This window comes from Capsicum annuum, unplaced genomic scaffold (assembly GCF_002878395.1).
Source record: "Capsicum annuum cultivar UCD-10X-F1 unplaced genomic scaffold, UCD10Xv1.1 ctg3647, whole genome shotgun sequence".
Taxonomy (NCBI): domain Eukaryota; kingdom Viridiplantae; phylum Streptophyta; class Magnoliopsida; order Solanales; family Solanaceae; genus Capsicum; species Capsicum annuum.
In genome coordinates this window covers 94,534-166,622 of record NW_025843459.1, presented here as the reverse complement: position 1 = coordinate 166,622, position 72,089 = coordinate 94,534, and positions in this window count along the sequence as shown.

The following is a 72,089-nucleotide window of genomic DNA, read 5'->3' as shown; positions in this document are numbered from 1 at the left end:
GAAAACTGATCTAAGGTTTATACAAAGTCTGAAACTGAAACTATAACTGTGGTAGTTTTCATCTAATTGAAATACCCCGATTATAAACTGAGTTGGGCTTTAACCCAAGTTGGAAGGGTGTTAGCACCTTGCTAAGGGATACTAACAATAGCTGTGAGTTAACTCTATCTGGAAGGAAGACATTTCGTCAACCCTCACTGGAAGGAAAACTCATATGATATGTATCAACTCTTATCTGGCAGGAAGATATCTCAACCTGCACTGGCTATGTAGTTCTGTAAGACAGGGATTTCTACTAAGGGTCAAACCCTTCACTGACAGGAATGCCCCCATCCTTGGGTTTGCTCGGTGCTTATTCCTACTCCCACTAAATAGATACTGAACTAATTTCTAGACTGTACTAGGCTTGACTAAACTGTTACTGATCATGCTAACTGATTGAACTAGACTGAGTTACTGAGTTCTATTAACTAACTGAATACATTATTTATGATACTGAGCTAAACTGGACTGAATTGAGTTTTACTGAGTTTTGTAACTGACTGAGTACTACTGTTCATGACAATACTGAGACTATTCTGTAACTACTGTAGCTCTCGGTAAATAACTAGATTTTTGGGTATTGAATACCCCAGGACTCAAAAGCATGAAGAGTAAAGCATGACATAATCTTGAAAAACATAATAATAAATACTTGTTAACAATACATTCACCTAGGCATTTTTGTCAAACACTTGAGATACATGAACTTGTACATGAATGGGACCACATGATGACATATCATGATTTCACTATTCAATTCAAATATGCATTCTATCAAACACTTAGGGAGCATGGTTATTTCACATGAGGATAGTCAACACATGAAAATTATGGATATAATAATCAATTGTAATTTCAAGGGTTTAACATGCAGATCATATAATTCACCACACATGCTAATTTAATTTCATGAAACTTGTAGTAAATCATGGATTCAAACTCAAATAATATCATGAACACGAATACAATAAAATTCAACATGAAATTCATGAAAGTAATCAACTTGTAGTTTTAAAAGGGGTTCTTGATCATCAAAGGTGAAGGGAAATCCTTAGATGAACACCTAACATACCTTGATTGTTAATTCTCTGAAAGTTACAGTGAATTTCTTGGGACTTAAATCTTGAATTTGATGGGTTAAGGTTTGTTCTTGAGAGGATTTGTGAATAATAAGTGAATTTTGCCTTTTAAAAGGCTTAATCTCGTGTTTTGGAGCTGATATAAGGTGGAAAAATGACTTATTTACCTCTCTGGATGAAGAAATAAAAGAGCAAAAATCGTGCCTAGTGATGCATTGGGCGTCACGTTGCATCGATCATCGATGCGATAGCCGACATGATGCATCAATATTGCGTTGGCTCACAGGAAATTGCACTGAAGGCTGGTGATAAAATCCTAGTCGAGACATCGAGATCGCGTCGATCCACTATTTTAGACTCCCAAACGTGCCTCAAATGACGTTCAAAAAATTTGAAACTCATCCGAGAATACCTATTGACATCCCTGATCATGAATCAATCTAAGAATTGATGTTTTAAGGTTGTAAGGGTCAAAAATAAGTTCATGGAAATATTGATGCCAAAATAAGACTAAGTGCCAATACTTAGCTTAAAATTTTCTAAGTCTCGGACCTCTTTTCATGCTATAAAGGATTGAGTTAGGCTAGGATTTTGCAGGGTATTATAATATCTCCCCTTTGGAAACATTCATCCTCAAATGAGACTGACTAAGCTGAGAATACTGATAGACTGAGTCTACATACTGAACATGCACAGCTGAAGCAATGATTCCATGACTGAAACTATTGATATGCTGAGTTTTCATATTGAACATGCACAACTGAAGCATGACTGAATTTGGAAGGCATGACACATTACTGAGCTATTTCATGAAGGTGTTCATGATATGAGAATGTTATGCAACTAAAATCGATACCGAGTTCGTAAAGGAAATCTGAGCATGGAATAGAGTAAATTCAAGGAAAACTGTTACCTTGAGCTGAGTCTAGGTTTGTGAAGAAGAGGTGAGGATACTTGGTCCGTATATCTACTTCTGCTTCCTAAGTAGCTCCCTCCATGAACTGATTCCGCCAAAGAACTTTGACTAGAGGAACTTCTTTGTTCCTCAGTCTGCGAACCTGATGATTAGGAATTTTAACTGGGATTTCTTCACACCTGCTGGGTGGCCAATGCATTTCTTAAGCAAGGAGACGTGAAACACTGGGTGCACTGAAGCTAAGTCTGAAGGAAACTCAAGCTCATAAGCTACCTTTCCAAAACGGCTGAGCATTCGGTAAGGACCGATATATCGGGGACTGAGCTTCCCCTTCTTGCCAAACCTCTTCACTCCCTTCATAGAGATATTTTTAAATACAAAAAATCACCAATCTCAAACTCGAGATCTTTTCTTTGCACATCTGAATATGATTTTTGTTGGCTCTGAGCTGTCTTAAGCCTTTCCCTGATCAACTTAACTTTTTCTAAGGAATCAAATACCAAGTCAGACCCTACCACTGTGGCCTCACCCACTTCAAACCAACCAATTGGAGATCTACATCTCCTCCCATAGAGCTTCTCAAATTGAGCCATCTGAATGCTAGAATGATAGCTGTTATTATACGCGAACTCAATCAAAGGGAAGTGGTTTTCCTAACTACCCTTAAAGTCAATGGCACACGCTCTTAACATATCTTTTAAAGTCTGAATGGTCCTTTCTACTTGACCATCTGTCTGAGGGTGGAAGGCTATACTAAGGTGAACTTGGGTAACAAGACCCTTTTGGAAGACTTTCCAGAAATGAGAGGTGAACTGCGTACCTCTATCTAAAATGATGGACAACGGAACTCCGTGCAATCTGACCAATTTTCTAACATTGAGCTTGGTATAATCCTCGACTAAATAAGAGGTGTGAACTGGTAAGAAATAAGCTAATTTGGTCATCCTATCTACAATGACCCAAGTTGAATCACAAAATCTATGTTCACCTCTTCCCACTTCCAAGTAGGAATAATGAACTCCTGCATAGATCCACTAGGCTTCTGATGTTCGATCTTAACCTGCTGACATGTCGAGCATTTACCTACAAACTCTGCAATGTATCTCTTTATCCCACTTCACCAATAAACTTTCCATAAGTAACGGTACTTCTTAGTGGCCCATGGGTGAATCGAGTAGCGCGCACCATGCACTTCTATAATAATTCACTGTCTCACACCATCCACACATGGCACACATACTCTACCCTGGTAGTGTAACTCACTATCTCCCCTTGGGATAAAACCTCTACTTTCTGATCTCTGGCTGACTCTTTTAGTTTAACTAAACTGGGATCCCTATCCTATTTTTCTTTTACTTAAAAAATGAGAGATGATTCTGAACTATTCTGCACACATAAGCTACCCTCTACTGAATCGACTAAGCGGATACCTAGTCGGGCAAACTGATGAACTTCCTGAACTAACTTCATCTTACCATCCTCCACGTGAGTAACACTACCCATAGACATCCTACTGAGGGCATCATCCACTATATTATCCTTGCTCGGATAATATAAAACACTCATGTCATAGACTTTTAACAACTCTAACCACCTTTTCTAACGCAGGTTCAGGCCTTTATGAGAAAAAACATACTACAGGCTTTTATGGTCTATGAACACATCGACATGCACTCTATAAAATAATGGCTACAAATATTTATGGCAAGCACTACCGCTGCTAACTAAAGATCATGAGTGGGATAGTTCTTTTCATGAGGCTTAAGCTGTCTAGAGGCATAGTCTATGAACTTAACTCTTTACATCAAAACATACCCCAAACCAACTCTGGAAGCATCGTAATATACCACAAAATCATCTAAACCATCTGGTAAATTGAAAACTGGGGCTGTAGTGAGTCGAGTCTTTAACTCTTAAAAGCTCTTCTCACAAGAATCTGACCACTAGAACTTGACTTTCTTCGGAGTCAATCTAGATATGGGGGATGAAATAGATGAAAATCCCTCAACAAATCATTGGTAATAGCCATCCAAAACTTAGAAACTCTTGATATCTGATGAAGAAATGGGTCTGGGTAAGTTTCTCACTGCTTCAGTCGTTTGAAAGTCAACTTTGATGCCATCACTGGAAATGATATGACCAAGGAAAGCTATCAAGCTTAGCAAAAATTCACATTTAATGAATTTGGTGAATAACTGATGGGCTCTAAGGGTCTATAACACTATTTTGAGATGGTCTGCATGATCATGTTCACTGCAGGAGTAGACAAAAATGTCATCGATGAAGACTATGATGAACATATCCAAGTACTGATTGAACACACGATTCATCAAGTCCATGAAAGTTGCTGAGGCATTGGTAAGACCAAATAACATGACCATAAATTTGAAGTGACCATACCGAGTTCTGAAAGCTATTTCGGAATGTCACATTCTCTAACTCTGAGCTGATGAAAGCCTGATCTGAGGTCTATCTTAGAAAAGTAACTAGCACCCTGAAGTTGGTCAAACAAGTCATCGATTCTGGGAAGTGGATACGTGTTCTTGAACGTGACTTTGTTCAAATGACAGTAATCAATACATATTCTTAGAGAACCATCTTTCTTATGCACGAATAAGACTAGTGCACCCCATAGGGAAACACTGGGTTTGATGAATCCTTTATCTAGTATTTTCTTCAACTGTTTTTTTAGTTCTCTGAGTTTAGCTAATGCTATTCTGTATGGTGGAACAGAGATAGGCTGAGTATCGGGAAGAAGGTCTATTTCAAAGTCAATTTTCCACTTGGGAGGAACTCTAGGAAGATATTCGGGAAACACAACTAGAAATTCATATGCTACTGGAACTGGCTCAAGACTACGAGTCTCGGAACTAGAATCCTTAACTCGAATAAGATAGTAGACACACCCATTAGATATCATTTTTCTCGCCCTTAGATAAGAAACAAATTGACCCCTAAGTGCTAAAGTACTACCCCTCCATTCTAGGACAGGTTCATTCAGAAACTGAAAATAGACAATTCTGATTTTGTAGTCAATTGAAGCATAGCATGAGTGGAGCCAATCCATGCCGAGAATGGCATCAAAATTCATCATCTCTAGCTCTATTAAGTCTACTAATGTAATTTTATGAGATACCATAACCGAACAGTTCTTGTATACCCATCGAGCTATGATAGATTTAACCACTGGGTTAGAGACTGAGAAGGGCTCTACTAGGATTTTGGGACTAACTCCAAATTTAACAACTATAGAAGGGGTTACCAAGGACAGATAAGATCCTAGATATATCAAAGCATAATATGTAAATAATAAACTAGTAACATACCAGTGACCATATCACGGGAAATTTCCTGATCTAGTCAGGACTGAAGTACAAAGAGTCTGTTTGGCCGTTGTCCACTAGTGGCACTGGAAGTTACTGTAATGCCTCAAATCCTATTGAGGTGGATAGTCACCTATAACAGTGAAGGCCCGAGAGAACCAATCCATAACCTTGTACTTCTCATGCACGTAAATATGGCAACCAAAGGTTCTAACAATATGATATAATGCATTGATGAGAATAATTACGTATGCAAGCGCAAAATTATATATACAAGATATGGCCATTAGGTCCACACATTTAAAAGACAAGACACTACCATATTTAACTTTACATTAGTCTAAAAAGCCTCTAAAGGATACATAGACTTAGCAAAGACCAGGACAAACCTCCACCCTACTCTTGACTACTGCACAATACCAAAACATATGGAACAAACTCAGAAAGCCCAAAATTAACCTGGAGCTCACCAATAGTCACTGAATAGCCTGTACTTCTACTAGCGAGGTGTATTAGCTGAAGCACCTACGCCTGCAGCATGAAATACAGGTCCCCCATGAGGGACTAGCAGCTTCCAGTTTTGCCTTTTTGAGGGAGTCTTATAACTCTGCTATTCTCCTTTGTGTTGCCTTTGTAGTATTAGGTTTAGGACCATAACCAAGACCTTATATTTACCCCAACTTTGCACCAAATACAGCATCCACAATTTCAATAATAGTCATGGAAGACTCTTCAGAAGTATATAGAGCTTGCAAATCTTTCATGTTGTTCTGCACATAATAATAACACATTTAAAGGAGAAAACATGAAGAATATTAATCAAATAAATGCAATGGTATGTTACTAAAGTATTAATTTTTTACATAGTTAGTCTCAGGTTCTTCAGATGACCGTCCTTTTTCATTCTTGTAATGAGTATTCTTGTAGAACTCAATTCTGTCAGGCTCTATACCTTCAGATTCCTTTTCACCCTATATAACAATAAAATAATATGAAATAGTATTTAGAGGTATCTGACTGAAGTGGGCTACAACTTACATGACTATTCTCTTAATTATAAACAACACAATATTAAACAGTACTAAAGTGTCACTAGTAAAAAGAACTAAAATGGTATAACTTACAATTTCAGCATGAGCTGCTACAAACGCTTTTGATCCCATGAAATGATTATATTTAAGCTTAGTTCGATTAGCCTTGTTTATTTCGCATCGTTTCTACAAAGAACATATAAACATCATAACTTAAATAACTAGAATAACATGAATATAAATTACCTTGTGCTCTGGATTGTTCCACATGTCACAAAGCTTATTCCAATTTTCTGAGGTCAAGTATTCAACTTCCATTTTACGAGCCTCTTCCACAGAGCGTGCACTTTAAAATTTTTGTTTTAACTTATAGCGCCATTGTCGGCTTCTATTTTTTAGAATATCCTCATAGCTATCTTTCACAAAATGCTTGTCCAAATTAATGTCAAACCTCTCCTAAAAAATAAAGAAGTATTGAAGAAACATACAAAACAATTGAAATCCTTTTTAGATTAAAATTATAATCATAACATCTGCTAACATGCTTAGTACCTTAAAACTCTGATGCTCTTAAAAGCATAGATTACAGTTCAAGAAATTCGTACCCACAATTTGAAATCTATAGGTTCAGATATAAGTCCTTTTTAAGTTATTGGGTTTCAATAATTTATACTTAATAAATAGACCTTTGTCTTTGGATCTGGCCCCGATTACCTAAGGTGGTTCATTGATTTAAACAACCTTAGTATATATTTATTTGTCATACTTGAACTATGTAATTTTAGTTGATTGATATATTGTAATTTTAATGAATGACAACTGAAGTTGGATTACTTAAATGAATAGCTAATATGATAATCGATTAATTTATGAATAGCATAAATGCAGAATGCGGGTCTTCTATTTTCAAACTAATGTTATGTGTCTCATAAGATGGAACATATTTTGATAGACATAGTGGAAGTCATTTTGGACCCATGTCTAGTAGATAGTCAAAGAAAGGTATTTTATATTTCAAAGAAAGGTATTTTATATTGACGTCTTCGGAATGCATATGAACCTAGTAGTTTATGATTTTGGAAAATCTGAGTCTTAGTACAAAATATGTGGACTTGGAATTGGACAAGACAATACCATTTGAAGGATTACCAGTTGATTTAAAAGCCAAGTACTGCATGCTTCAATATGGTGGGCAATTTGGAAAGAAAGGAACTCTAAGTATTTTGAGATCTTAGAGAATAGTGTGCAGAAAGTTAAGCTAAAATGTATTTTGTTATGTTTTTAGTGTAATCAATTATACTTAAATCGCACTATCACTATAATTGATGTTATAGACTCATTGTAGATATAAAATAGTGAAGTTTGGAGTACTGTATATAATGTTTCAGTACAACCCATGTACTATTGTGATATACCAAACATAGCTATTATAAGTAATAAAACAATGTGCTTATGTTTGACTCAAAGCTGTAAATAGTCTTTATAAGTTGTATAATAGTGTTTTTAGCCCCTCAAATAGTCTTTAATTTATATCCATATTACATAGCACTTGGGTACCACCAGTATGAACTAACTGTTTGTCATGTAATATATTTTAAAAGAGTATAGAATACTTACATGCCATCTAATTAGTGTTGCATCTTTGTCCTCTCTTGAAAGTTCCTTCCACTTGCTTGGAAGTGGAATAAAATTCCGAGCAATTATCCCTAATTCATTGGATAGTTTGGCTGATTGAATTGGCTTTGTTGTCCTTTCTTTACCAATTGGGATCTCTATTTTTATCTTGCTTCCTATAGCCTTCTTTATTTTTTTGAGTCCTTTCCCCCTAGTCTTTCCACGACCTTTCTTGAGCCTAGCGGAAGCATCTGATAATGAAAAAACATCAATTCAAAATACCACCTAACTCTAAAAATGACAGAGCATATATATAGATATATTTATAAAACAACAACAAACCACATTGATTAGAAAAGAAGTAAAGAACATATTCAGTCTGTTTTTGACCAACTAAAACATATTTCAATGTTTTCCAGTGATAGCAGTATCGCATCAGGTACATCCTTCTCAAAACAAACAGTTTACCAAGATGCACCTCCAGTGACAGGTCGTGAAACTAGAGTGCCTCCGGCTGTAACTGACCCTAAAACTAATATTATGGACTATAACCCTCAAATTTAGATGCAGCAAGTTCAAAATTCTGTAGTTATGCAAGTGTTTTATACCCAACAAACAGCTGCAACACTTCCCTCTCAGTACCAAACTATGACCGCTACCACTGTGGTTTTATTATCACAGGCTACAGCATAGCTAGCTGCGGAGAATAACACGACTCAGAACAAAACTTCATAGCCTTTATAGATAAAACTAAGTAGTTCAAATATTTGTTATCAAGTGTAATTTTTTTTACTGTACGGAGTATATTATGGCAAAAAATAAGGGTATTATGGGATTCCTTATCCCACAATATGTTGTTGCTTTTAATGGTGCTAAGAACATACTTGTTTGTAGTGTCATAAGAAAAAATGAAGAACAATGTTGTAATTGTTTTCCATGTAGTTATTGACCTTCTTTTGGTCATATAGTCTTAATATTAACTGTTATTGGATAATAAAAAGCCTATTAGAATAATCCTTTGGTTAACAACGTTCACTTTATTACATGCCCAAAGATAGTTTTAAGACAGGGGACCAGATCTGGATCAGAAGCCATAAAGTTAGAAGGTTAACGTAATATGCGTCAATCTAGGGAGGTCCATGGTATTTTTTGAAATAAGGCTCTCAAAAAGATACCTCTTTTGTGCAACAAACTGTCATAGCAGGTATCCTTTTATTCCTTTAGTGGTATTGTTCCGACATGCTTGGCTCTCTCCTTGGTATAGGACTAAAGTTTTGCTTTGTGGACAGTTAGAGTGAGGTGTGAAAAAATTATCTAGCACATAGGCGTTGTCTGCCACAGTAGGTCATCAAACTATTTGTTGGCACCATTCATAGAGATAGCAGCAAGGATCTTGTTTCAGTAGTGCTAATGTAATTTTGCACTTTTTGGCTTTAGACAAGTTAAACTAGTATCTTGCGTTAACTTCAGTTCTAATAAACCCTTAGCACCAAAATAAAGCTTCATGATGTTTCTTCAGGAAGGCAACCCTTGTTCTAATAAAAATTATTGGTCATTCAAAACTAAATATGTCTTATGGTTGTTTGCCAGCACTATAAGCCCCATGTCAACATTCAGTTACTAAGCAAAAATCAAAATCAATTTTACAAAAAAATTATCTTAAAACACCAGCACAGACATATCACTTCTAAATTCTAAAGACATGAATAGTTCCTCCTACAATAAAGACATTATACCTACTAAAATCACTTGAAGCACTACTCTTGGTCCAAGTAGTTATTCAACACTAACAAGAGTTTTTGGTTGATACTTTGTCATCCATTTACAATAAGGTTAAGACACTAATTTGTATATTTATTCTATGGTTAGTATGGGGTATCTTGGCAGATCAGGTTTAACATTAGATGGTACATAGCAGGACAAAGTCACCATATTCTGCAATCCATTGACAAGAAAATTAATTTTTGTTGACGGATAAAAAAAGAGGTTGAAAAGCAAGTTTTATTAGAAATCATCACTCCGACGATAGAAGGGACACAACAACGCAAAGCAGGGGCTCTCATGGCTGAAATTGTGCCCCTAATGAGAACAACACACTTTAAAAAATAAAGCGCAGACTACTTCAGCAAAAGCTGATCATCCAGTGATTGAGTTGACAAATAACTAAAAAATATAATTCTAATAGACATAGTTGAATTTATTACCTTTATTAATAGAAGGGGTAGGGCTAATTGATTCATCCAGTGATTGAGTTTCTTCAATAGTTCCCCTGTAAGTGTAGTTTGCCTAAAGACACCTCCTCCCGGTGCCATTGATTTGCAAAGTTCTACCCAAACACATTATGTAATTATAGTACATTCAAATTTTAAAAATTCTATTGTTTAACTAATGAATAGTAAATTATCTGACTGAACTAGAAATGCTCATGATGTATTCTAAAGTTATTCTGAAGATAATGAGGCGAGACTAAGTAAATATCTATGATTTTCAGGTATTTAATACCCCCAGGACTCAAAATCAATAATAGTAAAACAACACTAAAGCTTGGAGGACATGGAATGAAGGCTTTTATTAAATATTCATTATTGTAAGCATTTTATCAAAGACTTGATATGCAATGCGTATATAGAGCATGGGAATTAGTTTAAATCTTGTAGTAAAGAACAACTTCCACACCATTATCACAGATCATGAATTAAATCTGTGGACACTAATATTCAAACATATGGAGTTTAGTAATAGACATCAATTTCACTAAAATGTGGTATAGAACAAGATTCATGGAAATTCATGGTTTAATCATAATTTAAAATCAAGATAGCTTTAGAAGATCATAACTTTGCAATTTAAATTAGATACTTGGACTCCATGGGTGGAAAAAACCCATGGATGAACATCTAAAATACCTGGGTTAATGAATTCAGGAGAATTAATAGTGAGTTCTTGAGATTTGGACTTGAATTTAAGAGCTAGGGTTTTTGTTCTTGAGAAAAGGATCTTCAATGTAAGAGGAATTAAATAAAGATGATTATTTAGGTCACTAATGGGTTAAATTTCATGTTTTAGGCTTATTAGGGCCGTGGGAAAAGACCTAAATACCCTTAAAGGAATTTAAAATCTCAAAACTGAAAGCTGGAAATCCCAATTTTTGCCTCTAGCGCGATGCGCCAACATTGTGGTGGCCTATTGTATACTACCAACTAGGACCTTGGAAATCACCGTGAGGTGGAGCTATCACTGTAAGCCTTTGAAATACCATTTTTGCCACCTCTGCGATGTGCCATTATCTCGGAGGCTCCCTGGAAATTGCCAAATATGAAATCAGACTCCTCCGCGACGCTCCATAATCGTAAAGCTTCACTGAAAATGAACAATTCTATTTCTACAATAAACTGAGGTATAGCATGAGTAGAGCCAATCTATGCCGAGAATGATGTTAAAATCCATCATCTCTAACTCCACGAGATCAACTAAAGTAACTTTTTAAGATATTATGATCGAACAGTTCCTATATACTTGCCTGGCTATAATGGAAATACCTACTGGTGTAGACACTAAAAAGGGCTCTGCTAGAGTTTCGGGACTGGCTCTGAAATTGATGGCTATATATGTAGTTACAAAATAAAGGGAAGCCTCAGGGTCTAGTAAAGCATAAATATGTAAGTGAAAGACCTGCAACATACCGGTAACTACATTAAGAGAATTTTCCTAATGTTAGCGAGACTGAAGAGCGTATAATCTATTCGGACACTGACCACTGGTAGCACTGGAAGTGGCACCCTGCTAAGTTGGGCGACCAGCTGGAACAGACAACTGATTGGACTGGCCCTATTGGTGCTACTCTCTACCATACTGAGAAACTACCCAACACTCCCAAATTTGATTGCCTGGCTTGCCATATCCGAAGCACACATCACTGCCAGCTCTACACTCACCCTGATGGTGTCTGCTATATTTCTGAGATAGAGAATTCGTACGGGTACTGTTAACACTACCTTGGGATTTAGAGCCTACTGCCCTATCCAGATTATCATTTTTGAATTTTGGTACTAGGGCATTGGCTGAAGAAGGTGCTGGGGCTAAAGACCTCTGATGGAAATAGGGACGGTTACCACCTTCTGACCTTAGCTATTTGAAATTAAAACTACCCATCCTAGCCCACTTTTTTTCTTTCTCTCCTTAATCTTCTGATCCTCAATCTGGTAAGCATGGACCATCAATTTAGACAATCCCATCTCCCTAATCAGCATTGTGGTCCTATACTTCTTGATCATACTATTAGATACTCCAAACATAAACGTACTCATCTTAGACCTGCTGTTAGCTACTACATGGGGAGCATATCTAGCTAACTGAGTAAACTTACGGGAATACTCCTTCACGCTCATGCTTCCCTTCCTCAAGTTAATAAACTCTAACACCTTAGCCTCCCTCAAATCCAATGGGAAGAATTTGTCTAGGAAAACTGTAGAAAACTCTTCCCATTCTACAGGCCCTGTATCAACTCCCCTATCTACCTTCCACTGCTTAAACCATGTATGGGCCACATCCTGTAACTGATATGCAGCCAACTCAACAGTCTCACTAGATGTTACTACCATAATATTTGTTAGCTTCTACACCATATCTAAGAATTCTTGTGGATCCTCTTCAAACTTGGATCCCATGAAGGAAGGAGAATTCATTCGGGTGAAATCTCAAATCCTGGCTGCAGTAGTACTAGCCACTGGGTTAGCCTTAATAGTAGCTGGCCATTCAATCTGTGTTGCTACGCTGTTTGCGAGAGTGGTGAACGTAGCCCTGAATTCTGTGTGAGAGACATGCTCGTCTAGAGAATCTTCTTGGACAGGTGGAGGTGCTGGCTGGTTTATTGCACCTCTTCGGTTATTCATTTTTGGAGTCATGTTCTATAAATAGAAGGAAGAAGTAGGTTAGACTGGGAGTTTAAGTTGAGCTCATGTTAACTCGTACAACTTGAGTACTAAAACAAGGGAAACTTTTCCTAAACATCTTGTAGCCTATTTCCCATAAGTGTGGTGCCCTACACACCCATGCACAAGACTCTACTTGACGCGACTTTCAGAATTCCTAGGACTCTTTAAAACCTTAGGCTCTGATACTAAATTTGTAATGCCCAGACAGTATACCCTAGGTGTCACACGGCGCTTACAGTCCTGAGGAACCACAAGCTAACCCATGAGCTGGTACCTGCTGTGAACACTGAATAACATAATCATAAATATAGAAGAATAACTGATAAACATAAGGTTTTAATAACTAAAATCAAGACTTTTTCATAAATTTGGAAAACAACTATTTGAATCTGATAAGATAAAGAAATTCTGAATAACTAACTAACATAACAACTGAAGAATGAGTACTGAATAACTAGCTGTAATGTCTGAAATCCTCTAGACTGACTAACTCTGAGTTGATGGGATAGGCCCCAACTAACTTCGCTAACTACTGAACTAGAGACATGAAGTAAAAATAATCTATCCTCAAAATATGAGGACTCACCACTGCTGAGAGTCTTAGAAGTCTAGGCGCAATTCGGGAACTAGGCGTCAGAAACTATGATATAATACATCATAGCCCAAGAAAAGGTATGCGATCAGTACTTTTAATGTATTGGTAAGCTAAATGAGGTAGGCTGATATGCATGGCTTCATAAACAAGAATAATAACTGTCTAGATATACATGTAAACATGGAGTACTGAATAGAGTGCATGAAATCCATAGATACTAGAGATGCATGAATATGTGAAATTTGTAAATACAGTGTATGCATGAAAATCTGTAAGTACTGAAGGTACATGAAATCTATAAAAATAGGGGATGAATGCCCAAGCATATAACATGAACTGAATAAAAATTAGTAAACTAAAATAATGAAATAACTGATATTTGTATGCTTTGGTCAAACAACACTAATACTGAACTACTGGTTTGATTATTGGACTAAGACTATGGTAGCTATCATCTAACTGATATGCCCCAATATGAGCTAATCAGGGTCCAACCTGTAACCCCAGTTGGAAGAGTGTTAATACTATGCCATAGGTACAGATACTGGCTATGTGGATCCACTAGTCTGGTATACTGTATTGTCCCGAAGGACGAAGGGTGTCAAGCCTAAACTGACGGTTGACTTCTCATATCCTATGCTGGCTATGTAGTTCTGGAGTATATAGATTGCTAATAAGGACTCTGCCTATCTGATAGGGAAGCCGCCATCCCTACACTTTCTCGGTGCTAAATCCTACTCCCAACTAAATTACAGTGAATTACTGACTATTTCCGAGTTATCTGACTGAACTAGAAATGCTTATGTTGTATTCTAAAGTTATTCTGAAGATACTGAGATGAGACTAAGTAAAAAGCTATGATTTTTAGGTACTTAATACCCCCAGGACTCAAAAGCAATAATAGTAAAATGACACTAAAGCTTAGTGGACATAGCATGAAGGCTTTTATTAAATATTCAGTTTTGTAAGCATTTTATCGAACAATTGATATGCGTGGTGTATATAGAGCATGAGAATTACTTTAAAAACTTGTAGTAAAGCTCAACTTCAATACCATTATCAAAAATCATGAATTAAATCAGTGGACAGTAATATTCAAACATATGGAGTGTAGTAATAGACATCAATTTTGCTAAAACATGGTATAGAACAAGATTCATAGAAATTCATGGTTTAATCGTAATTTAAAATCAAGATAACTTGAAAAGATCATAATTTAAATCGGATACTTAGACTCCATGGGTGAAAGGAACCCATGGATGAACATCTAACATATCTAGGTTAATGAATTTGGGAGGATTGAAGGTGAGTTCTTGAGATTTGGCCTTGAATTTGAGAGCTAGGGTTTTTGTTCTTGAGAAAAGGATATATAATTTAAGAGGAATTGAATAATGATGATTATTTAGGTCACTAATGGGTTAAATCTCGTATTTTAGGATGGTTAGGGCCATGGGAAAAGACTCAAATACCCTTAAAGGAATTTAAAAACTCAGAACTGAATGTTGGAAATCCCGATTTTTGCCTCCGGCGTGATGCGCCAACATCGCAGTGGCCTATAGAAAACTACCAATTGGGACCTGAAAAATCACTGCGATGCGGAGCTATCATAGTAAGCCTTTGGAATGCCATTTTGTCCACCTCCGCGACATTCCATTATCGTGGAGGCTCACTGAAAATTGCCAAATTTGAAATGGGACTCTTCCGCGACGCGCCATGATCGCGGAGCTTCATTGGAAAAGGACAATTGTGAGATGGGACATCACCGCAATATGGTGGAATTGCGGAGTCTCACTGGAATTCGACAATTGTGATTTTACACTTCTCCCTGTCGCGCTACGAGCCCAAATCATGGTGTTTTACGACTGAAACTTAAAATCGCCGTAAGTTCTTACTCGGTTATAGGATTAGGGTGAATTTTATATCATTGGAAAGCTAGTTCAATTTTCCACAGCTTGGTGGGCTCTTAACTGAGAAATAATGAGTATTTCAAAAATTTTAGGTACGGATACTCACGTACTGAGATTTAATTTATGCTAGGGAAATACGGGGTATTACACTCTAACTGCTTCTTTTTTTTATCCTCCACCTGTTGCATATAATCCACCAGCCTGGATATGTCCATTTTATTATTCAACATGGTAGCCTTACACTCTAACACCAAATCATGGGAGAATCTAGAAGAAAACTTTCTCATTCTGGACCTCATATTAGACACCAACTATAGATTATAATGAGACAGCTACTGGAACTTCAGGTCATACTTCTTAACGCTTATCTTACCCTACCTTAAGTTCACAAAATCTTCAGCCTTAGGTTTTCTCAACTCCTAAGGAAAGAAGTGATCAAGAAAAGCACCTGAAAACTCATCCTACACTGTTGGCTCAGCATCATCCCTTCTCGTAACTTCCCACTCCTCATACCACTGGTAAGCTATATCTTTTAACTGATAAGCAGCAACTCCACAGCCTCTAAATTAGTAATATGCATGACCCTTAAAATCTTCTCCATCTCATTAACAGTCCCCTGAGGTTCTTCGTCAACCTTAGATGTTATAAAGGCTTGGGTATTCAACCTCATAAATTAGCTAACTCGAGTGACCTCAGATGAACTAACAGTAGAACCAACATGATTAGACTGATATGATGCCAACTAATAAGTAAGCATATGAATAGACTAACAGAACTATGCATTAGAGATATCTCCCTGAGGGTACTGAGCATAAGTGTCACCAGTTTGGGAATATGAAGAGGACTAGTAGGGACCAGTGAAACCCCATGTGGAGCAATACAGTCAGGGGTAGGGACCTTAGATTGGGTCTGCACTCCATAAATAGGGTAAGTTCCCTCCACATTTTCCTCAGGTGGGACAGAGGTTCCAATAGAGTTTCTACGACCATCAGATCTTGGGGGAGGCATAATCTGAAATGCGAGAAATCCAGAAGTTAGAGAAGTTTCAAGAAAACTAGACTCTATAGCCCAAAATAAAACACAAGAAAGGAAAATATTTCTAAATGCCTTATAGTATCCCCCTTAGAACTGTGGTGCGCTACACAATCATAAAAAGGACTCTACTCGATACGGATTTGTGGATGCCTAGCGAACCTGAACCATGCTCTTATACTAAGCTTGTCATGACTCAAACCCAAGCCTGGCCATGACAGGCATCTCAAGCTCACCATAGGCAGAAGACCACCCCCTTAAACCTTTCCTCAAGAGCACAATAAAACATAAACAACGAAAGCCAACAAAAAAATAAATATGAATGAGTCTAATAAAAATCTAAAACTCAGAAAAGACATTGAATCATCCCAATACTATCCGTAAAAGCCTCTAATATTAGAAATACCAACTAAATTGGGACATACCCCTAACTATGACAAAAAGAATATGAAAGTGTTATGACAATAAAGAAAAAAATAAAATGACTTAGCCTTTCAAAAGATAAAAGTGCACCACTTCACAATAGCTCAATGGATGTATTAAACAACCTAATACTACAAATGGGTAACATAAAAGCCCTCAAACCTACATCTTGAAATGATGCAGTGTCCAGGGATGGTCAGTGAGATGAGCACTCACATATAACTCAAGAGGAAGGGAAAAAATAATGTCATTGCCAAAATGACTAGGCAAAACCACATACAAAACATTTATATATACATATATAGGACGTCAGGATAGGGAAAAGGGTCATGAATGTGAGAGTTTAAACATTAGCCTGAACTGTGTAGCTCGCTCCATCTTAAAGGCACCCAAAGGTTATATGGGTCCAGCTCCACCTGCTGAAAGGGTCCCGACACGTGTTAGCTGCATGGATCAAGGAAAGTCTAAAGACACGAAGGTGATATCCATCCAAAATATAATATGTATCTAGACACATGGTCATATAGACCCCTATGCCAACAAATTTGGTTTCTAGTATTACTCCTCCCGGGAATACACCTTCACGGTGAGCTACACAATCCCATTAAGCCCAACTTAAAATAGTTTGCACATAAACCCAACCATTAAATCTAGGAGCCTTTATTCAGGAATTTTCCAACATGATATTATCATTCCAATATGCTTGCAAGCTAATTCAATTATGCCAAACCAGTCTGTTTAATCATTTGACTCCTAAGTTTTAATTAAAAATCCAAAATCATCGTCACCAAGGTGTAACGACCCGAGACTACCCTCTAGTCGTTACACGATGCTTATGACCCCAAAAGACCATGAGCTAACCCTTTTTTCTGATATTCATACCTAAACACTGCATAATATCTGAAAATAAAAGCGGAAACAGGCAGAAACAAGCCATAAGGTTTAACACGTCTATAAATACTCCAAAACTGAAAGACTGAATATCAATACATCTATCCTAAAAGCCTCTATCTATCTAAACTATGGAGTTGATGGGACATGTCCCCAACTAACTCCGTCAACAGAAAATAAACAAAAGTCTGATACAACGATAGCAAAATAAGGATCATCCTCGAATGAAGAGGACTCACTTCTATGAGTACTGCTACTGACTGGGACTGAACTGCTAAGGGAACTTTGGATCACGTGCCTCTGGACCTATGGTGTCAAATAAAACACCATAGTGCAAATACATTAGTATGGGAATATACCAAGTATGCAGATGAGGTAAAGCTAAATGGAAGGGCTCATACATGAACAATTACATAACTGAATAATCATAAGAGTACCAAACGAGAACACATACAGCAACGGACAAACCATAATCACAATCATCACAACCTTAGATACTGAAACTCGAATACCACCTTACCATCATCCGAACTCACTACTAACACTGAGATACTGAATTACTAAATCGTCTAATACTGATAACTGATTAACTAAACATACTTACATCAATGACTGAATTCTGAGCTCACTGCTCTCAACTGACTGGGTCGGAGATCAACCTCTCTAAAGGATGATTCTAGAATCTATTATCAATGAGAAGAAAAGGATCATTTCCGAATCTAACAAAAAGAACTCAACAACATATGAGACTGAGATCAAGTCTATCTGATAGGAGATCTCTAGATATGGTAACAAGAATACTCAACTAAATCTGAGACTGAGATCAAGCCTATCTAACGGGAGATCTCTGGATATGATAAAAAGATTACTCAACTAAATCTGAGACTGAGATCAAGCCTATATGATGGGAGATCTTTGGATATGATAACAAGAATACTCAATTGAATCTGAGACTGAGATCAAGCCTATATGATGGGAGATCTCTAGATATGATAACAAATATCTATTTATAAGACCAAGCCTATCTGAAGGGATGGTTCATGAATCAATAGATCTATCTGAGTTCCTTACTGAGATAGAAGACTGTACCTCATAGTCCTAATTTCTGAAGATTAATACTAAAACTGAATCTGTGGGAAGTAGTTACTTAACCGACATGCCCTAACCTCCTATAGGTGAGGTCCAACCAGTAACCCCAGCTGGAAGGGTGTCAATACCATGCAACGGGTAAAGACCTCTCTAGTCAAGCCTCTCTAACAGATGACCATCATAGGAAGTTGACCTAAGGAAATACAATAGTCAAACCTCTCTAATGGTTACAGCCTCTACTGATGGGGACCCCTGCATCCTTCACTGGCTATGTAGTTATGGAGATCAGGGATTGCTCCTAATGACTCATCCTATCTTAAGAGGAGCTGACAGCCCTTCCCTCGCTTGGTGCTAGCTCCTACTCCCAACTGAAAGACTCTGAACTAAATTTTTCAACTGAATATAAACTAACGTAAATCTAACACTGATCACATTTCTCAAATGATCTGATTGAGTTAAGCTAAATTTACATGGTTCCATATTTGACAAAATACTACTAAATTACAGTATCTGACTGATGATACAGAGTTTAGATAGTTTATTCGGCCACTACTAAGACCGAAATTGAACACTTGAATACTACAAAATCTGAGCTAAGTACAACACTGAGGCTAGATTACTAGAAATAGAGGGATTGCAGTGATTACTGAGATTTCTTATGTTCTATATCTGTCTGAGGATACAGGGTTCTAAAATTTACTGAGTATTGCAAATCATGGCTTGACTGAGATTATCATAAAACACTGACACAAGCTCTAGACAGCAACTAAATTATCGGGTATAAATACCCCCAAGACTTGATAACATAAAAGTAAAACATAACTATTCTTGACTAGTCATAACCAAGGTCATTCATTCATCATCACATTCACAAAAGCATCTCTTCAAGCATTCAGGAAACATAAGCATATATTCACTATCACAGCCACTAAGGCATCTCTTCAAGCATATAGGAGTCATAGACATATATTCACCATCTCAGTCACAAAGGCATCACTTCAAGCATTTAGGAATCATTGACATATATTCACCATCACTATCACTAAGTTATTACTCCAAGCATCTAGGGATCATAACATATATTCACCATCACATTCACTAAGGTATCACTTCAAGCAATTAGGAATCATAAGCATCTATTTACCATCACAATCACTTAGGCATCACTTCAAGAATTTAGGAATCATAATCATCTATTCACCTACACAATCACTACGGCATCACTTTAAGCATTTAGAAATCATCAGCATCTATTCACCATCACAATCACTAAGGCATCACTTCAAGCACTTAGGAATCATAGACACGTAATAGTGTAGGGGAACATGCTATTGGATCATACTCTATTCAACAAGGTCTTGTGTTAAGTACTTAGCACGTATGTTAGTCTTGGTATACATTGGATAACACATGATAGGGGAAACTTCATACTATCATGTCATAATTTACTCGTCAAGAACTTGGCATGTATTAAAGGCATAGCATGTATCAAAGATCACGTAATTGGGGAATTTCCTACTATCATGTCTCAACTTGTTCACTAAGGCCTTTCAACAAACACTATGCATGCATGGGTCTACATCTAATTGGGGATTCCATGCTATCATAGCACAATTCATTCACTATGGCATTCATCAAATACTAAGCATGCATGGGTTGCACCTTATTGGGGATTTCATGCTATCATACCACAATTCATCCATTAAGACATTTCAACAAACACTTGGCATGCATGAACTTGCATGCAATTGGGGTTTCTTAATCAACATGCTATAATGGCCCTAATTCTTCACATAAGCATTTTATCAAACATATGGGGAGAATTATTTTCTTATTCAACCATTTATACACGTATTTTACATGAACACATCACATAGAAAGCAACATGAAGAGGGTTTATCATAACCATCACATGAATTCCACATACTAGGGTCAAAGCTTGAAAGCCTTGTAAACAAACATGAATCACAACTCAATGATAGAAGGAACATCAATTTCAACTCACATGAATCATGAAAACCCATAAACACAATATCTTTGAATTTTAGAAAAGGGTTCTTGAGCTTCTTGGATAAAAGGGACCCAAGAATCAACATCTACGTACCTGTGGGATACTCTTTTCTTGAAAGTTCTTGGAGAGATTCTTGATTTCTCTTGATCTCTACTGATTTTGCTTGAATAAAAAATAAGGGTTTTGATTTTGTAAAACCCTAGTTTTGATATTAAAGATGGGAATGAGGCTGAGAGCCTTTTATCGGGTATATTAGGGACTGAAGAAGAGTGGGAAAAGACCAAAAAGCCCTTGGAATTAAACTAAAAAATCTTGATTTTACATACTGGTGCGACGCGCCATAATCATGCCAGTTCACTGGAAATTGGACAATTGGGAAACTGCATGATGGCACGATGCGGTGGAAATCGCGTTGACACCTTGGTTGCAAACTGAAAAGGCACCGCGACGTGGTGGAATCACGTTGGTGTACTGAAAATTGACAATTTTGAAATTAAGCCTTGGCACGATACACCATAATTGCGGAGGCTCATTGGATTTTGTCGATTGCCATTTTGGTTGGCTCCGCGATGCGCTAAAGTGCTAGGTGGCACACTGTCTCACTAAAATACCTCTAACTCTTTGCTGAGTATTAGATTTGGGCGAATTCAGTATCAATGGAAAGCTCATTCAATGCTCTATATGACAAAAAGTCGATAATGGGGAAATTCTACATAGTTCAATGTAATTTACACTTGGGAATACACCTCTCAAACTTTTGGGACCAAATTTTCACTTCACATAACACACTTTAAGGCTTAGACTAGGAGAGAATTTTGTGGGGTGTTACATTATCTCCCCCTTGGAAACATTCATCCTCAAATGTCAATTGATAGACTAAGAATACTGATCAACTGAACTTACTTAGGAAATAAGAACATCTCAAGACATGACTACACAAATGGAACAACCGACATACTGAGTTCTCATACTGGACATGCAAATCTGATACATGGGATACTCGACTGAAGCTACTCATACCTGAATTCTCATAGCACACATGCATATCTTATGCATGGACTCATAACTGGGTTGATCTCATGAATGCATAACTGAACACACTGACAAGCTGAACTCTTCCCACTAAACGTGCATATCTAATGCATGAATGCCTGACTAAATTGACTCTCAAAAGCATGACTGGTAATGTAATGATAACTTATGTTAACCATGTAAGGAGAGTCTGAATATGCAACTGAATGAGTCTAAGGACATGCAAACATCGTAGTACCACGAGATATCTCCCCCTTGGGACTCTATGTCCCTCTAAACACAATTCGCTGAAACACTGGGGCGGTACACAGGGCACCTACGAACTGGTTCATAATTGACCGACTGAGATCTGAAACTCATGCATGAATCATGCTAACATATAATCCCAAAATGGAAGCAAAGGATCAAACAATGCATATCATAAAGATAAAAGAATCATAACATACTCGAGTCTATTTCAGTAAATCCTTCCCGATCAAGGAGAGACTAAAGCACACGGAGTCTACCCCTCTAAGCTAGCACTTTACATTCTCATATTATATGGCCTAGCTCACCACACCCAAAGCACACATCACTACCAACTCTACACACACCTTGGTGTCTCTTTCCACACTCTCCATAAAGCGGATAGGTATGAACATCACTAGTACTACTCTGGGCTTTGGAGCCTAGCGCTCCACTACAAATGACACCCCCAAACACAGGTGCAGGTATACTAGCTAAGGATGGAGCTCAAACAAGAAATCTATGACTATGCTGGGAACAGCTACCACCCTGTAACCCTGCTTGAGAGAAACCACGACTACCTATCCTACCCCTCTAGCTTACTCTATCTCTTTCCTTCATCTTATCTATCTCAATTTGCTGAGTGTGAATTATCAACCTAGCAAGATTCCTATCTCTATGAATCATAGCAGCCCTACACTCTTTCAACACTAACCTGGATACCCCAGTCATCAACTTACTCATACTCGCTCAAGGGTTAGCTATCAAGTCGGGAGCATACATATCTAATTGGTTGAACTTAAGAAAATACTTTTTCATGGTAATGGAACCTTACCTTAGATTCATTAACTCCTTTACCTTAGCCTCTCTCATCTCTAGCTGGAAAAACTTATCTAGAAATGCATCCGAAAATTCTGGCCAAGTCATGGGAGTTGCATCCTCCCCTCTACCCTCCTTCTAAATCACTACCCAATCATGAGAAATATCATTTAACCTATAAGATGCTAACTCAACACTCTTCTCCTCAGAAACATGCATAATATGGGTAATCTTCCTTACCTCCCCTAGATAAAGCTGTGGGTCCTCACCTACTACTGACCCAAAGAATTTTGGCGGGTTTAGTCTCATGAAATCTCTAATCCTAGCCACAGCTGAACCCCTATTTTCCTGAGGTGGGGCTACAGCCTGATAGTTGCCCTGAACATTAGCCACAGCTTGGGCTAGTATATAAAAAGCTAGCCGAAACTTGGCATGTGTTCTCAGGATCTACTGGCTGAGGGGGCTGGTCATCAACCCTAGGGGCATAATCTCTGCGATGAGTCATACTCTGTAAATGAAAGAAAGAAATGGATTAAACTAGGGATCAAATTGAGCTCATGCTTACTCGCATGACATAAATACTGAAAGAAGGAAAATTGCTCCTAGAAACATCTTGTAGCCTCTTGTACATAAATGTGGCGCGTAACACACCCATGCACAAGACACTACAAGATGTGGCTTTTCAACTTCCCTAGGACACTATTGAACCTTAGGCTCTAATACCAAGTTTGTAACAACCCTAGACTACCCCTAGTCATTACACGGTGCTCATGACCTCAAAGGACCATGATCTAACCCTTTTTATAATATATGTACCTGAACACTGCATAATATCTGAAAATAAAAGCAAAAACAGGCAGAAACAAGCCATAACATTCAACACATCTATAAATACTCCAAAACTGAAAGACTAAATCCCAATACATCTGTATGAAAAGCCTCTATCTGTTTGAACTGTGGAGTTGATGGGACATGTTCCAAACTAACTCTGTCAATTGAAAATAAATAAAAGTCTGATACAATGATAGCAAACTAAGGATCATCCTCGAATAAAGAGGACTCACTTCTACAACTACTGCTGCTGACTAGGTCTGAACTACTGAGGGAACTCTGGATCACGTGCCAATGGACCTATGGTGTCAAATAAAACACAATAGCTCAAATACATCAGTACGAAAATATACCGAGTAAGCAGATGAGGTAAGGCTAAATGCAAGTGCATATATATGAACAGTTACATAACTGAATAATCATGAGAGTACCGAATGAGAACACATACAGGAATGCACAAACCATAATAACAATCATCACAACCCTAGATACTGAAACTCGGATACCACCTTACCGTCATCTGAACTTAATACTAACACTGAGATACTTAATCACTAAATCATCTGATACTGATAACTGATTAACTAAACATACTTACATTAATGATAGAATTCTGAGCTCACTGCTCTCAGCTGACTGGGTCAGAGATCAACCTCTCTAATGGATGATTCTAGAATCTATTATCAATGATAAGAAAAAAATCATGTCCGAATCTGACAACAAGAATACTCAATAGAATATGAGATTGAGATCAAGCCTATCTGATAGGAGATCTTTAGATATGGTAACAATACTCAACTTAATCTAAGACTGAGATCAAGCCTATCTGATGGGAGATCTCAGGATATGATAACAAGAATACTCAACTGAATCTGAGACTGAGATCAAGCCTATCTGATGGGAGATCTCTAGATATGCTAACAAATATCTGTATATGATACCAAGCTGATATGATGGGATGGTCCATGAATCAATGGAACTATTTGAGTTCCTTACTAAGATAGAAGATTATACCTCACAGTCCTAATTTTTGAAGATTAATACTGAGACTGCAACTGTGGGAAGTAGTTACTTAACCGATATGCCCCAACCTCCTATAGGTGGGGTCCAACCTGTAACCCTATCTGGAAGGCTGTCAATATCGTGCCATGGGTAAAGACCTCTCTGGTCAAGCCTCTCTAACGAATGACCTATGTAGGAAGTCGGCCTAAGCCAATATAATAGCCACACTTCTCTAACGGTGATAGCCTCTACTGATGGGGACCCCTACATCCTGTGCTGGCTACACAGTTCTGGAGTTCAGGGATTGCTCCTAACAACTCGGCCTCTCTAACAGGGAGCCACCATCCCTTTCCTCGCTCTGTTCTATCTCCTACTCCCAACTGAAAGACTCTGAACTAAATTCTTCAACTGAACACAAATTGAGCTAAATCTGACACTAATCATATTTCTCAAATGATCTAACTGAGTTAAGCTAAATTCACATGGTTCCATATCTGATAGAATACTATTGATTCACATTATCTAACTAATGATAAAGAGTTTAAATAGTTTACTTAACCACTACTGAGACCAAAATAGAACACTTGAATACTACAAGATCTGAGCTGAGTACAACACTAAGGCTTGATTACTAGCGATACGGGGATTACGGAGATTACTGAGATTTCTTATGTTCTGTATCCATCTGAGGATACAGGGTTCTATAATTCACTGAGTTCTAAGAATCATGGCTTGACTGGGATTATCGTGAAAAACTAACACAGGCTATAGACAGCAAATAAATTATCGGGTATAAATACCCTTAGGACTCGATAACATAAAAGTAAAAAATAACCATTCTTGACTAGTCAAAACCATGGTCATTCATTCATCATCATATTCACCGAAGCATCTTTTCAAGCATTCAGGAAACATAAGAATATATTCACCATCACAACCACTAAGGCATCTCTTCAAGCATATCAGAGTCATACACACATATTCACCATCTCAGTCACTAAGGCATAACTTCAAGCATTTAGGAATTATAGACATATATTCAACATAACTATCACTAAGGCATCACGCCAAGCATCTAGGGATCATAACATATATTCACTATCACATTCACTAAGGCATCACTTCAAGAATTTAGGAATCATAAGAATCTATTCACCATCACAATCACTAAGGCATCACTTTAAGCATTTAGGAATCATAAGCATCTATTCACCATCACAATCACTAAGGCATCACTTCAAGCATTTAGGAATCATAGACACGTAATAGAGTAGGGGAACATGCTATTGGATCATACTCTATTCAACAAGGTCTTGCATCAAGTACTTAGCACGTATGTTAGTCTTGGCATACATTGGATAACACATGATTGGGGAAACTTCATACTATCATGTCATAATTTACTCGTCAAGCACTTGGCATGTATTAAAGGCTTAACATGTATCAAAGAGCACGTAATTGGGGAATTTCCTACTATCATGTCTCAACTTGTTTACTAAGGCCTTTCAACAAACACTAGGCATGCATGGGTTTACACCTAATTAGGGATTCCATGCTATCATTACACAATTCATTCACTAAGGCATTCATCAAATACTAGGCATGCATGGATTGCACCTAATTGGGGATTTCATGCTATCATACCACAATTCATTCATTAAGGCATTTCAACAAACACTTGGCATGCATGAACTTGCACACAATTGGAATTTCCTAATCGACATGCTATAATGGCCCTAATTCTTCACATAAGCATTTTATCAAACATATGGGGAGAATTATTTTCTTATTCAACCATTTATACACGTATTTTACATGAACACATCACATAGAAAGCAACATGAAGAGAGTTTATCATAACCATCACATGAATTCCACATACTAGGATCAAAGCTTGAAAGCCTTGTAAACAAACATGAATCACAACTCAATGATAGAAGGAACATCAATTTCAACTCACATGAATCATGAAAACCCATAAACACAATATCTTTGAATTTTAGAAAAGGGTTCTTGAGCTTCTTGGATAAAAGGGACCCAAGAATCAGCTTCTACATACCTTGGGGAAACTTTTTTCTTGAAAGTTCTTGGAGAGATTCTTGATTTCTCTTGACTTCTCTTAATCTCTATTGATTTTGCTTGAAGAAGAACTAAGGGTTTTGATTTTATAAAACCCTAGTTTTGATATTGAAGATGGGAAATGAGGCTGAGAGCCTTTTATCGGGTATGTATAGGGGCTAAAGAAGAGTGGGAAAAGACCAAAAAGTCCTTGGAATTAGACTGAAAAATCCTGATTTTACATACTGGCGCGACGCGCCATAATCACGCCAATTCACTGGAAATTGGCAATTGGAAAATTGCATGACGGTGCGATGCGGTGGAAATCGCGTTGCCACCTTGGTTGCGAACTGAAAAGGCACCGCGACGTGGTGGAATCACGTTGGTGCACTGGAAATTGACAATTCTGAAATTAAGCCTTGGCGCGATGCGTCATAATTGCGAAGGCTCACTGCATTTTAACGATTGCCATTTTGGCTGGCTCCGCGATGCGCTAAAGTATAAGTGGCACACTATTTCACTAAAATAGCTCTAACTCTTTGGCCGAGTATCCGATTTGGGGAAATTCGATATCGATGGAAATCTTATTCAATTTTCTACATGACAAAAAGTCAACAGTAGGGAAATTCTACATGGTTCAAAGTATTTCACACTTGGGAAGACACTTCTCAAAATTTTGAGACCGGATTTTTGCTTTACAGAACACACTCTAAGGCTTAGATTAGGAGAGAATTTTGTGAGGTGTTACACAAGGGCATTTTAAAACCATTTATATCCATTAATCCTTTAATTAAATGCAATGTTCTCAAAGATAGGTTAAATTATGCAAATATACCTGTTTCAAAACAAGTTTACAAGGTGGGTTGAGGTTAATGTCATTATCAAGCCAAATTTTCATCAATTTACGGAAACCCATGTTCCCCATTCCAATTCCCATAAACATGCACCTATTTATTCCCCAAACCATTAATTAAAGCATGAAATACACATTTAAAACATGAGAAAAAATAATTCAAGCAATAATCAATCAAAAGCCCTCAACCAAATTAAAAACCCATCAATTTAAATCACATGAATAATGATAAAATAAATGTCACAATGTAAAATTTAAGTTACAGAATGAGAAACATGCCTGAAATATACAAAAAAGTGAAGAGAATTTGAAGTTTGGAGCTTGAATGGTAAATTCCTTGTAAAACTCTGGAGTTTTCTTGGTTTGGGAGTTAAAGAAGAGAATAGTAGTGTTTGATTTTTTAAAACTGGAGGGAAAGGGTCAATTTGATGTTATAAAGTCATTTAAAGGGTTCAAAGACCAAAAGCCCTACACCCCAAATGGAAAAAAAAATTGAACGAAAATTAAATAGCGGTGTGACACGCCACTATCGTGGAGCTTAGCTTCCTTGTCATACCCTTATCGCTGAGTCTCAGTGGCGTAGCATGCCACTATCGTGGAGGTTTACTGCATCGGGGTCCGAAAATGGCCCCGAACTCCTTTCAAAAATACTAAAACTTTTCCAAAATACCCATTTAACAACCCTTAATATAATTCAAGTCAAAAATTGACATTACACATGCGGGATGGACAAAAATAAATTTGTTGAATTTTTTTTGAGATCTTACATAGTCTCTCTACTTCAACTAATGTAGTGGTATGGACTGCATACACTTCACCCTCCCCAGACTTCTCTTTGTGGTAATACACTGCATATATTATTTTAAATGTAAATTAACTTTTAGTGATAAATTATTTTAAAAAATCCATCTACCTAGTATTTGTTCTTTCTAAAGGTTCTAGAATATATAGATTATGTAAATTGTTATTTATTGTTTTCAATTATTTCATTACATAGACTTTTTTTAATCTGGTCTCGGGGGTGCGGATAACTTAAATAAATCTATTATAACTCTAATGGATCTATTTTTATGTGAGCTTGGATGTTTCTTAACTTTTCTAAAAAAAATTATTTTTAATTTATTTATTTTAGTTTTATTGATGTTCATATGTTGGGGGGTGATTAAATAGTATTTGATTAAATGCTTTACTATAATATTCTTTAGCTTTTTCTCTTAGTCTTTGTAATTCTTGTATATTATTTTGGAGGTATTCTAAATATTCTATATCTTTTGTTCTAAAATATTCAATTAAATTCTCTTTCATAAGTATTCTGTCAATCTTATTTCTTTCATATCCTGTCTCCAATATTTTAAATATTCATAGTTTATCATTTTATCCTAAAATAGTTGTAATACTGCAAATTTCTTTGTAATGATTTATTTTAATTATACTATATCTGATATTAAATTCTAGGTTATCTATTTCGTTAATTATCCTTTTTTTTCTTCTATGAATAATTCTATGTCTAAATCATATTCTAAACTATCTTTTAATTCTAGTTGTTTCATGGTTTTATCTATCCAAATTAATCTTTCTTTTAATTATTTTCTTCCTTTTCTAAGCTGGTTTCTATAATTAGTTTCTTTATATAGCCAACTTTATTTTTCTCTAACTCTTTTAATGTATTCTAATATTTTTAATCTATATAATATCCATCTGAATAATAACTATTATTATCTGAGTAATAACTATCTGAATAATATAAGCTAAGATCATGCATTTCTTCTAACCATTCTAGACTTAACTATTCTTCACAAAATATATTTTCCCATATTATTTTCTTTATGTCTTCTATTTCTAAGTTTTTTATGATATATAAAACAAGTATCTTAATTTCATCAGATATATAGCTTGTCATATTGTTCATATGATGCTTAGGTTTCTATGAATAACTTAGATAACTTGGAATTGGATTTTAGTAATGTATGGTTTATTAAATTCTTTATCATAATATTTACTGGTTGTTTGTTTTAATCTTAATAATTCTTGTATATTTTCATTAAGGAATTCCATATATTTTGTATCTTTAGTTCTCATATATTTTTCTAGATTTGTTTTCATTAGTCTTTCTATTAATTGTATATTTTTCATGTCCATTTTTCAATATTCTAAATATACGTAATTTATCATGGTTAATGTGTAGGTTTGGCATGTAGATATTTGTAAGAGTAAGTAGGTAGGTGTGGTATGTAATTTATTCTAGTCATAAAATATTTATCAAATATTTTTTCCGATATGATTTTTCTTATATCTACAATTTCTATATCCCTAAGTACATACAAAACAAGTATTTTAAATTTATCTACCATTTCGTCAGATAAATAAGTATTCATTTTTCATATGATATTTTTTTGAAAATATTCCCTTCAATCATACACATAACAAAATATGATCATTTTTTATTACTATATACTAGATTATTGATTACTATATACTAGATTATTCTTAAATAACATGTTCTTCGGTCACTATTAGCATGATAATTTGGATACTTTTCCCTTAAACAGCGCCTCTACTCTGGCTACTCCCCTATCACGGCTTTCTTGCCTCACCGATTTCACCTTTAGGATGGCATAGTTCTTAGAGATTTTTCTCCTTTTCCATTTTGCTAATAAACTTCTTAACATGCTATTCTTCGAATAATTCTACTATAAAGTAACTAACATGAACTTATTTTATCATATCATGATTGTCAGGAATTTATAAATTTAGCTATTCATAATCATAAATAAATATACATGTTCTAGTAGGTTTGATAATTTTGGGCTTTGTTCATCCATAGCTTTTCCTTTGAAATATACCTGATTTTATTAAATATTCAAAAGTTGTTTGTGTACAAGAGAGAAGGCTTTCTTTCAACACATGAAAGTCTTGCCTTTAAGTTGCCAAAGTCTTACATATTTATAGCCTAAAAGAAAACGCGTAAACTATCTTCTACTCTACATGTATCCTAAAGTAATAATTTACTTTTCCTATGACAAGAACTAACAATACTAAAAAGTCAAAAAAAACAATACCTATACAATAGGTCCTAAAAAGTTAAGACCAATAATGGCTTACTATACAATTTCTTACATAATGGCCTAACTTACATAAATAAGTCAAGAAAAAATATTTGATCTTCCATATGTCTCTTTATTCACTTTAATATTTTTGTTTTCTTATCTTTCCATTATTGCTCTGTCTTCTAATCTTTCTATTATTGCTCCGCGTCTTTTTATCTTTTGTCGTCAACTTAACTTCTTCTATTCCATTTGAACTTTCGGGATAATATTATCTTCTCCATTACATCTCGAACATTGATGGTCTAGATATTTGTGTCCAATTATCTTGCAATATCTTATTAATAATTCTTCTTAAATAAATCCTTTCCTAATTGCTCTTGCAGTTGGTTGTTTCTCTGGGTTGAGTAATGTCAGAATCCATTGTCTAGCATCTTCCATATCTGTTTGTCATAGCTCTCTTGAATTTGAATAAATCATTTGAATATCTCTTGAATAATAGCTCCATATTGGGTTTCCATTGATATAATTATTTGCTAATTCTTGAACAATCATAGCTATTCCAATAAATCGTTTATTTACATAAAAATCAAGTATCTCGATTTTAGGTATCTCTGGTTGCTGAACAATATCTTTCGATATAATCATATCTCTGGTTAATCCTATTTTTACAATTTGTATAACTGGTTTGACCTCGTCATATTATATCTCTGCTGGTGCAGTATAAACTTTATAAAAAATAAATTCCCTTTGGTTATTCTTTTATAAGTGGTGAATGCTCTATATAATTCTGGTATATCTGTTAGTTCAGTTCCTTCATGGGTATATACGGTATTTAATAATCCATAACTGAAATAAGTTTTAACTAAGCTTGGGTTGGTTTTCGATTGTGCGATTAACTTGTTGTAACCTTGTAATTTTTGGGTTATATAGTTTGTGTTTGGTTCTTATATATCTGTGGCTCTGGGTTTAAGGTTTAGATAAGTCTGTATTTTACGAATATTTTCTATGTATGCTCGGGTTATGTAGCTATAGGCTTTTTTTTATCTTGGTACAAACTTTCTCGATATATGGTAATTTGTGGGGGTATGTACAAGGGGTCTTTTTGTGTTTTTGGTATAAATGGTTTTTCAAATATCTTATTCATGTTCATGTTCTAATATCTTTGTCCACCAACTCCTTTGCTTGTATCTGCAATAGTAGATTGATAAACGTTATGGGTTTTATGGAGTGTCCCAACATCTCCTTTTAGCTCTGGAATTTTGATGCCTTCCGATCGACATAGCTCTGCACACTGCTGAGTTAGCTGATTCATAGCTTTAGACTTCAGTTTAACTTCATTAGTCTTTAGCTTTTCTATTTCATTACTCATACTGTCCACTTTCATTGAAAGCATAGTTAGGGTTTTGAGTATTTTTTCTAAAGCATCATCTTCTATTATATCAGTCTGTGTAGCTTTGTCTTGATATGTAGTCTGCAATATCATTTTTGTTAGTATTAATTACTTCAATTCTAAATGTAAAATTTAATATATTTAATACTAGTCTCCGAATCTCTTTCGTTGTAACTGAATTTTGTATTTTCTTTGTTAACCACCAGCGTACCTGTGTATTATCTGTTTGTACAATAAACTTGTTATATACAATATATGGCTCAAATGCTAACAAACATTTACATAATGAACATAATTCTTTTCTATTTATTTCTCTTTTTATTTCTGTTTCATTAAACGTACCTGAGTAGTATCTACAATGATTTCTAATTTTTCTTCTTCAGATCTATATTTAAGTACTCCTCCATAACTATATTCACTAGCATCTGCTTCTACTATATATATAAATTTTTTATTTTTGTCTGGGAATTGTAATTTTGGTAATTCTTTACAAAGTATTTTTATTTTCTGAAGTTGTTTTTTATCTTCTTTGTTGTAATTATATTCTATATCTTTTTTTAATTTTTTTCTGTAATGGGTTTAAGTTTTTTGCTAATTTTGGTATATATTCTCTTACTTGGTTTACTAAAGCTAAAAATGATTGTAATTTCTTTTTTGTATCTAATTCTTCTTTTGAATTTATTATTTTTTGTACTATATGTTGTTGCATTTTTACTCCACTTTTATCTATTTGTTTTCCTAAATCCTCTATCTGGTTTCCTATAATTTCAGCTTTCTTTTCACTTAAATTTATTCCCAATTTTTCTATTATATCTGTAAATTGTCTAATAATTTTAAATGTTCCTCTCTAGTTTTTGTATATAGTAGTATATCATCTATGTATACTATACAATTAGGTAATTGTTTAAAATAACTATCCATAAAGTGTTGGTATCTACCTGGTGCATTTTTATACCCAAATGGTAATACGTTCCATTCATAAAATCCTTGTGGTATCGTAAATGCGATTAATTTCTTAGAATTTTCATCTAACTTTAAGTGGTAAAATCCTGATTTACAATCAAATTTACTAAAATAGTTATATTCTTGTATTTGTCTTATTTTTAATATCTTATTCAGTATTAGATAATTGTATGTCATAGTTTTTGCATTTAAATTTCTATAGTCAATCACCATTCAACTTTTTCCTCTTTTTTGTTCACTATGTTTATTTACTATAAACACTGGGCTATTATGTTTACTATTGCTTCTTTGTATATACTGTTTTTCTAATAATTCATCTATATGCATTTTAAATTCTTTTAAATCGTCAAAATTATATGTTAATGGTTTTTGAGTTATTATACTATTTTTATCTATTAATTCAATTTTTATAGTAGTTTTATGATTTTCCCATCCTTTTAATGGATCTTCACTGTATAATTGTCTTAATTTTTTCCTTATTATTTCTACCTTATCTATTGAAAATATAGTTATTTCTTTTTCGTTTATCAGAAATACAACTAGTTCTACTGTGTCTTCTGTATTTTTTATATTTTCTAACTTTTGTGTAATTTTTTCACTTCCTTTTATCCAATCAGTTTTCTTTCTTATTTTATAAATAACTCTTTTTACTCTTACTTTTTGTTTACATGGTATTGTAAACCACCAATCTGTTTTAGTTATTATATATGGGTATAGTTTATCTAAAAATGGCATTCTGAAAAGCATATCTTTTGATGTTAGTTCATAATTATAATTTCTTCTATCGTTATTATTTTATCCTATATCTGTATTTTTACATTTTTAACTTTATATGTAATTAAACTTCCTTCATTATTAAATCATTTGACTACTACTGGTGTTTTTAGTTTATCTCATTTACTATCTGGTAAACAGTTGTATCTACATAAGTTTGTTTATACTCCTGTATCTATCATAGGTGTATAATACCTATTATAATATCCTTCTACTATTATTTTTACAAGTACATATATTTTCATATCATGTAAAAATCTTTTTACGAATAATCTTTCTTTGTTATATCTTGTAGATAATTGTGTATATTCTATATTGTATGGTTTTACTTATTCTAACCATTTTATTCCTAATATTATGTCTGCTTTTTGCATATCTTCCTTTATTTCAAATTCTATTTTTATTTTTCTAACTCCTATTATTATTTCCTTTTCAGCTGTATCCTTAATATTTATTAGACTCCTTGGTAGATCTGGGCATATATTACTATTAGATTTTATTTCTTCACTTTTTACTAGATATTTTGCTATATGATTTCTTCTTGTCCTGTGTTTAAGAGTATTAAATATTATTTTTCATTTATTGTTTCTGTTATATATATTGATTTAAGTTAATTGTTGAAGTTGTTTCATAACTTGTTCTTTTTTATGAGCTTGTTGCTTTTGATTTTTCATGAGCTATTCTTTTTGTTGTACTTATTCTATCATTTATTATTTCTAAATCTTCTTCTATATCTATGTCTTTGTAACTATAATCATTATTATCAATTGTTTTTACAAATTGTTCGAAAGGACTTTCTATTTGTATTTTATTAATTTTATTTTTTCCCGTTATTTTATGTTTTGTTGTTAATACGTATAGATTTTTACATCTTGCTGTAAATATTTTACTTCCTGGGGTTAGTTCTATTCCTGATATTTTTCAATATAATACTAATGATTTATCTATATTTTTATCTGTTATTGCTACTGAATAATTCGTACTTATTATAAATTTAAATTTTTGGTATATTAGATTTCCTTTTATGGCAGTTATTATACTTTTTTCTATAGTTTTTATAATTCTATCATCTGCTAAATATAATTCTATTGGTGTATCTATTCCTTCTCTAAAACATGTTTTTGTCAATATCTCTGCTCCTCCAAGGTGTACATATTTTATTGGGTCTTTACTTTTTATCTCGTTTATTTCTTTACTAATTATTTTTTTTGTTACTAGTGGTATACTAGCTCTACCTTTTGCATATCTACAGTCTATTACATGTTCCTTTTGGCTTACTACGTAGTATTCTTCCTTTTTTCTACTAAATCTATTTTTAATTGTTGGTATTTTGAATATTTTTTCTACACTTAGGTCTAACTCTTTTCCTTTTATTTCGTCAAATATATTATTATCAAATATTATTTTTTGATCAGTTCCTTCTTCATTTAAATATTCTTCTTTTGTTATTATTTTTATATATTCTTTAGTTATTTGGTTCATCTTTATATCTTCTTTAGTCATTTGATTTATCTAAGTCACTATCTATTTCATTATCTGTTTCATTCTCCGAAATTTCATATATATTATCTTCGCTTTCTAATTCATAATCTATATAATCTATCTACATATATTATGTATTTTCTATTTTTATTTCAGATATTTGTTTCTTTTTTGGGTTTTTAGGCATTTTACAATCTCTAGCTAAATGTCCTAGTTTTTCACAATTATAACAAGTATATTCTTTTATAGATTTCTTTTTCCTATATGGTCTTTTATGTTTATAATTATTTACATAATATGTTTTTCTTGATTTCTTATATTTATATTTTGATTTTTCGTATTTCATATATTTCTTATGTCTTTTTCTTTTCTTATAATATCTTTCTTCACATCCAAATTGAGGTGCTATTTTATCTTTGCAACATGCTAAATTTCTTATTAATGTTTTTTCCATTTTTATTTCTTCTCTATATTTCTCACATAGATTTCTATACCATTGTTGTAAAAATTTTATTCGTGCTCCTAAGATATCTACTATTTTTGCTTCATCCCAACTCTTTATTATTTTTTGAATTAAATGGTTCGAGTAATTTGCTAAAATATAATCTTCTTATTTCTTTACTTTCCTCTGTATTATATATTCCCTTATAGTAGTATTCTTTCAATGCGCATGTATATTCATCTATATAGCACATATTACATATTTCTAATTTTAACATTAAATTCTTATTCGTATCATTTTCTTTATTTTGTTCTTTTCTTCTATGGTTATACTTCATCTCTTATAGCTACTTTATATTTTTTCAATATTTCTGTTGGTGATGTTTTAGTAGTTGTTGATGTTCCTTCTGTTTTATTATCAAATCTTAATACTTTTTTACTTGTTTCGATTAGGTTTAAAAATGATAATTTTACTATTCCTATTAATCTCCTTTCTATATATTCTGGTGTATTTGTTGTATCTATATTATTGTCAAATAATTGTTTTGACTTGTATCCTGCCCATAATTGTATTGTTTTATTTGTGTCTATTACACAATTTAAATCTAAAAAGTTATAATTTTTATGAACTAGTTGTTTTAGTGTCCATTTGTTATATTCATTTTTTATGTTATATTTTTTAAACTTATCTTTATAATAATATGTAGGTTTTCTTATTTCTGATGTACTAGGTATTATTTTTTCATCATCTTCTTTATTAAGAGTATTTATTTCCATGTTTGTATTTTCTAAATTTTCTTTATTAATTACTTCTTATTTTTTATTAATTTTTAGTTTTTCTATGTTTCTAGAATTTCTGTATATGTTTCACTACCTTTTGAATCATAATTATCTGTTTCTTCAGCATCTATTGTATTTATTTCTAATTCACTGGTTTCTGATTCTTTATTTTTTATTTCTAATTTTTCTTTAAATTGATTTATCTCGTTTAATATTTTTTGTTCTTTTTCTTTTTCTTCGTTTTCTTTCTATCTTTTCTTTCATACAGATCTTTTAGTATTTGTGGTTCTTTTTCTAATTCAGCAATCCTACTATTTTTAGTTTCTTCTATTTTTCGTATTTCTTCTGTGGTTTGTTATTTTATTTTATCTATTTTTTTCCTATTTATTTCCTCGTTTTCTCTTTCTATTTTTACCATGGCTGCCAACTTATCTTCTAATTTTAATTCCTCTTTTCTAACATTAAATATAAATGTTCACCTATTTTCATTAAGGAATTCCATATATTTTGTATCTTTAGTTCTCATATATTTTTCTAGATTTGTTTTCATTAGTCTTTCTATTAATTGTATATTTTTCATGTCCATTTTTCAATATTCTAAATATACGTAATTTATCATGGTTGATGTACATGTTTGGCATGTAGATATTTGTAAGAGTAGGTAGGTAGGTGTGGTATGTAATTTATTCTAGTCATAAAATATTTATCAAATATTTTTTCCAATATGATTTTTCTTATATCTATAATTTCTATATCCCTAAGTACATACAAAACAAGTATTTTAAATTTATCTATCATTTCGTCAGATAAATAAGTATTCATTTTTCGTATGATATTTTTTTGAAAATATTCCCTTCAATCATACACATAAAAAAATATGATCATTTTAGATTACTATATACTAGATTATTCTTAAATAACATGTTCTTCGGTCACTACTAGCATGGTAATCTGGATATTTTTCCCTTAAACAGCGCCTCTACTCTGGCTACTCCCCTATCCCGGCTTTCTTGCCTCACTAGTTTCAGCTTTAGGATGGCATAGTTCTTAGAGATTTTTCTCCTTTTCCATTTTGCTAATAAACTTCTTAACATGCTATTCTTCGAATAATTCTACAATAAAGTAACTAACATGAACTTATTTTATCATATCATGATTGTCAGGAATTTATGAATTTAGCTATTCATAATCGTAAATAAATATACCTGTTCTGGTAGGTTTGATAATTTTGAGCTTTGTTCATCCATAGCTTTTCCTTTGAAATATACCTGTTTTTATTAAATATTCAAAAGTTGTTTGTGTACAAGAGAGAAGGTTTGCTTTCAACACATGAAAGTCTTGCCTTTAACTTTGCCAAAGGCTTACATATTTATAACCTAAAAGAAAACATGTATACTACTTTATACTATTCCTACTTTACATCTGTCAAGAAAATAAAAGATTAATAATGGTCCTAAAAAAGTAAAATGAAAATTGCCAAAACAAAATAAGAAAGGTCAAAAAGGCTATAGGCTAGTCTAGCCTAAGAATAGTAAATGTTTACATAATTTACGTATTTCACATTTCTCAAAGTCATATGTCATTTTCATATTTCAAAGCTTTGTCTTCTTATCTTTCTATTATTGCTCCGTGTCTTTCTATCTTTTGTCGTGTATCTTCCAGCTGTCGTCCTTATCTTCTTCTATTTCAGTTGACCTTTTGGGATAATATTATCTTCTCCATTACATTTCGAACATTGATAGTCTGGATATTTGTGTCCAATTATCTTGCAATCTCTTGTTAATAATTCTTCTGAAATAAATCCCTTCTTAATTTTTTTGTAATTGGTTGTTTCTCTGGGTTGAGTAATGTCAGAATCCATTATATAGCATCTTCCATATCTTTTTGTCGTAGCTTTCTTGAATTTGAATAAATCATTTGATGATCTCTTGAATAATATCTCCACATTGGGTTTTCTTTTATATAATTATTTGCTAATTCTTGAACAATCGTACTTATTCCAATAAGTTGTTTATTTACATAAAAATCAGGTATCTCAATTTTAGGTATCTCTGGTTGCTGAACAATATCTTCCGGTGTAATCATATCTCTGGTTAATCCTATTTTTAAAATTTGTATAACTGGTTTGATCTTGTCATATAATATCTCCGCTGGTGCAGTATAAAACTTTATAAAAAATAAATTCCCTTTGGTTATTTTTTTATAAGTGGTGAATGCTCAATAGAATTTTGGTATATCTGTTAGTTCATTTCCTTCATGGGTATATACGGTATTTAATAATCCATAACTGAAACAAGGTTTAACTAAGCTTGGGTTGGTTGTCGGTAGTGCGATTAACTTGTTGTAATCTTGTAATTTTTAGGTTATATAGTTTGTGTTTGATTCTTGGATATCTGTGGCTTTGGGTTTAAGGTTTAGATAAGTCTGTATTTTACGGATATTTTCTATGTATGCTCGGGTTATGTGGTTATAGGCTTTTTTATCTTGGTTCAAGCTTTCTCGATATGTGGTAATTTGTGGGGTTATGTACAAAGGGTCTTTTTGTGTTTTTGGTATAAATGGTTTTTCAAATATCTTATTCATGTTCATGTTCTGATATCTTTGTCCACTAACTCCTTTATTTGTACCTGGAATTGTAGATTGATAAACGTTATGGGTTTTATGGGTTTTTTCACTTCCTTTTATCCAATCAGTTTTCTTTCTTATTTTATTAATAACTCTTTTTGCTCATACTTTTTGTTTACATGGTGTTGTAAACCACCAATCTATTTTAGTTATTATATGTGAGTATAATTTATCTAAAAATGACATTCCTAAAAGCATATCTTTTGATGTTAGTTCATAATTATAGATTTCTACTATCATTATTATTTTATTTCATATCTGTATTTTTACATTTTTAGCTTTATATGTAATTAAACTTCCTTCATTATTAAATCCTTTGACTACTACTGGTGTTTTTAGTTTATCTCATTTACTTTCTGGTAAACAGTTGTATCTACATAAGTTTGTTTATACTCCTGTATCTATCATAGGTGTATAATACCTATTATAATATCCTTCTACTATTATTTTTACAAGTACATATATTTTCATATCATGTAAAAATCTTTTTACGAATAATCTTTCTTTGTTATATCTTGTAGATAATTGTGTATATTCTATATTGTATGGTTTTACTTATTCTAACCATTTTATTCCTAATATTATGTCTGCTTTTTGCATATCTTCCTTTATTTCAAATTTTATTTTTATTTTTCTAACTCCTATTATTATTTCCTTTTCAGCTGTATCCTTAATATTTATTAGACTCCTTGGTAGATCTGGGCATATATTACTATTAGATTTTATTTCTTCACTTTTTACTAGATATTTTGCTATATAATTTCTTCTTGTCCTGTGTTTAAGAGTATTAAATATTATTTTTCATTTATTGTTTCTGTTATATAATATTGATTTAAGTTAATTGTTGAAGTTGTTTCATAACTTGTTCTTTTTTATGAGCTTGTTGCTTTTGATTTTTCATGAGCTATTCTTTTTGTTGTACTTATTCTATCATTTATTATTTCTAAATCTTCTTCTATATCTATGTCTTTGTAACTATAATCATTATTATCAATTGTTTTTACAAATTGTTCGAAAGGACTTTCTATTTGTATTTTATTAATTTTATTTTTTCCCGTTATTTTATGTTTTGTTGTTAATACGTATAGATTTTTACATCTTGCTGTAAATATTTTACTTCCTGTGGTTAGTTCTATCCCTGATGTTTTTCAATATAATACTAATGATTTATCTATATTTTTATCTGTTATTGCTACTGAATAATTCGTACTTATTATAAATTAAAATTTTTTTATATTAAATTTACTTTTATGACAGTTATTATACTTTTTTTCTATAGGTTTTATAATTCTATCATCTGCTAAATAAAATTCTATTGGTGTATCTATTCCTTCTCTAAAACATGTTTTTATCTATATCTCTGTTCCTCCAAGGTGTACATATTTTATTAGGTCTTTACTTTTTATATCGTTTATTTCTTTATTAATTATTATTTTTGTTAGTAGTGGTATACTAGATCTACCTTTTGCATATCTACAGTCTATTATATGTTCCTTTTGGCTTACTACGTAGTATTCTTCCTTTTTTCTACTAAATATATTTTTTATTGTTGGTATTTTGAATATTTTTTCTACACTTAGGTCTAACTCTTTTCCTTTTATTTCGTCAAATATATTATTATCAAATATTATTTTTTGATTAGTTCCTTCTTCATTTAAATATTTTTCCTTTGTTATTATTTTTATATTTTCTTCAGTTATTTGGTTAATTTTTATATCTTTTTCAGTCATTTGATTCATCTAAATCACTATCTAGTTCATTATTTGTTTCATTCTCCGAAATTTCATATATACTATCATCGCTTTCTAATTCATAATCTATATAATCTATCTGCATATATTCGGTATTTTCTATTTTTATTTCTGATATTTGTTTCTTTTTGGGTTTTTAGGCATTTTACGATCTCTAGCTAAATGTCCTAGTTTTCCATAATAATAACAAGTACATTCTTTTATAGATTTCTTTTTCCCATATGGTCTTTTATGTTTATAATTTTTTATATAATATCTTTTTCTTGGTTTTTTATATTTATATTTTGATTTTTTGTATTTCTTATATTTCTTATGTCTTTTTCTTTTCTTATAATATCTTTCTTCACATCCTAATTGAGGTACTATTTTATTTTTGCAACATGCTAAATTTTTTATTAATGTTTTTTTCATTTTATTTCTTCTTTATATTTTTCACATAGATTTTTATACCATTGTTGTAAAAATTTTATTCTTGCTCCAAGGGTATCTACTATTTTTGCTTCATCCCAACTATTTATTATTTTTGAACTAAATGGTTCAGGTAATTTTCTAAAATATAAACTTCTTATTTCTTTACTTTCGTCTGTATTATATGTTCCCTTATAGTAGTATTATTTAAATACGTACGTATATTCATCTATATAACACATATTACATATTTCTAATTCTAACATTAAATTCTTATTCGTATCTTTTTCTTTATTTTGTTCTTCTTCTTCTGTTGTTATACTGCTAAATTCATTTCTTATAGCTACTTCGTATTTTTTTCAATATTTCTATTGGTGATATTTTAGTAGTTGTTGATGTTCCATCTATTTTTTTATCAGATTTTAATACTTTTATACTTGCTTCGGCTAAGTTTAAAAACCATAATTTTACTGTTCCTATTAATGTCCTTTTTATATATTCTGGTGTATTTGTTGTATCTATATTATTATCTAATAATTATTTTGGCATGTATCCTGCCCATAATTGTATTGTTTTATTTGTGCCTATTACACAGTCTAAATCTAAAAAGTTATAATTTTTATTAATTATTTATTTTGGTGTCCATTTGTTATATTCATTTTTTAGGTTATATTTTTTAAACTTATCTTTATAATAATATGTAGGTTTTCTTATTTCTGATGTACTAGGTATTATGTTTTCATCATCTTCTTTACTAAGAGTATTTATTTCTGTGTTTGTATTTTCTAAGTTTTCTTTATTAATTACTTCTTGTTTTTCATTAATTTTTAGCTTTTCTATGTTTTCTAGAATTCTGTATATGTTTCACTACCTTTCAAATCATAATTATCTGTTTCTTCAGTATCTATTGTATTTATTTATAATCACTGGTTTTTGATTCTTTATTTTTTATTTTTTATTTTTCATTTTTCTTTAAATTGATTTATCTCGTTTAATAATTTTTGTTCTTTATCCCTTTCTTCTTTTTCTTTCTGTCTTTTTTCATACAGGTCTTTTAGCATTTGTAGTTCTTTTTCTAGTTCAGCAATCTTGTTATTTTTAGTTTCTTCTATTTTTCGTATTTCTTCTGTAGTTTTTTGTTTTATTTTATCTATTTGTTTTTTCCTATCTATTTTTCGTTTTCTCTTTCTATTCTTACCATGGCTGCCAATTTATCTTTTAATTTTAATTCTTCTTTTTCTAACATTAAATATAAATGTTCACCTATTTTCTTATATCTTTTTCCTAAATTAGAGAATACTATTTTTATTTTTGATCCTTCGTGATTTTCATATGTTTTTTCGTCTATTATATATTCTTCTTTGTTCATTTTATTTAAATGTATATAGGTTATGTTGATATATATATTCTAGACTATCTATTGTTGATTCTAAATTGATATTTCTTCCTTTTGTGCATTTATTGAGTTTTTACTAACTCCGACAACTACGTTATACTGTAGTCTTTTTATCCTTATTTTTAATTCTATACATTTTTCAGATATTATTTGTTTTAATTCTTTATATTTTAGTAATTTTTGTTTGTTATTAATCTAAATAATATTTACTATTAAATTCAATTATATACTACTTCCGTAACTTTAAACAACATAGGCTCTGATGTGCCTTGGGCATGGTCTGTGGAACAGAAGTAGAGTTAGGGCCATTAAGTTATGAATAGTGATGTCTAATTTTTAATGAAACATTATTTTAGAAGTTGGAAAAAATAGATTTTGATTGGTTGGTCTGATAAAAAGGTTGTTTTTATTTATTTTTTTTAAAAATGCAAATTTTGAATTTGCCAAAATGACTTCATGGCATATTATTATTTTGTAGAGGGGGGCTAGGTTGATATAAAGTTAATTGAGGAGAAAGATGAATGAGTTGTGTTGATTGGTGAGAAAAAAAGTAGTGAATCACGAGAAAATTTTGTGGGGCACACAACTCCCGTTCTAAAAAATAAGATGTTTAATGAAACTAATATGTAGTATTTATATCTTAGCCATAATCAAACTTCTTGAAGTCCTAGTCTTGTGATATTTTGCTTGACTTTACTAAATGATACTTATTACATTTGTCGTAAGACATTGAATCTGAAATAATGTCTTTATTGGAGAAAGTATCACAGCCAATTTTTGATCGATGTGGAATTAGAGGTTGTTGGCTACCTACTCGAGAGGAGAAAGTATCACAACCAGTTTGTGATCTATTTGGAATTAGAGATTGTTGGCTACCTTCTCAAGAGGAGAAAGTATCACAGCCAATTTGTGATCTATGTGGAACTAGGGGTTGTTGGCTGCTCAAAAAATTTAATTTTTTGACGTTTGTTAGATGTACTAGTCTCAAGCCATGTGTTGCATGTGCATCCATGTTAATTAGTACAACTTTTAAAATTTGTTTTAGGATTTCAGTTTAATGTTTTATGAATTTTCTTTAAAACATGAGAATTTGAACAGTTGAATGTATCTATATTGTAATTTCCACCCTTTTATCTTATCATTCAATATTTAGGATGTTTTCCTTTAATATTTGTGGTTCATCGTTGTAATTATTTTTAACAATTATTATCCTATTTATTTAGTAGTTCAATTCTTCTTTAGTGACAGTTGCAATTTCACTCACAGCTTTGGCTATTCAACATTTTAAATTCTCAATATAAGTTATAACTTATAGGCTAGCCTAATTTATAAACAAGCGTTAAGTTTTTCATGGTAACAAATAGTTGCTCTTTTTAGCCTTTAATTAGGAAGCCCAAAAATCTCTATAAGTTCAATTCATTAGACCTTTATTTATCTTTAGTTACCTATTTAAACTCCCCTACTAACAACAAATGATGTAGTTTATCTGGTGCAACTTCTCTTCATTTTCTTTTTTTCTTGCCTTTGTCTTGGAGTTTATTTCATTCCACAACCAACTCAATCCCTTATTAGTTGATATATGCGTAGTTCAGAATATAGAGCGTTTGTCACCATGTGATATTATATTTTGAGAAAACATTTTTCTTAATGAATTGTTTTCTTTTGTTACCCAAAATTTGTATAATGTACTATTTGTACGAGTTGATTACTTAGTTTCCTAGAGTTAAAATTTTGAATTCGTATCAACTATAAATAGATTGTATATGTCAATGCAAGTCTTGTAGGATGGTAGAACATTCAGTTCACCAATTATTTTTCGAAAATGTGCTCATCTCCACCATCCTCTTTGTCTTTCTATTTTTGTTGTTTAATTTAAAAGATTTATTTAAGTACTTAATCATAATATCTAATATAATATAATTAATTAAAATTTAAATTCACTTCTACAGGTTACACGAGCAACACGGGTACCCAAGAACTAGTATTGGAATATGTGTGTGATGAATCACATAAATTTTGAATGGAAATGACAGCTCAATTTGATGAATATTGATCCTACTCTATCGATATTTATTGTTATTACAAAACTCTTTTTAATCCCGATTAAAACTTAATTTTAATTATTAATAGTTTTGTCTTTTATTTAGTTAACAGTTGTGTAGAACAGTACACTACTAGCATTCCTGTGCAGCCTCCGTAGTTCTCATTTTTCACTACTCTACAGTTTCCACCATTTTGCCCCAGCGTTTTGCATAATAGTGGGAGTGCTTTTCTTTTAGTTATACGCGAGATCATATAATTTGCATTAGGCAAAGGGTACTTGTGGTTGAAGCATTTCAAAAATAAATATTAAAATCTATGACATATTAGTAGGCATAAAATGAAGAAAATGATCATTATAGTTTGTAAATCACATAATCAAAGGAAGCTCTATAATCCATATGACAAATTTTCTTCGTTATCTCCTACTTATTATTTCTAAACACCTCCAATAATTTATAGATGACCAAATTATGGCTTTTGATTTATATGCACTTTTGTATTTACCAACAACGTAAATGAACTAAAAAAGTGTTTATGGACTAAGTAAGTAGCGTTATATATGAGAGAGAGAAAAAATAATGGAATACTAATTTAAAAATGTTCGGTATGAATAACCCGTATGACAAGGAATCAAATTAGAGAAGGTTTTCTAAATACATCTTATAGCCTGAAGATAGATATGAATATCAACGTACTGATCCGCAAGACTCTACTCGACATCATGCTCTTATACTTATGATACTGGTGAACCTAGCGCTCTAATGCCAATTTTTATGACTCAAAAGTTGAGATCATGATGGCGTCTACCTCGACCTAATCTTAGTAGATAAGCCAAACACCTACCTCGACCTAATCTTAGTAGATAAGCCAGACACCCAAAAGGAAAGAAGTGTGAAATAATAAAGGAAATAAGCTAGACGACACTCCTAGAATGAAGTCGAGTCATGCATATATACGAATAGCAGAAGACCAAAAGTAATATCATAAACTCCCCAACATCAGGTGTCATAAATGTAAAACATCTAAGTACAAGATTTGAAATACTAAAGATAAAAGTATCTATCTCAGAAAATAAGACATATAGATAGATAGCTCCAGATAAAACCTAGAGCATGCCAGTACCTCGATCACCAACTTAGATAAGCACGAAATCAACTATTGCTTCTACTACTCATACTAGGATCTACATCAAAAGGAAAAAATCCAACATGCTAAACTTATATCCCATTCTTTTCTATGCAAATGGTGAGCACTAGGTTTAGAGATGATAGAGATGTTAAGCTAGCACCTAATGTGGGAGCGCCAATCAAAGGGCGAGGCAGGAGCCGGTGTTAGCCCAAAGGTAGAGAACAGGTAAGAGGAGCTGCTCCAGCCATAGTATATGCTAAAGAGGCTTAACTCGTGCTTTAGGTTATGTATGCTGAGAACGATTATCGGACACGTATATTGAGAACAATTATCAGACAAGTGGGCGGAGCTAGCTCAGGTCCACTAGGGTTTAGTTGACACTATAGTGCTATAGGATCAATTGATTTAGCTCTTAAGTTATTTGGATGGTGTTCCTTTGACTGTAATACATATTTCTAAAACTATGAGTGGTGTTTCGACATTAGTATTAACTTCAACTGATTGTTTTCCTACTAAAGGGGTATAAAAATCTTTTGTGGTACTTTTATGTATGGATTTTCTGCCTACCAGGCTTACCATTTCTCTGATTGCTCCACTACTATGATTTCTTTTAATGATTAGTGGTGCGATTAACTAGGACTTATAAGTTTCTGATTGACTGGCAAAAAAAGTCACATAATCTTAGATCTATTGAGTCTCGCAGAATTTCTTATATGACTTATCAGTTGATTGATACAGCTAGACATTGGTGGAGGTCTCTTTCTAATTTTGGCAATTGTATTTTCTATCCATGACAAGGGCTTATTCTTTTAAGGTTTCATGGAGAGGTTTGCGCCATACAATTTAAAGGATTCTATAAAAAATGAGTTTGATCACCTGAGACCAAATTCCATGTCTATTGCTGAGTATGAGTTATTTTTCCATGCACTATCCAAATATTCAGCTTCTAGTATCTCCATTGAGTCAGAGAGGATTTCAAAGTCTATTTAGGGGTTAGAGGGCCCTTATCACTTGGTTACATCCCAAATGCTAGTTTCAGAGGTTTTTTTAGGTATTATAGAGCATTCTAAGTTGGTAAAGTCTATTACATAAACTACTCAAGAAGGCAGCAAGAAGGTACGGTGGTAGGTATGTTTAGTTGACATATCTCCTAGGGTAGGGATTTCTCAAGAAGAAGGTTTCTATGGTTATCATGGTGGGCAAGCTCAGGCCGCTTTACAGGGATCAGGTAGTAGGTTTTTAGTTTATATAACTCAAGGTAGCAAGGTGTCAGTTCATGTGAGTGAAGGTTCTAGCTTCAGTTCTTTAGGCCAGGATGATGGTTCTAGGTCATCTATGCCCCTTTATATTAAGTCGGGCCATAAAAGGTGTTATACTTGTAAGGAGGTTGGTCATATGACCAAGGATTACCTCGACATGTGTTTGGTCCTATCCAATAAGGTTCTCAGCTTTAGTTTTTCCCTACTTCTATATTTGCAATTAGAGGTTGTTTGTAGAGCGACAGATGATACTAGACTTGCTCGAGAGCTATAGGATCTTGTGGTAGTGGTTTGTGGGGTTGCTCATTCTAGAGAAGACATAAATAATGGTATTATTTTCCATTTTATGAAACCTGTACTATTTTTCATATCAAACATTTTAATGAATTACTTGGTTGATGTACTTTTCGGCTTTCTGATCAGATGTTATCAGAGTTGTCTTAGTATCTTGGTGATTAAGTTGTTAGATTAAACAACTTAAGTCACAGGACTAGCTTTTTACCATTTATAGTTATCACAATCTCATTCATTTACTCCATGAAAACTAACTAATTTAATGACACCTTTGAGAATAAGTCTTTACAATCATTCCCCATGAAGCGAATTCCACTTCACACTCACATAGGTTATTAATAAACATTTAATCCCATAGATGAAATATTTGATCATATCAGCAAAACTTAGAAACCATTAAAAGCTTCAAACCTTAAGTCTTATCCTTATTTTTTTATTATTGTCTTCATCATGCGAATGGGTTTAGTGATTTGACAATATATATTGAACCATCAACCACAACTTTGTTTGAACTCCTTGAACCTAGATCTTAGGATCTCTAGTTTCTATGTAGAGTTACCGTCATAATAACTTGTCCTAGGCCTTAAATCAATTCCCTTTGATGATCTTTTAACTCCATCTATAGTTAGTCCTTTTGTAAGTAGATCTAATACATTATCCTTTGATTTCACATTGTCAATCATGATAATTTTACTAGAGAGTAGTTCTCTAACAATATTATGTATCCATCTTATGTGACAAGATTTGCTATTATACATCATGCCTCTGACCTACCTATTAGAGTTTAACTATCACAGTGTATGTCGACTAGTGCCAATGGTTTGGGAAAAAATATCTTTCAAGAAATTTTGGAGGCATTGAACTTCTTCACTGGTCTTATCTAAAGTGATAAATTCAAATTTCATTGTAGAGCGAGTGATACATGTCTATTTGGATGATTCTAAGGGACTGCTCCTCCACCAAGAGTAAATATATACCAATTATAATTAACTTAAATATTTTAAATTTTTTTACTCAATTTCATTAAAATAAAAGAATAAATAAAAACAAGAGCGAAGTGCTAACATGTTGATTTTACTTTATTTGACTCGGTGATCTAATTTGCATCACTATATCCTTCAATTAATGTTAGATATTTGTTATTATACAAAGCATAGTTTTGAGTATATTTTAGAAAGCCCCAAACTCTTTTCATTTCTGTCCAATGATTTTTATTGAGATTACTTGTGAACTGACTCGGTTTACTAATAGCATATACTATATCTTGTCGCAGACAATTCATGATATATATCAAATTTTCCAACACTCTTGCATAGTTGAATTGTGAGTTACTTTCACCTTTATTCATTTGAAGTGCAAAGCTCACATTTAATGGTATCTAGGAAATATTGAAATTCAAATATTTTAACTTATCACAAAGTAATAACATAAGTACTTTAAACATGTAAAGTACTTGGAATCAAAATTTGATTAAACAAGTAATGCACATAACATTTTGAAAACAAACTTTAAAACAACAAAGTAAAGAGAAGTGCAGAGAAAAAGTAGTGAATGGAGAAATACTTACAAAGACGTTTTATTTATTAGAGAGAAATGTAGAGAACAAGGAGAGGACAAGTAGTAGAGAAAGTAATAGAGGTATTTCTGAATATCCTCTACTGATACAAGTTGAACGCCTTAAATAGGCCTCAAAAGTGTTGACTAATATCTAACATACGCATTCTATTTTAAATCTATCCATGCTACATGTTATTTCATCTATCTATGTACTAATACATGCTATTATGTTACACCTATATAGAATTATCTGATGACTACATATTTGTTTTGTGTGTCCATTTGAGCAGTTGATTTACAAAACCTTTTCATCATTATCTTGAACATGTACTTTTTGATGATTTTGAGAAGATTTTGGCATTTTTTTCCTTGAAGATTTGTGTCATTTGTATTCTAGTGATCATAGTTTTTGTGGTTGCCTGTGGGGTCCACCATTTAATGTAGTAGCTTTTAAAATTTTAAAAGAGTGTTGGCACTTTTCTTTTAATTGGAAAGGTATGCCTGTGCTATCCCATGAGGATCCATCATGTCACCGTTGTTAGATTCACTGGCATGAGAGGACACAATATATTGGCCAAGTTATGTCATTTTAAACACTATCAAGTCAAGACATAAATAAATATATTACCTTATTTGGATTGATTTGTGTGTGTCATCAAGCATATAAAATTACTCATGATTAGTCACGACATGTCAGATTGAACACTTAGCAACTTTTGATTAGTTATCATTTTTTACTTGGGATTATGTAACACCCAGGAAAAAGTTTCTAGCTTTTAATTAATATTATGGGAATTATGGTCCTTATACCCCAAATAACCTTTTAGTCTAATCATTTTGACCCTATTTAGTTCTAAATTAGTGAGAATTCCTTGAGTTACTTCCTCTTCTTCTCTCCCAAACTCTAAGGCTAAATTTTCAAGAAAAATCAAAGTTTAGGATCTCCAAGCAAGATTCTGTTAAATCTTCTTCAAGTTTCTCAATTCCTCATGTATGTAAAGTTATTTCTTTTATGTGGGAACCCATTCTCCACATAATCCAAGTTATATTTTCAATTTAAGCCATAAATTATGTTAGCATATTTAGGAGTTGAAATCCTTAATTTAAATTCATGATTTCTTGATCATTTTCTTTGAACATCCTGTGATTTTTAGTAAGAACTCTATGAGTTTAGAGTTTTTTCCTTGATTTGATTTCCATTACATGTCCATTGAATTTTCAGGCAAATTTTACAAATTTCCTTAAAGTTATTGAGAAACTTATTTCATGATTTCCATACATTTGGTTTATAGTTTTCTTTCACGACCTATACTAGGTCCTAGTTGTGATATATATCTCAATCCCACCATTGGTCGAAGACTACCCCTTCGGCCAAATCTTCAGAGTACAATAAATATAAACAGTGAAAGTCAACCCAGAATAGTAATAAGAAAAATAGATAGTCAAACTAGGATTCTGCGAATCAAAACAAACATCCAATCCAACACTTGTCCACAAAAGCCTCTAATCTAAAAATACTAAGCTAAGTCGGGACATGCCCCTAACAATGATAAAAAAAGTTCACAATTCCCAAAAAATGAAAAGAAACCTAATGAAATGGCAGGACTTTTTGAAAGATGGAGGCTCACCACTTCACAACATCTCAACCAACGTACCACACAAAAAAATGGTGTACCGAGATAATACAAAATCCCTCGAGCCCTACATCATGAAATGATGCAGCATCCAGGGACAATCAGTGAAGAGAGCTCTTGCATGTTACTTAGAGAAAGGGTTAAAATAATGACAATTCTAAAGCCAATCAAAACCACATTCACAACATTCATATATACATACATAGGATGCTGAGATAGGGAAAAGGGTCATGAACATTAGAGTTTAAGATATTAACCTGAACTGTATAGCTCGCTACATCCTAAAGGCACCTATGGGCTATATGGGTTTAGTTATCCTTGTTGAAAGGGCCTAAGTGCGTGTTAGCTGCATGAACTAAGTAAATCAAGGAAAGGATAAAGACACTACAAAAATAGACATCTACAATATAACGTGTGCACCAAGCACACGGTCTTATGTACCCGCACACTGGCAAACGTGGTTTCTAGTATTGGTCTACCCAGGACTACACCTTCACAGTGAGCTATATAATTTCCTTTAATCCCAAATTACAATCATTTTTCACATAAACCCAACCACTAACCTAGGAGTCTTACAGGTAAAAAGTGAGCAAATTTAGTCATTATATCAACAATGACCCAAATAGAATCATATTAATTACATGACTATGGAGGACGCATAATGAAATCCATATTAATCATCTCTCATTTCCACATGGGCAACTCTATCTCTTAGGACATGCCACAAGGCCTCAGATATTCCATCTTCACTTGATGAAAAACGATACATTTATCCACTAAGTTTGCCATTTCCCTCTTCATATTATTCCACCAATACATTTCCTTCAAGTCATGATACATCTTAGTAAACCCGGACGAACTATATACCTAGACTCATGTGCCTCAGTCAAAATCCTATCCTGCAGCCTATCAATATCAGGAACACACCACCTCTCTTAATACATGAAAATGCCATCTCTCCCAATCTTAAAATTCATAACCTTTTGCTGACCCACATCATTCTTAATCTGCACAAGTATGGGATCCAAAGCTTGCTTCTCTTTCACCTTAATACTAAGAGATGAATTAACCACGTCTTGAACAATCACTCTTTCATCCTTAGAGTCCAAGAGATGAACTCCAAAGTTAGCCAACCTATGAATATCCTTCACCAACCCTATTTTATCCTCATCAATGTGAGATAAAGTCCCTATAGACAACCTTCTAAGAGCATCAGTAGTGATATTACCTTTGCCTAAATGGTAGTGCAAACTCATGTCATAATCTTTAAGTATCTTGAGCACGGCCTTTGCTTGAGATTAAGTTCCTTATATGTAAACGCATATTACACGTTGTTATAGATTGAATAAATATCCATATACACCCCATACAGGTAATGGCTCCAAATTTTCAAACCAAAGAATAAATCCTCCAACTCTAGTTCATGACTCGGGTAATCCCTTTCATAAACTTTAAGCTATCTAGAAGCTGTAATGCCCCTTACTATTCATAGCTCAGTTCAGCTATTAGTTGCATGCATAAAGGGCTTAAAGCCAGAAAAATTTCACCAAGTATTGGGCACTTAGTCATTTTTAAGGCCTCTTAACTTTGAGAATTTTTAAATTGGTCTTTCTCACCTCGAGATATTAGATTTTGAGTTAATTCATGTTCAGAGGTGTAAGAAGAATGTCTCAAAGAAGTTTTAGATTTTTCGGATGAGGAGTAGGTCACGCTTGGATCACGAATCTAGCAAGTCACCATGATAGTGACGTGTCGTAGTGCTATTCCCATTTGCATTTACACCGTGTTGCGGTGAGCAAAAGCACCACCGTAATTAGACTATGTCACGGTGAAAATGCTAAATGCAGTTATAAATTTAATTGCCTGATGGGCAATTATGTCTTTTCTTCTCAATCCAATTTGTCATATTATGACTTATATCATCAGTTAGGGGATTATTTGCCCCTCTTCTTTAATTTTCCTCTTAAGAAAACCCCCTTCATCTCCCAAGAACATTAATCAAATTACTTTCTCTCTAAGGAAACTAAGAATTCGAGTTCCCAAATCCAAGAACCTTCAAGAAAGCATCAAGATTGGTGCTTCTCTTCCAAGATTAAGGTTTTAAGGTATGTGTGATGTTTATCCATGGGCCCTTTTCACCCATGGAGTCCCAAAATCCCTTTTTGTTCTTAAATCATGAGTATTATATATTTAAGTTGAACTATGTCCATGGATATCTTGATAGTTTGATTTCAAGTTATGATTATAAGTTTTTCCAAGTCGAATGAGCCATTAAATGTTTGAATATTGAAATCTTCATATTTTAATACCTAATTCATGGTTTTAGTATTGTAACTTTGTTATTGTCGCATACTTTACCCATTCCCATGCTTAAGTTTATGACTCTTATGTGTTTGATGAATTGCCTAAGTTGAGTTTTGAATAATGATTCCCTATTATGGTTTTTAACACTTTTATATTGCATTACTATTACTCCATTTAGTGCTAGTGGGTTATGAACACCCGATACCTAGTTGTTTACGTAATTTCAGTATCCTCAGAATGATTTTAGATAAACCATGAATATTGTAATTCGATAAGTTACGATGATTAGTTATTTGCTCAGTTAAACTTAGTTCAATCCAGAAGTTAGTGTCATTTAGTTAGAATTAGGATCCAGCAATGAGCAAACCAAGGGATAGGGTCATTCCTACCAGTTTAGGGTGTGACCTTAGTATAAATACTTGAGTTACATAACTATGTAGCCAACATAGGTTTGAGATATCTTCCTGCTAGTTTAAGGTTGACACATATCTCATGAGTGCTCCTACCAATATTGGATGTCTCTTTAGTCCTTTGGGATACCAGTTTATTGGATCCATAAAGTTACTGTTCGTACTCGTGGCATGGTACTGACACACTTTCAATTAAGGTTACAGGTTGGATCTCGATTAGCTCAGATTAGGGCATGTCGGTTAGATGATACCTCTTATAGTCTCAAAGCAGTATTTAGAATAGAATTCAGTTTAGGTTTGCTTAACCAAGTATACAGATTCTCAGTTATTCAGTTATCAAATTTCAGTATTTTAGTTTACAGATTATTTTAGAAATATTATATTCTTGGTCTTGCATTCTCAGATAATTTAGTTTCTCATGTATTCATTATATGTTGTCTCATGTTATTCAGTTAGTACTTATTCCATATGCATTGTACCACATGTATATCATCCTAACCTTATCTCATATACCAGTATATTCAAAGTACTGATTGGATACTTTTTTTTGTTCTATGATGTCTTATATTATAGGTTTGGATGTACAGTTTCCTGACCGTTCTTAGATGGTTCAACGTTACCTCAGTAGCAGCAGTTGTGAGTCCTTATCCTTTGAGGATAAGTTTATCTTTCATTTAGTTATTTCAGTATTTCTTTTACCTAGTTAGTTGGAGTTAGTTTGGGGTTTATTCCATTAACTCCACAGTCAGTCTTAGAGGTTTTTCAGATGTTCAGACAGTCAGTTAGTTAGCAGGCTTACTCAGTCATGTTTTAGTATTTTTTGCAGATGTTACAGACTTGTGATTGAACCATATTTTTAGTACTCAAATTTGGTTTTACCTTGTTAGTTTATCTTTCGTGTACATATTTTATTACTAGTTTACTTAGTGCTCACAGTAGGTACTAGCTCATAGGTTATATTGGGGTCACTTATAGCCGTAAGCACTATTGTTACAGCTATGGAGTAGTTTCGGGTTGTGAAAAAACTTGATATCAGAACCTAAGGTTTTACAGTATCCTAGGGAGTCTGAAAGCTAGATTAAGTAAAGTCTTATACATGGCTGTGAAGCGCACCACACTTATGGACAAAAGGCTACAAGATATTTTAGGAAAAGTTTTCTTTCTTATCAGTATTCATGTCATGTGATTGAGCATGAGCTCTACTTAAACTCTCCTTCTAACTCATCCTTCATTTTATTTACATACCTTTCCCCCTAGAAGGAAGAACGGAAAAAGGGATAGGGACCATCCTACACCTCCATCGATTTAAAAAGATCCCCTGAATAAGCATGTCTCTCACACTGAGTTCAAACCTTTTATCACTACCTTATCTCATTCAGTAGAAGCTCAGAACAATCATCAGGCAATTGTCCCAGCTAATCTAGTGGCAAATATAGCCGCAGCTTGGGTTTGAGATTTCACTCGAATGAATCCCCCTTTGTTTTTGAGATCCAAGTCTGAGGAAGATCTGTTGGAGTTTTGTAATATGGTTCAGAAGGTGACTGATATTATAGATGTCACTTTGAGTGATAATTTAAAATTGGTTGCTTATCAGTTCCAGGATGTACCTCACACCTGGTTTAAGAAGTGAAAGGAGGATAGGGGCATTAAGGTAGGGCCTGAAGAGTGGGAGGAGTTTGCCACAACTTTCTTAGACAGGTTCTTTCCACTACAGTTGAGGGAATCTAAGGTGCTGAAGTTTATAAATTTGAAGCAGGGTACTATAAATTTGAGGGAGTACTCGCTTAAGTGTACTGAGTTGGCGAGGTATGCTCCTAATGTGGTGGCTAACAACAGGTCTAGAATGAGTAAGTTTGTTTTTAGTATAGCTAATAGTGTAGTCAAGGAGTGTAGGACTGCCATATTGATTAAGGAGATAGACTTATCTAGGCTTATGGTTCATGCTCAGCAGACTGAGGGGGAGAAGATTAAGGAGAAAGAAAGAGAGAATAAGAGGGCTAGGACAAATAGTTTCAACTTCTTGCAGCCAAGGTCAGAGGGTGGTAACCATCCTCAGTTCCATTAGAAATTTTTAGCTCCAGCCCTAAGTCAGAAATTCCATCACGAATAACAGTCGAGAAAGAGCACCAAGCTCTAAGTCTCAGGGTAGTGTGAACAGTGGCCGCACTAATCTACTTTGCCAAAAATATGGTAGGAATCATCAGGGTGTATGTAGGGCTGGCAGTGATGTGTGTTTTGGATGTGGCAAGCCAGGACACAGAGTTAGAGAATGTCCAAAGGTTTGTCAGTAGAGTCAGCATAGTCGCCCGCCAGTTCTATTTGATCGCCCTACTCAGCAGGGTATCACATATAGTGTAACTAGTGGGCAGCGTTAGAATAGGTTGTATGCACTTCAGTCCTGATAGGATCAAGAAAGTTCTCCTGATATAGTTACGGGCACATTATAGGTCTTTCATCTTCATGTGTATATTTTATTATACCCTAAAGCCTCACTTTCTTTTGTAACCCCATATATAGCTATCAATTTTGATGTTAGTCTCAAAATACTAGCAGAAACCTTCTCAGTATCTACCCTCATAGTTAAGTCTATCATATCTAAATAGGTATACAGAAATTACCCGATTACAGTATCCTAAAAAATCACTTTGGTTGATTTTGTAAAGTTAGAGATGACTTATTTTGATATCATTCTCAGCATGGATTGGCTCTACTTATGCAATGCTTTAGTTTCCTATAGAAATAGAGTTGCTCAATTTTAGTTTCCTAATGAACCAGTTATTGAATTCAAAGGTAGTACTTCAGCGCTGAGGGGTCAGATTATGTCATATCTTATAGAGAGAAAAATGATATCTTATAGTTCTAAGACCCTCAGTCTCAAGTCAATTTCAGTAGTAAGTGAATTTCCAAATATGTTCCCTAAAGATCTTTCTGGAGTCCCTCTCAAAATAGAAATTGACTTCAAAATAGATCTCCTTCTAGATACCCAGCCTATCTCTATTCTGCCTAATAGAATGGCTCCAACTAAGCTTAGGAAGTTGAAAGAACAGTTAAAAGATTGCTTAGATAAGGGATTCATCAGGCCTAGTGTTTCCCCTTGGGGCGCTTTAGTCCTTTTCGTGTGTAAAAAAGTTGATTCTCTCAGAATGTGCATTGACTACCGTCATTTGAACAAAGTCACCATCAAGAATAAGTATCCACTCCCCAGTATTAATGACTTGTTTGACAAAATTTAGGGTGTTAGTTATTTCTCTAAGATAGACCTCTATCATCAGCTCAAAGTCAGAGAATGTGACATTCCAAAGACAGTCTTAAGAACTCGGTAAGGTCACTTCGAATTTCTAGCTATGTCTTTTAGATTAACGAATTCCCCAACAGCTTTTATGGACTTAATGAACAGAGTGTTCAAGTAGTAATTGGAATGTTCGTCATAGTCTTTATTGATAACATTCTTGTCTATTCCCGTAGTAAAAGTGATTATTTAGACCATCTTAGAATTGTATTGTAGGCTCTTACAGCCCATCAGTTATTCACCAAATTTAGTAAGTGCAAATTTTGGATAAGACCAGCAGCTTTTCTTGGCCATTTTATTTTCATTGATAGCATTAGAGTTGACCCTCAAAAGATCAAAGTGGTAAGAAACTAGACTAGGCCCATCTCTCCATTAGATATCTAGAGTTTCTTAGGTTTAGCTGGCTATTATGGATGGTTTGTTGAAAGGCTCTCATCTATTGTATCCGTCATATCTCGATTGACTTAGGAGAAAGTCAAGTTTCAGTGGTCAAATTCTTGTGAAAGGAGTTTTCGGGAGTTAAAGACTGGACTCACCTCAACCCCAGTCTTGACTCTACCAGATAATTTTGATGGGGTTTTTTTTTATAATGATACTTCCAGAGTTGGTGATGGTTGTATTTTGATGCAGAGAGGTAAGGTCATAGACTACACCTCTTGATAGCTTAAACCCCATGAAAAGAATTATCCTACCCATGATCTTGAGTTGGCAGCTATTTTTTTTTCCTTGAAAATTTAGAGGAATTATATTTATAGGGTTTATGTTGATGTGTTCACAGATCACAAAAGTTTGCAGTATGTGTTTTTGCAGAAAGATTTAAATCTTCGTCAGAAAAGGTGACTTGAGTGGTTAATAGATTATGATATGAGTGTGTTGTATCATCCAAGCAAAGCCAATGTAGTGGTAGAAGCCATTAGTAGATTGTCTATAGGTAGTGTTTCTTATGTTGAGAATGATAAGAGAATATTAGTCAAAGAGGTTCATTAGCTTGCTAGATTAGGTGTTTGATTGGTTGATTCAACTAAGGGTAGTATATGGGTTCAGAATGGTTCAGAATCTTCTTTGGTTGCCAAAGTAAAGGAAAAGCAAGATAGGGACTCCAATTTGGTTAAGTTGGAGGAATCAATTAGATATTAGAGAGTAGAGGTTTTTTCCCAAGGGGGAGATGGTGTGTTACGATATCAGGGTAGGTTGTGTGTGCCATGTATTGATGGTTTAAGACATCGGATTTTAGCAGAAGCGCATGGTGCATGTTACTCTATATAACCAGAGGCCACTAAGCTATATCATGATTTACGGGAAATCTATTGGTGTAGTGGTATAAAAAGGCATATTCCAAAGTTTGTAGCTAAGTGTTCTACTGCCATCAGGTCAAGGTTGAGCACCAAAGGCGTAGTGGTACATTGTAAGAGTTCTGTATTCCCACTTAGAAGTGGGAAGAGGTGAACGTGGATTCGTGATGGGTTTGTCTCGCACGCATTGTCAGCATGATTTGATTTGTATAGTTGTTGACAGAATGACCAAATTATCTCATTTCTTTACCAGTTCATACTTCTTATTCAGCCTAGGATTACGCCAAGCTCTATCTTAGAGATTTGGTTAGGTTGCATGGAGTCCCGTAGTCTATCATTTCAAATAGAGTGCTTATTTTACCTCTCACTTTTGGAAGGCTTTTAAGAAGGTCCTTGGTACATAAGTTTATCTCAGCATAGATTTCCATGCTCAGATAGATGGCCAGGTAGAGAGGACTATTCAGACCCTAGAAAACATGTTGAGAGCATGTGTTATTGACTTTAAATGTAGTTGGAATGATCACTTACCTTTATCAAGTTTTCCTATAATAATAATTATCACTCTAGCATTCAGAAGGCTACGTTTAAGGCTCTCTATGGGAGGTGATGTAGATGTCCTATTGGCTGATTTAAGGTAGGAGAAGCTGCTTTAATAGGGCCAAATTCAGTGTTTGATATGATGGAGAAAGTTTAGTTGATGAGTAAAAGGCTGAAGATAGCCCAAAAGCCATTAGAAATCCTATGCAGATGTGAGGAGAAGAGATCTTGAGTTTGAAGTTGGGGATTTGGTATATCTACAAATCTCACCCATGAAGAGAGTGAAAAGATTCGGCACGAAGGGGAATCTTTGTCCCCGATATGTTTTCCCTTACAAAATTTTGAGTCATTTTGGGAAGGTAGCTTATGAGCTAGAGTTGCCTACAGATTTCGCATCAGTGCATCCGATATTTCATGTTTCTTTGTTAAAGAAGTGTATTGGTGATCCAGCGGTTGTAGTTCCTTTAGAAAGAACGGATGTTCCGGATAGCCTTTCTTATGAAGAAATTCTAGTCGAGATCCTTGATCATCAAATTCGTAAACTAAGAAATAAAGAAATTTCCTTGGTCAAAGTTCATTGGCGAAATCAGTCCATTGAGAGAGATGCTTGGGAAGCAGAAGCAAATATGCATACCAAGTACCCCCATCTTTTATCCGCAAGCTCAGACTTAGCTTAAGGTAACAGTTCTTCTTAGATTATCTCTTTTTCATTCTCAGTTCCAGCTATATAATCATTCTCATGTCATTGCTTGCATTCATAAAATCAGTTTAGTTCATTTCATGTATCATGTTTCAAACTCAGTCATGTAATTGTATTTCCAATTATGTGTGTTCAGTATATGATCTCAGTTTTCCAAGTATTCTCAGCTTAATCAATCTCATTCAAGGATAAATGTTCTCAAGGGGGAGATATTGTAATACCTCATACTATTCTTAGCTCAGTTCTGCTATTAGTTGCATGTATAAGGGGCTTAAAGCTTGAAATTTTTTACAAAGTGTTAGGGACTTAGTCATTTTTAAGGCCTCTTAACTTTGAGGATTTTTAAATTTGTCTTCCTGACCTCGAGATGTTGGTTTTAGAGTTAATTCTTGTTTAGGGGTAAAAGAAACATATCTCGGAGAAGTTTCAAATTGTTTGGAAAAGGATTAGATCACATTTGGATCATGGATCCAGCAAGTCACCGTGATAGCGCTGCATCGTGAAGCTATTCCTATTTGGCACGTACACTACATCGCGGTGAGCAAAATGTACCACCACAATTGGACTGCATCGTAGTGAGCATGCTAAACACAGTTATGAATTTAATTACCTATACTCTAATTGTGTCTTTCCCCCTCAATCCAATTTGTCATATCACAACTTATATCATTAATTAGGGCATTATTTGACCATCTTCATCAATTTTCCTCTCAAGAAAACCCCCTTCATCTCCCAAGAACATCAATCGAATTACTTTCTCTCCAAGGAAACCAAGAATTCGAGTTCCTAAAATCCAAGAACCTTCAATAAAGCATCAATATTGGTGCTTCTCTTCTAAGATTAAAGGTTTAAGGTATGTGTGATGTTCATCCATGGGCCCTTTTCACCCTTGGAGTCCAAGAATCCCTTTTTGTTCTTAAATCATGAGTTGTACATGTTTAAGTTGAACTATGTCCATGTATATCTTGATAGTTTGATTTCAAGTTATGATTATAAGTGTTGCCAAGTGGAATGAGCCCTTACATGTTTCAACATTGAAATTTTCACATTTAAAATCCCTATTTCATGGTTTTAGTATTGTAACTATGTTATTGTCGCATGCTTTACCCATTCCCATGCTTAAGTTTATGAATCTCATGTATTTGATGAATTGCGTAAGTTGAGTTTTGAACAATGATTCCATATTATTGGTTTTAAAGATTTTATATAACATTGCTATTACTCCATTTAGTGCTAGTGGGTTATGAACACCCGATACCTAGTTGTTTACATAATTTCAGTATCCTAAGAATACTTTTAGATAAACTATGAATATTGTCATCCAATCGATTATTATGATTAGTTGTTTGCTAAGTTAAACTTAGTTCAGTCTAGTAATCAGTGTCATTCAGTTGGGAGTAGGATGTAGCACCTAGCGAACCTTGGGATGGGGGCATTCCTGCCAGTTTAGGGTGTGAGCCTTAGTAGCAATCCCTGAGTTACAGAACTACGTAGCCAGCATTTTGATATATCTTCCTGCCAGTTTAGAGTTAACACATATCTCATGAGAGCTCCTGCCAGTATTGGGTGACTCTTTAGTCCTTTGGGATGCCAATTTAGTGGATCCACGTAGCCAGTGTTAGTACCCGTGGCACGGTGATGACATCCTTCCAACTGGGGTTATAGGTTAGACCCCGATTAGCTCAGATTGGGGCATGGCGGTTAGATGATACCTCCCACAGTCTCAGTGCAATATTCAAAATAGAATTCAGTTTCGATTTGCTTAACCAAGTGTATAGATTCTCAGTTATTCAGTTATCAGATTTTAGTATTTTAGTTTACAAATTATTTCAAAAATATTATATGCTTGGTCTTCCATTCTCAAATAATTCAGTTTCTCATGCATTAATGATTTGTTTTCTCATGCTATTCAGTTAGTACTTATTCCTTATGCACGGTACCACATGTATATAAGGTTAATCTCATCTCATATACCAATACATTCAAAGTACTGATCGTATACTTTTCTTTGCGCTATGATGTCTTATATCATAGGTTCAGACGCATAGTTTCCTGACCATGCTTAGATAGTTCAACGTTACAGCAACAACAGTAGTGGTGAGTCTTCATCCTTCGAGGACAAGTTTATCTTTCATTCAGTTATTTCAGCATTTCTTTTACCTAGTAAGTTTGAGTTAGTTGGGGGTTTGTCGCATCAAATCCACAGTCAGTCTTAGAGGATTCTCAGACAGTCAGTTAGTTATCAGTCTTACTCAGTACTGTTTCAATATTTTTCGCAGATGTTAAAGACTTGTGATTGAACCACGTTTTAAAAACTTATATTTGTTTTTACCTTATCAGTTTATCTTCCATGTACATGTTTGATTACCAGTTTTCTCAGTGCTCACAGCAGATACCAGCTCATGGGTTAGCTTGTGTTCACTTATGGCCGTAAGCACTGTTGACGCGACTAGGGGGTAGCCTTGGTTCATGATAGAAGCATAGTCCACAACTTTACCATGCTACATCAAAACATAACCAAGTCCCACCCATTATGCATCACAATATACAACGAACCCCTCAGTACCCTCAGGTAGGATCAAAATAGGCTCAGAAGTCAGCTTATTCTTCAATTTCTCAAAACTAACCACATAAGCATTAGACCACAAAAACATAACCTTTTTCTGAGTTAGTTTCATCAATGGAGAAGCAATAGATGAGAAAATCTTTACAAACCTTCTATAATACCCTGCCAAGCCCAAGAAGCTCCTAATATCGGTTGGAGTGGTTGGTCTGCGCTATTTATTAACGTCCTCAACTTTCTATGGATCCACCTCAATCCCCTTAGATAGAAACCACATGTCAAAGAAAGGTCACAACACTTAGACAAAATTCACACTAAGAAAATTTTGCATTTAATTTTTGGTCCTTAAGAGTCTACAACATAATTTAGAGGTGATTGGCATGATCCTCCCCACTCTTAGAGTACACCAAGATGTCATCAATGAGGACCACAACAAAAAAATCCAGAAACTGTCTAAACACCCAATTCATAAGATCCATAAAAGCAGCCGAAGAATTAGTCAATCCAAATGACAAAACCAAAAAATCATAATGGCCATACCGAGTTCAAAATGTAGTTTTTTGAATATCAACCTCCTTAATTTTCAACTGATGATAGCTCGAACGGAGATCAATATTAAGAAACACCTAGCAACCTAGAGTAGATAAAAAAGGTCATCAATCCTATGAAGAGGATACTATTCTTTACAGTAACCGTATTCCACTAACGATAATCTATATACATCCGAAGAGACACATCCTTCTTTCGCACAAAAAGTACAGCAGAACCACATGGAAAAACACTAGGATGAATGAAACTCTTATCAAGAAGATCATTTAACTACTTTTGTATCTCCTTTATTCTGTCGGAGCCATGCTATAAGGAGGAATAGAAATAGGATGGGTATCCAGTACAAGATTAATCCCAAAGTCTATTTCCCTTTCAGGAGGAATTCCAGGTAGGGATGTGCAAAAATCGAATCAATCGATAAACCAAACCGATAAAAATATTATTGGATTATTAGTATTGGGTTATTGGGTTAACGATTTTTTATTGGTTTTATAAAAATATTATTGGGTAAACAGTTCAGTTTCAGTTTTAGCTTATTAGGTTATCGATTAAACTAATAACCCAATAAGGATATACTAAGTTATTGTTTTATCCATATTTATGTTATATATATATTAATCTCTCTCTCTCTCTCTCTCTCTATATATATATATATATATATATATCAATAGATAGATATGTGTATGCATATATATATATTATATGCACTACTTATTCACAATTCAGTGATTCACAAAGTATTAACCTATTCAGGGCAACAAAGGTACAATATAAAGCTCGACTATTATCATATTGAAAAGCTTAAAGTATTTATAGCATCCAATAATTAGGATTTATTTTTTTTTCTAATTAACATTCAGTACAAGGCTGAAGATTCTTGTAAACTAAAATGCATTGTGTAGGATTTTGGTGGTAACTAAGATTTCTTTTTTTTTATATTAGTTGTTACTATTTCTATTTTATAAGTATTTTCTTATTGGTTAAACCGAAAATCGAACCATTAAGGACCAAAAACCGCTAAACCAAAATTGATAAGAAAATATCCTATTGATTGGTTATTAGTTTTACATATTTAAAAACCGATAAACCGAACAAATAACACATAAAATCAAACCGAACCGACTGCTGTACACCCCTAATTCCAGGAAGATTATCGAGAAAGACTTTAAGAAACTCATTAACCATAGGGGCAAATTTAAAAGAAGGACTCTAAAATTAGAATCCTAAACCCGAACTAGGATATACAGACACACTTTGGAGATCACTTTTGAGCTCTAAGATAGGAAATAAACCTCCTTTTGGGCACGAAGGAACTCTCCTCCCAGTCAATCACCGGCTCATTAGCTAAATGAAAACTGACCTTTCGAGTCCTACAGTTCAGCGAAGTATAGCATGAATGAAGCCAATCTATCCCTAAGATTTCATCAAAATCTTCCATATCGAGTTATATAAAATATACCAAGGTCTCCCTATTATGAAAAGATATCACACAATCCCTATAGATTTTTCTGGCAACAATAGAGTCACCCACCAGAGTAGACACAAAAAAGGGGTCAAAAGTATTTTCAGGACAATAACCAAAGTGCACAGCCACAAAAGAGGTAACATAAGTTGGGTACAACCAGGATCAAACAAATAATAGAAATCGCCAGAGAAGAGATACAACATACCAGTGCAACATCAGGAGATGCCTCAGATTCCTGGTGAGTAGCAAGATCATAGAGATGAATTCGGCCTGTGTTGGTACCTGAAGTAGTGCCCTTAGGTGTAGGAGCTGAAGAAGTGGTGACTGGAATCTTATTAGCTCCAGTGGTAACTTTAGCTATAAGATAGTTTTGTTGCATATGACCAGGGTGACCATAATTTAAAGACAAATTTCTTCACTCCTCACAGTAACCACGGTGAGTGCCCACAAAAATGGGAAGGAGAGTAAGTTGGGGCTAACTAAGCTCCACTAGCCTGAGACTAGGCACCCGTTCCTTCGGACCACTGCTACCCTGAAAATGACAATCACTTGAAGGCTTAGGATAATAAGCACTGTGACACAAACATGAATTTCCTCAATTCTTCTTCTTAGTTCACTACCTACCAACTCTCCCATTGTTCTGCTGATTTGCACCCTACTCTAAATATCTAAATTTCTTGTTCATCCTCTCTCCTATCTTTACCTAATTCTTATTTTCATTCTCCACCTATTACATATATTTTACTAGCCTGGATATGTTTGTATAATTATTCAAAATAGCATCCTTATACTCAAACACAAAATCACGGACAATCTAGAAGCAAATTTCCTCATTTTGGACATCATATTAGACACCAACTCCAAAGCATAATAGGACAACTAATGGAATTTTAGGGCATTCTCCTTAACTCTCATCTTACCTTGCTTCAAGTTCACAAATTCTTCATCCTTAGCCTCTCTCAACTCCTAAGGAAAGAAGTGATCAATAAAAGTACCTAAAAAGTTATCCCACACTGCCTGTTCAGCATCATCACCCTTCATTGCTTTCTATTCCTCATACCACTGGTAAGATACATCTTTCAACTGATAGACAGTAAACTCAACTCCCTCAAAATCAGTAGCATGCATAACCCTAAAAATCTTCTCCATCTCATCAGTAAACCCCTGAGGATCCTCCTCGGCCATAGATCCTATAAAGGTTGGAAGATTCAACCTCATAAAATAGCCAACCCAAGTGACCTCAGATGAACTAATAGCAGGACCAATGTGATTAGATTGGTGGGACAGTGATGCTACCAGTTGAGCAAGTATTTGAAAAGATTAAAGGAACTCAGCATTAGAGATATCTTCTTGAGGCAACTAAGCATAGGTGCCACCAGTTCGGGAAGCCCAGGGAGGACTGGTAAGGATGGATAGAACCCCATATGGAGCGGTACAATCAGGAGAAGGGACCCTAGATTTAGTATACAATTCATAAACAATGTAAGATCTTCGGAGAGGCATGATCTGAAATGCGAGTAAGCCAGGGGTTAGAGATGTTTTATGACAACTAGACTCTATTGCCTAAAGTAAATCACAAAAAAGGAAAACATTCTTAAATGCCTTGTGGCCTCCCCCTTTTAATTGTGGAGCACTACATACTCATAAAAGGAACTCTACTCGACATGGATTTATGGATACCTAGTGACCCTTAACCGTGCTCAAATACCAATCTTGTCATGGCTTGAACTAGGTCCTAGTCATAGAGGTATCTCAAGTTCAACGTGGACCGGAGACCACCCCCTTAGACTAACCTCCAGAGAACAATACATAAAAATAGCAAAAGTCAACCCAAAATAGTAATAAGAAAGATAGATAGTTAATAGAAGATTCTAATATTCAAAACAAACAAACAACCCAACACTTGTCCACAAACGCCTTTAAAACTAAAAATATCAAGCTAGGTCAGGACATGCCCTCAACCATGACAAAAGAAAGTTCACAAATCTCAAAATATGAAAAAAAAAACCTAATGACATGGTAGAATTTTCTGAAAGATGGAGGCTCACCAGTTCATAGAAAACCAATGTACCATACCACCTAATACTACACAGGGGTAATAGAAAAGACCTTAAAACCTACATCATGAAATAATGCAACGTCCAGGGACGGTCAGTTGGGAGAGCACTGGCATGTAACTTAGGAAAAGGGGTAAAATAATGCCAATTCCAAAACCAATCAAAACTATCTTCACAAAATTTATATGTAAATATATAGGATGTCGGGATAGGGACAAGGGTCATGAATATCAGAGTTTAAAATATTAACCTGAACTATATAGGTCGCTCTGTTCTAAAGCCACCCATGGGTGTCATGACCCAAACCATGGCCTAGTCGTGACGCGTATATCAATCCCACCATGGACCAGAGACTACCGCCTTAGCCTAACCTCAATAGCACAATATTAATTATAAATTAGAAGCCAATCAATATAGTAATAAAAGATAAATAAGTCAATTGAAAAATCTAAGAGTCAAAACCTATAATCAAACCCATAATTGTCCACAAAAGCCTCTAAAATCAAAAATACCAACTAAGTCGGGACATGCCCCCGACTATGACAAAAAAAGGATCCAAATAAAATACTAAAAATAGTAATAAAACTAGTGAAATGACCTGGCTTTCTGAAAGAAGGAAGTTCAATACTTCACAACAAATCCATATGAGTACTTAGCCACCTAATGCTGCACCGGAGCAATAGAAAACCTTCATACCCTATATCATAAAATGATGTAGCATTCAGGGACAATCAGTAGGGCTAGCACTGGTATGTAACTCAGGAATAAGGATAAAATAAAGTAATTACCAAAATCTAGTCATAAACTATATGCACCACATTCATATATATTTATATGGGATGCCAGGATAGGGACAAGAGTCATGAACATGAGGGTTTAAATATTTAACTAGAACTATATAGCTCGATCTATCCTAAAGGCAGCCATAGGCTATATAGGTCCAACTCTCCATACTGGAAGGGCCCTAGTGCGTATTAACTGTATGAATCAAGGAAAAAAACACGAAAAGGCTGAATACATCAAGGTCATAGCCATCCCAAAATATGTATATATAGTGTGCACCAAGCACAGTGCTACATGGGCTCCCAATGCTGGCAAACATGGTTTCCAGTGTTGATCCCCCTAAGATCTAAACCTTTATGGTGAGCTACACAATTCCCTTTAAGTTCAAATTATAGCAATTTGAACATAAACCAACCATTAGCCCAGGAATCATTCATTAAGGCATTTACCACTTGATATCATCATACCAATATGCTTGCAAGCTAAATCAAATATGCCAAACCAATCCATATAACCAAATTGACTACCAAGTTCCATTTAAAATCCAAAAGCAAGGCCATCCAAAATAATATTCATTCATTTATTCTTTAAAGCAATACATTGGGTTCAAAAACAAGTTAAACCGTGAGATTTTCCATATTTAAAACAAGTTTACAAGGTGGATTGAAGTTAATGCCATTATCAAGCCAAAATTCAATCAATTGGAGAAACCTATGTCCCCTATTCCAACCATTTAAATAATGCACCAATGCAGCCCCAAAAACATCAATTTAAAGCATGATTAATCAATTTGATACATGGGACAAGTAAATCAATTAGTAAAAACCAAAATCCCTTAACCCAATTTCAAAGCCTACAATTTAAATCACATGAAAATTCATTCAATTAATGCCTCAATGTAAAATTAAAGTTAGGGAAGAAAAACATGCGTGAAATTCATAAGGAACTGAAGACAATTCAAAGTTTGGAGCCCAGAGTAATAATTTCCTTAAAAACCCTTGAGCTTTCTTAGATTTTGAGTTTAAGAGAGAATGAATGGTATTTTGATCTCTAAAAACTAAAATAAAAGGGTTATTTTATGTTTATAAGTCGTGCAAGAGGTAAAAGGACCTAAAGACCCTTACCCCATTCAAAAAAAAAAACTAAACATTTTTAGCACGGCAACGTGGTACTCCCATATCGCAGAGGCTAGACTCCATGCCACACTGCTATCACGGAGATTCCTGACACTCTAATATCGCAGACCCTCACTACCTTGAGGTCCCAAAATGACCTCGAACCCCTTTGAAAAATTCAAAAACTTTCCCAAAACACCCTTTTAACATTTCTAAACATAATTCAAGTCAAAAATTGAAATTACGCATGCGGGAGGGTCAAAAATAAAATGATCAAAATTGTATGGGGTCTCATATTGTCCCCCCTTAGGATTATTCATCCCCAAATAATGAGTTAGGACACTTTTAGCATGAGAATAGCAAGAATACATCAGAACTAAATAACAAATTTGAATTGTGACAAGAGGGAAATGGAACTCATACCTTAAACACTTCCATTCAACACGTGGAACCAGAACGGGTACTTGGCTGTCATATCTTCTCAATTTCCCATGTAGCCTCTTCTACCTTTTGATTTATCCAAAGAACCTTTACCGAGGATATATCCTTGGTCCTCAATCTATGAACCTTCCTATCTAATATCTCAACTGAGACTTTCTCATAAGACAATGAATCTATATTGTCAACATCCTTGATAGACATAACCATGAAGGGTCACCCACACAACTTTTTAGCATGGACACATGAAACACAGAATGAACCAAAGCTAAACTTGCATGCCAATCTAACTCATAAGCGACATTTCTAATAGTCCTCAAAATATAATATAGACCAACGTAATGGGGACTAAGATTCCTCTTCTTCCTAAATCTCATAACTTCTTTCATAAGAGACACTTTCAAGAACACCCAATCACTTACTTCAAAGTCTAATTCTTTTTACCTCACATCCACATAAGACTTTTGATAACTTTAAGTATTCTTAAGTCTCTATCTAATCACCTTCACCTTCTCCGTGGAATGGTAAACCAAATCAGGACCAAATAACTTAGTCTTACCCACCTCAAACTATCCAATAGGATAACTACACCTCCTACCATAAAGAACCTCAAAAGGAGCTATTTGGATACTAGAATGATAACTACTATTATAAGCAAACTCAATAAGAGGCAAAAGATCAACCCAACTACCTTTAAAACCAATCACATATACCCTTAGCATATCCTTCAAAGTATAAATAGTATGCTCTGCTTGCCTATCCATTTGAGGGTGGAAAGAGATGCTAAGGTTCACCTGAGTACCCAAACTTTTTATAAATAAATGCTAGAAATAAGAAGAAAATTGCGTACCTCAATCTGAAATGATGGACAATGATGCACCAGGAAATTTTACTATATCCTAAATGAACAACTTAGCATAATATACTCTTGAGTAATTAGTCCTCATAGGCAAGAAGTAAGAAGACTTGTTTATTCTATCCACAATGACCTAAATAGAATTATATTAATTTCGTGACTGCAGAAGACCCCTAATGAAATCCATATTAATCATCTATCATTTCTACAGGGGCAACTCTATCTCTTGGGATATTCCACCAGGCCCCAAATGTTCCACCTTAACTTGATGATAAACCATACATTTAGTTACAAAGTTTGCCACATCTCTCTTCATATTATTTTACTAATAGATTTTCTTCAAGTCGTGATATATATTTGTTGAACCCGGATTAACTGTATATCTAGACTCATGAGCCTCAGTAAAAATCCTTTCCTGCAGCCCATCAATATCAGGAACACACAACCTACCTTGATAGCTCAAGATTTAATCTTCCCTAATCTTGAAAGCGATAATATTTTACTGACCCACATCATTCTTAATCTTCATAAGTATGGGATTCAAAGCCTATTTCTTATTCACCTCAACACCAAGAAATGATTTAACCACTACCTAAAAAATCACTCCTCCAAAATTAGCCAACCCAAATCCCAAATTAATAAATTCATATAGATCCTCCTCAACCCTGGAGCCTATAAAGGTTAGTGGATTCAACCTCATGAACTAGTCAACCCAAGTGACCTCAGATGAACTAATAATAGGACCAACACGGTCAGAATGAAGAGACTGCGATGTCACTAATTGGGCAAGCATATGAATAGACTAACAAAACTCCATATTAGAGATATCTCCTTGAGGTGATTGAGCATAAGCATTACAAACTCGAGAAACCTGAGGACAACTAGTATGGATTTGTGGAACCCCACGTGGAGAGCTACTATTAGAAGTAGGGATCCTAGATCGGGTCTAAAATCTATAAATATGGTAAGTTCCCTCTACATATTCCTCAGGTGGGATAGAGTTTCCAATAGAGTTTCTATAACCGCTAGATCTATGGGAAGACATAATTTGAAATGTGATGCCAGGAGTTAGAGAAGTTTCATAGCACTAGACTCTATAGCCCAAAAATAGACCTTAATAAAGAGAAACATTTCTAAATGCCTCATAGCCTCCCCTTTATAAGTGTGGAGCGCTAGACATCTATAAAAGGGACTCTACATGATAGTTTTGTGGACACCCAATGACCCTGAACCACGCTATGGTACAAATCTTGTCACAACCTAAATCAAGGCCTAGTCCTAATTAGTTTCTCAATCCTACTATGGACTGGAGACCACCCTTTTAACCTAACCCCAAGAGCACAATAATAATAATAAAGTTGAAGCCAATCAAGATAGTAATAAAATATAAATAAGTCAAATAAAAGCTTTAAGAGTAAAAACAACAATTCAACCTACACATCTTTGCAAAACCTCTAAAACTAGAAATACTAACTAAATTAAGACATTCCTCCGACTATGACCAAAAAGGGATCCAAATGAAATACCAAATACAGTAATGACACTAGTGAAATGATCAGGCCTTTCTAAAGATGAAATCTAACCATCTCATAACAAATCCAAAGGAGTACTCAACGATCTATTTTGCACCAGAGCAACAAAAAACACTTCAAACCCTATATCATGAAGTGATATAGCATCCAAGAATGGTCAGTGAGGTGAGCACTAAGATGTAACTCAGGAAACAAGGATAAAATAATGCAATTACCAAAATCCAGTCATAAATCATATGAACAACATTTATATACATTTATATGGAATATCGGGATAGGGACAAGGGTCATGAACATACGAGTTTAAATATTTAACTTTAACTATGTAGTTCGATCTATCCTAAAGGCACTTATGGGCTAAATGGGTCCAGCTCACTCTGATGGAAGGCCCTAGTGTGTGTTAGATGCACTAAATGAGGAAAAAACCAAGAAAATGCTAAAGACATCAAGGTCATAGCCCTCCTAAAATATGTATATATAGTGTGCACTAGTCATACGATAACATAGACCCCCAACACCGGTAAACGTGGTTTCCAGTGTTGATCTTTACGGGATCTACACCTTCACGGTGTGCTACACAATTCCCTCTAAGCCTAACTTAAACCAATTTACACATAAACCAACCATAACCTGGGAGTCATTTATTAAGGTATATAACACTTTGTATCGTTATACCAATATGCTTGCAAGCTAAATAAAATATGCTAAACCAATCATTATATCTAATTGAGTCCCAAGTTCCATTTAAAATCTAAAACCAAGGACACCAAGGTCATCCAAAATCATATTCATTCATTTATCCTTTAATGCAATGCATTGGGTTCAAAAAACAGGCTAAACCATGTAATTTTTCATATTCAAAATAAGTTTACAAGGTAGGTTGAGGTTAATGCCATTATTAAGTGAAAATTCCATCAATTTTGGGAAACCCATGTTCCCTATTACATCCATTTAAATAATACACCAATTCAGTCTCAAAACCTTAATTTAAAGCATGTATAAGTAATTTAAAACGAGAGATAAGTAATTCAATTACTAACAACCAAAACTCCTCAACCCAATTTCAAAACCCACAATTTAGATCACATGAAAATTCATTCAATTAATGCCACAATGTAAAATTAGAGTTAGAGAAGAGAAACATGCCTAAAGTATATGAGGAATTGAAGATAATTCAAAGTTTGGAGCTCGGAGTAGTGATTTCTTGAAAAACCCTTAAGATTTCTTGGATTTTGAGTTTAAGAGAGAATGAATGGTGTTTTGATCTTTAAAAACTAAAAAAAAGGGTTATTTTATGTTTATAAGTCCAAAAAAGAGTAAAAAGACCAAAAGCCCCTCACCCTAAAAAACAAAAACTGAATACTTTTAACACAGCAGGATGGCACGCCAATATTATAGAGGCTAGCCTCTATTCCATGCTGCTATCATAGAGGTTATCCTCCATGACACAATAATATTGTGGCCCCTCAATGCCTCTGGGTCCCAAAAAGACTCTAAACCCCTTTCAAAAGTTCTAAAAC